At 37.1% G+C, this 72,089-nt stretch overlaps 4 protein-coding genes across 8 annotated transcripts; 2 read left to right on the forward strand and 2 right to left on the reverse strand.

Annotated features, from left to right (window-relative positions):
- Positions 1–590: 590 nt before the first annotated feature.
- On the reverse strand, positions 591–4,265 carry LOC140881435 (protein TIFY 6b-like). 2 transcript variants are annotated; one of them, XM_073286751.1, is made up of 7 exons: positions 3,626–4,265; positions 2,796–2,839; positions 2,139–2,248; positions 1,816–1,906; positions 1,407–1,719; positions 1,062–1,119; positions 591–897 (listed from the first exon to the last, which is right to left on the reverse strand). In XM_073286751.1, exons 1-7 carry the CDS (start codon positions 3,711–3,713, stop codon positions 750–752), a joined length of 852 nt encoding a protein of 283 aa, XP_073142852.1. In that variant the 5' UTR covers positions 3,714–4,265; the 3' UTR covers positions 591–749. The 2 variants fall into 2 exon arrangements, with proteins under 2 accessions (XP_073142852.1, XP_073142851.1); XM_073286750.1 differs by having other exon boundaries at positions 2,628–2,839; positions 3,626–4,240.
- Positions 4,266–17,569: 13,304 nt separating this feature from the next.
- On the reverse strand, positions 17,570–21,931 carry LOC140883021 (uncharacterized). Of its 4 annotated transcripts, none has more exons than XM_073289314.1 (3): positions 21,627–21,931; positions 21,127–21,221; positions 17,570–18,471 (listed from the first exon to the last, which is right to left on the reverse strand). In XM_073289314.1, the coding sequence occupies exons 1-3, from the start codon at positions 21,863–21,865 to the stop codon at positions 18,440–18,442; spliced, it is 366 nt and encodes a 121-aa protein (XP_073145415.1). In that variant the 5' UTR covers positions 21,866–21,931; the 3' UTR covers positions 17,570–18,439. The 4 variants fall into 4 exon arrangements, 3 of the variants coding, with proteins under 3 accessions (XP_073145415.1, XP_073145416.1, XP_073145414.1); XM_073289313.1 differs by lacking the exon at positions 17,570–18,471 and adding an exon at positions 18,726–20,745; XM_073289315.1 differs by lacking the exon at positions 21,127–21,221 and having other exon boundaries at positions 17,571–18,471.
- Positions 21,932–22,981: 1,050 nt separating this feature from the next.
- Positions 22,982–25,724, forward strand: LOC140879245 (uncharacterized). Its single transcript, XM_073282921.1, has 5 exons — positions 22,982–23,248; positions 23,702–23,827; positions 23,936–24,097; positions 24,252–25,103; positions 25,437–25,724. Exons 1-5 carry the CDS (start codon positions 22,982–22,984, stop codon positions 25,722–25,724), a joined length of 1,695 nt encoding a protein of 564 aa, XP_073139022.1.
- Positions 25,725–39,313: 13,589 nt separating this feature from the next.
- On the forward strand, positions 39,314–40,668 carry LOC140884571 (putative clathrin assembly protein At1g25240). The gene has a single exon (XM_073291361.1). It carries the CDS (start codon positions 39,390–39,392, stop codon positions 40,491–40,493), a length of 1,104 nt encoding a protein of 367 aa, XP_073147462.1. The 5' UTR covers positions 39,314–39,389; the 3' UTR covers positions 40,494–40,668.
- The last annotated feature ends 31,421 nt before the right edge of the window (positions 40,669–72,089 follow it).

Raw genomic sequence — 72,089 nt, forward strand, 5'->3', positions numbered from 1 at the left:
AAAATTTGGATTTTGACATAAAAAAGAACATCAATGTTTCTTAAACTAATATTTTTTTTGTGTTTCTTAAAGTAAGTTTCTGCATTAGATTTGATTCAAATCCAAAAGTTGATGAATTGCTTATTATGCTTCTACAAAAATAATTATGATAAAAGTTAGTACCATCATTTATTTACCAAATACTATATATTTCTGATTCAATTTTACTCAACTGATTATTATTTTTTTCAATGCAATTTAGAATCAAAGCCCTTTCGGTCCTTTATGCCTGCAATTTCTTATAGAAAGTAGCCAATATTTAGAAAAATTGAGCAGTACATCACCTATGCCTTTCCCAGTAGCTTTCGACGTCAAATCAATATCACATGCCAAAAGCACCTAAAATTCATAAATCTCAAGTATCCTTTTAAGCATATTACGAAAAGAGGAACCAAAATGATTCAAAGGGATGAAAAGAGTGACCAAAATTATACTTTAAACATTAGTCAAATGGGTTGGCCGCCCGTAGTAATATGACATTCAATAAGGGAAGAAAGAAGCATATTACTATAGTTACATCCATTCTGCTATTTATCATAAGGTACATTACATAAATTAATAATAAATATTATAAAATGTATATAAGAGTAAAAATAAAGTTCAAGAATTCAGTGTACAGCAAAATAACTGAAATATTTACTACAGAATACAGATCAATTTGCCATAAAAACACACAATATGTATATATAGATATCTGCCACTGAACACACTCAAATGTTACCAATAATCTTGCTGGTAGGGGACCTAAAACTAGAGGCCACACCAGATGAATCAGAGAACTCGAAACCACCGGCCTCTGGGGTAGTGGAACCATTGGCTTCCTTCTTAACGGGGTTGTACGGTGCTGCTGTTGATGCCCTGCACTCAAAACATTTGTCCCTTAAAAATTAGAATATGACCATATGAACGGTGTTTAGATGACAGAAAAGCAGCAGAAACTGAAAAAAATGGAATAGAAATGAAGAGCAGAGATAAAGTTCCAAGCGCTTATAATGGAAGTAAACAAAATGTAGAAATAGTACCTCTCATTACGTTTCTGCAAGAATCGAGCCAGGGATGCTTTGCGTGACTGTGGAATAGCTGCACAAAAGAATGCCAAGCCTTGGTTTAAATAACAAGCACCAAAGCAACAGTCATATAGTTAAGGACAACATAGTTATTCGCAATTGCAAAATAAAGACATTATGATTTAAGAGGCACTCTGAAAAGTCCAGTGCCACATTCACGTAGAATGGAAAAGGGATAGAGGGTGAGTATAGGAGGTCCGTCTATCCATCCTTATAAATTTTCCTATGGAAGGTTAATATTTTTCCTATGCTATGGATGGAAATGTGATTTTCTTTTTGCAGGTGATTCTTATCATGTACCTGATGATATCATCGCAGTTAAAGCAGAGGAACCGATTGATGACACAATCCTTGGAGGCTCCACCTTGTTAACAAGAGTGTTTGGCATGCCAATCATTATAGCAACCTTGTCATCTTTGTTTTTCGCGGCTGCACCACCAGACTGATCAATTGGGTGCGAAGAAACTGATATAGGGCTTGGTAGACCAGAACCCACTGACATATTCATCGGCTGGTTCACCAATTCCAGGATTGCACCAGGAGACTTGGGCGTAGGCATGTGGACTTGATTTGGGATACCACCACTTCCAGCCAAAAGCATGATTGCTTGAGCCTGGAAAAATATTTACGAATGTGAATTTACTATAATTTGTGATAACAAACCGAAGAAGAAGTACACTGCAGTCTGCATATGCCAAGAGCAGAGTACCTTCTCAGGGGAGATGTCGTCAAAGACATTCACTGTTCCAGCATAGAATATGGTCAACTGAGCAGGACTGTTGGATGTCTTGGATTTAAGCCTATAAAAATTGAAGATTTGCGGAAAAGTACTTGTGTAAACTTAGACTTATAGTTATAACATTTCACTTCATTTCTTCTGTCGGACGAGATTTGTGTACATAGGCAAAAAATTCATTAAAGCTGTAAGCTGATGATCATAAGCATAATACAGTCAATGGAATTCTTTTGATGACAACAATATAACATGCGTGAGACATAGTTAAAGTCAAGAGAAGTTATTTTGAAGCTCACCATTGTTCGGTTGTTGCGGCAATAGGGACAGCTGATGTAAGGATTGGATGATGGGATGTAGGAGGATTCTCACTACAAAATTGCTGCTTTATGGGAGAGCTCCCGAAATTCTGACAAGAACACGTAAAGTGAGTATTTAAAAATGGACTGGCCATTGGAAATGGATGCTTGTTAACATCATGGGTACTGAAATGCCATTCTGTAGCATAGATTGATTGTTAAATGTATAATATGGCCAACCACTGTCAGGTATAATTTTAATGAACTCCAACGTACTCGAACTCACTTAAATGCAGACTCAAGAGTCCTGAGAAGTGACCGAGCATAATATTAAGAGAACTGAAAAATAACCCGAACATAAAAAAAAATATCAAACCAGTGAAATGAATATAAATACATATAGGATGTTTCAAAAATTTCTTGAGCAGTGGGGTATACATCAACGTGCAAATGAGGATTAGTTTTAACATAGGTGGAACGGATCGGGACCTGGATACTGAATTTATTACAGACTGATTGTCGTTGATGACCGGCTTCAAGAGTGTTTGAACCAGATTTCACAACAAATCCAGGAACCACAACATGATCAGACATCATTTTTGATTGTTCTTTGTCTTGTTCGGTTTTCAAAGCCATAAAATGAGGTAAGCCAGACACCTTGTTTGAGGATGGCCATGGACGTCCTGTGCTCCTTGAATATCCTTCAGATGCAAGAATATCGCAATACAGAAACTTCCACTCAGAAATGGAAAAAAACACAAACAAACACGTTATCATAAAAAGAAAGAATGATAACTTGTCTGGGTTACAGTTACTCATTAAAGCTCAACAGGGAAACAAATCCAAGTTAAATTTGTGCAACTCAGCATGACGACAAAGCCATAAGTCATCTGTGATCTTCTGATTTTTTTGGCTAAGAGATAAGTTAAATCCAAACACGAAGAGTTTAAAAAATTATCGAATTTCTTGAATGAAATCGTACAATTACTCCTTGTGTTGCATAAGGAGCTGAGTTTTTTTTCCTCCACTACCACCACACACCTAATGAATTTAATATTTTCTCTGTTTCGTTGAGCCAAGAAGACCACATCTAAGATTACTAAATGTAGATAAACAGAGGATAAAGTTTAAAATCTACCGGTGTCATGAAAATTCGAAAACCATTGATATTTATCAAGGCAAGACAGGTCAAAATGATTCTTCAAGTGAACAACATCTTAAACCGAATTATTGGATGATTCCACCAAAACTCAGATGAACCCTAATTTTTATGGCCAGTACTGCACAAAAATCAGTGAGCCAAGAAATACCATAATAGATAAATAAAAGCAAAATAACATAAAGAAAGTGGAAAACATGAAACTTGAATCTTTTGCCAATACATAAACTCAAAAAGGAATCCAAAACATTCATCAATATAAGCGACTGAAACACAGTAACCAAAAAAAAATGCTCAATCAATCTCATTCGAAAGAAAGAAAATTCACCAGAATATTTGCCGTCTGCCACCAAACCTTCTTCCTTGACCTCAAGTTCAGAATCCCTCGAGTTTAAGCCCATGAAATCTCTCTCCATATCACAATATTTCAACCAAAAAAGAGAAAGGTTTCAAAAGTTGAAGAAAAACCCAAAAGGGAAAAAAAATATAAAAATCAGAGCACCAGATTTCTTCTCTCCGAAGGTCCCAATTCAAACCCTTTAATAAGCTCGAAAGAAATACTCAAGCTTTAATCCAAAATGCTTATGACAGTGGCAAATGGAAGAAAGAGGTGGTTTTTTCAATTATTTCATTTGTGGGGTTGCCTTTTTTCGGCCATTATTTATATCTATTTGATCAAGACATGGGATTTACAACAGCACAAAGAACATTTAACTTCTGCATGATTCAAGTTTAAGGTTCAACAGCCAAGAATGATTAGCAAACTGTTCAACTCGGACATGTAGAATCTCTAAATTTGGTAAATGGTTTCCCGGAAAGGTAAACATTGTTTCTGCAGTATTTATTAATCTCGTCTATAAAAATAGAAAAATGTTGACTTTTTAAGCAACTAAACTTTACTCAACATAATCAAAACAATTATGGATTGTGTAGAAGTATAAGGGTAATCAAAATGTAAAGCAGCGTTGTATGATTTAAAATATTTGAATCGATTGAAATATTAAAAAAAATAAAACGTGACGAAAAGTTGTGGACAAGTTTCAAGCTACATAAAATTGCAATAGTTATTACGAGTTTAAGTGTTAAAAAAGGTTTTTAACTTTTTACTATATAGTTTTATTTATAGAAATGTGACAGAGAATGATTGAAACGTGAAATTTGTTCTACTCTGATATTTAAAATACCAAGAATGATTCTTTTCTAAGAATAGGCTGCACAATTTATTTTTTAAAAAATATAAATAGGCCTTATTCCATCTTTACGTACAATATAATAAGTTGAACCACTTGTATGTTTTTCTTCTTTTTTATATATACAGGGGAAATTGCATATATGAAATTCCGAGTTTGCTAATAAGTTTTTATAAAATTTTTTAAGCTAATAACCCCCTGTGATTCAAAATTTATAGTATAAACATCATTTCCAGTTAAAAATTGACGAAAATACCCTTACTTAAATAAATAATTAAATTAATTTTGTTTTATAATTTTATATTTAATTGAGTAAAATAATCAAATTTTATTTAAATAACTATGAAAATTATATATAATTATTTTATCATAATATTTGTCATACACGAAATATATTTTAATATTAAATTATATTATAATATTAAGGGCATTTTATATATATATATATATATATATATATATATACGACAAATGATAAATAAATCTCTATCACCAAACTTATCTTTGCCCTCAGTCCCCATGTCAGCAAATATTTGTTCCCACTCTCTGACAAAGTTCTGTCATTTGTTTCAACTCCTTATTTGAGCACAAAATACGAAAATACCTCCACTTTTTTTTGAAACCCAATAATACCCCTCACTCTTTAAAAATAAAATAAAAATTACTTATAAGACAAAGTACGGTTTCTTTCCCTCATTCTTGTTGAAATTCTCCCCAAATTTATCCATCAATCGTAAATGACTAATCCACCGATCGCAATATTGCAGATCTGCTTCGAATCGGATTGAAGAAAGTTGCTAATCATTGTGAATTATTTCTGGAACGTGAAAATCTTTTTGAAGAACCATTATTCAAAGATTTTAAGGTACTATTTTAGGTTTTTAAAAATTTGCAGCCAATAAATTGCATTACAGTGTTTGATGTAGTGTAATTATTTTTTTATATATCATTTTCAATTGAATGATTCTTTGAGATTTGTTAAGGTTTTAGTGATTCTATTAAATTTTTGTGTCATCGTGTGAATTGTAGAATTTTTTTTTTATCAATTTCTGGTTTTTCCGTATATGAGTGGGAATGAATCTCATTTATTGGAATTTTGAGATAGAGTAACTGAAATTCCTTGTTGTTCTCGAGTATAACGATTTAATTTCGAATCATAATGGTTTTAGTGTTGCATTATGACCTAGATATTGATAATTTTTTATCATTAAAATAAAAATGACCTGCTTGAATTTGTTATTGTGCACTGTTTTTTTGTATGTCATGTGTTATACGAATGAATGTATGATTTTCAATTTAGATCTTATTGTATTGAATGTAGTTTTTTTAAATAGTTTGATAGTGAAATCTAGAAGTGATTCTTGTGATTTGTTTTTTGGTTATTACAAGTAAAAAAATAGATTTTTGTGATTTCAATCTTCATTGGATGTAGCTTGATGGATATTTTTGTGAGTCTAAAAATAATGTGCCGAATTTGTTTGGACTCCCCAATTGAGGTGAAATTATGAAATTATCATAACATAATATGAAAAGTCACTAATACCCATTGACCAATAATTATTTATTTAATAGCTCTTCTTCTCTTTTTTCAATCCAACGTTTTTCAAATTTGTCTTCTACTTGAATCCTTCATTGACGGCTAAATCAACGACGATCAATATATTTGTGTTGATGTTTTGTTCAAAAAACTGAGGCGAAAAGAGTTTAAAGTTAAGAATCGTTAGATTTTGAAAACCTTTTCGAAGAACCAACATCGAAACAACAAGTTTAAGATAGATTTTTTTTCTAAAAAATTAAGAAATTTTTAGATGCAATTTCATCTTGATGATTGGGGGGTTTTTTTTCTTTTCCAATTGAGTGATTCTTTGAGTGTTTTGTATGTTGTGTTGTGGTTATGTTGAAATTTCGTACATAGCGTGAATTATACAAATTTGATGAACAACTTTTAGGTTTTACATATATAAATGGGTCTGTGGTTCATCTCAAACAATTGTATATTGATTATCTCAAATTTGTAATTATTCTTAATTATAATGATTTCATTGTCAATTTTCATCGTTTAGTACTGAATTATAAATATTATGTGGATATTCCTTGTAATATTAAAATCAGCTGCTTAAACGTTTGTGAAAGAGTGGGTGCCCGGTGAGCCAACTTGTGGCTAAGGGCTTTTATGACTCTATGTATAAACAATCTTTTGTTTAATATAATTTACACTTTTATAATGGCATTTACTTTATCTTTTATCATATTATTATGTTGTGACATACTATAAGATGTTTAGATGAAGACCTTGAATATACTATAGTGTATGTAAGATGTGGTGGCACATGGGGATGGCTATCATGAAACACATCTTATAGTCACTGTATATTCTAAACAGTTTCTAGTCGATTGAGCCATCCGTTAATAAGGATAAGGATCGCTCGAGATTGAGACTAGCATTTGCGATGCCGAGTACCACGTTTCATTGGTATGGAACATAGAGATGTTCAAAGCATGCAAATGGATATTCATACGATGAATGATCGAACTACCCTATCCGGACTTTCCAAGTGGTTATTATTTATCGAGTGGATAAAGTCCGCGGTTTTGGTTGTACACCATTAGTCCTTACTACTTGAAACATCATTGAGACTCTATATGCTAGTACTGTACTTTGACTCGTTTACCGACTCTATTGGGGTCATCAGGTGTCGGGATTGGGTACAGTTACGACACATATAGGAGTCGATGCTTTGTTGTCAAGGATTCACCACATACTTGCTAGTGTGGATATCCTATGCAATCTGAGGAGATATTAGTGTGACGAATCTCTGGCCAGAGTACATGATGTGTTTTAAGAAATGGTTTCTTAGTAGCACATGCGATGTCACTATTTGATCTTCAAGATACATTGCATAGTTATCGAATCTCGAACAACTCTCGATTTACCAATAGTTGTTGATTCGATCGGGATATTTGGATGAAGGGACTGTACTGTACGCTAACCAAAATCTATTGGTTCTTGCAGGCACTATCAGTGATACCTAGGGAATCATGGGGCGATGTTGCTAGGCGCTCTTACCATGATTCGATGGGCAAGTCGAAAATTGTTGTTCCGAGTCACAAGGAGTTGTGAGCCCACGGCTAGCTGTATCCCTGAACCATTGAGGGTCACACAAGTAATGGATTTTTTAATCCCCGTTGAGATAATTAAATTTAAAGAGTTAAATTTAGTGAATAAAGAAGTGGGACTTCTTATTTAAGAGTAGAGGGAGTAAGATTTCCTAAAATGACATAGGAATGGGCATTTTTGGAAATCACTGAATTCGATTCAGAAAATTTATCTTGACTTTAGAAGATGCAGAAATGGTTTCTGTGCACATTGGTGAAATTGGTTTATCAATCTGAGTCACGATGAATTTTATATTAATTTCTGAACATGCGGGCTTTGCTTGTCAGGCTTGAACTTATGACTAATGGGCCCTAAGCTGTTAGCAGCCCACATTATAAATAAGTTATTGCAGTACAGAAATTAGATAACAGAGGTCACAAAATTTTCGAAAACCCTAACTGTTTTCCAGCCTGTGAATTTTGAATTTGCAGTCTGGTTTAACTGATCAAATTCGTTAATTCTCTTCGTAGAAACTTCTGATAGATTTTCTAGTGCAATCTATCAGAGGGATTAAACTTCTGTTCGTGGACCTGATTGAAGAATTGTTCGGTCATCAGTTCCAGGGATATACAACAAGAGCAGAGTTATCTGTTGGTGTCCATAATCTCGTTTCGAGATTCAAGGTAAAAATTTAATTGTTATTTAATTTTTACACGCACAATTTAATCGTAAAGTTTTGATACCCATATTATGGAATCGTTCCATATAAAATTTTAAAACTTCCGCTGCACCGGGTATCAATTCTTAATTGATCTGAACACCGTTTTCCAACAGTGATATCAAAGCCAGGTTGCTCAGATCAAGCGATTAAATTAATCGATTGTACAAAAAAAATTTTTAAGCCTCGGTTTTTGAAACAAAACAAATTTTAAAATTAATTTTTTCGACGGGCAAAACACGGGCAGCGATTGGATCGCTGCCCAAGGGCAGCGATTATCGCTGCCCAGGGCAGCGATGGTCGCTGCCCAGGGCAGCGATGGTCGCTGCCCAAGGCAGCGCATGGGCAGCGATGTGATCGCTGCCCAAGGGGCAGCGACGGGCTGCCCGGGAAAATTAATTTTTAATTTTTAATTAAAATTTTAATATGTTAAAATTCTATTTTTGGTCCGATCGAAAATTTTTTTTGATTGGTCAACGAGGCGTCGGATCGAATTGTTCGAGTCCAAAAATTTTAAAATTGATTTTTGGATAAATTTGAATTTTTGGAAAATTTATAGATTTTATCCGTTAAATCAGATTTTATGAAATTAATTATTTTTGGTACAATTGATGATAAGATATGATCTTATGGAAATATTGAGTAAAATATGATTTTATGTAGAAAATTGGATTTTATATGTAAAATATGATTTTATTTGATAAAAAGATAAAATATGATTTTGTATGTAAAATAAGATTTTATATATGGAATATGATTTTATCCTTTTTAATTTAATTGACGTTGCATGTTATCCAATAAATTAATTTTGAATTAAATATTATTGGATAAGGATGATCGATTGTCATGACCAATTTTGTAGGTGTATGTTAGAAAATTTACATTTGTTTTTATTGTTGTTGGATTTATTAATGGGCCTGGTTTATGGCCCAATATGAATTTTCATATGTAATAAAAGTGGGCCTGGTTTATGGCCCGTTCCCACCCCTTAAAATGTATCCCCTACTTGTCATAGTTATTTATTGTAAATACATTAGACTTAGTAGGAGACAAAGATTTGAAGAAATGGTGGGCCCAGCAGACAATGAAGACTGAAGAAATGTAAATTGGAAGCTCAATGTAATAGGATTGCATTGCATACCTGCATATTACCTAGGATTGGCTTAGACTCGTGATTGGCAACCACGGGTCGATTAGTAATGGAATCGATCATCCTAAAATATAATATATGATATTATCGTTGTATGCATGTTTAGACTAAATTGTATGAATCCCGCAAGCATACAAATTTTAAATGATGAGACAAATTTTCAAAATTAAAATCCCTCATTTTAAATATGATTTAAAATTGATATCAAGATAAATAAAGGAAATTTAAATATTGTTTAAATGTTCCTACCTTCCATCAACGATCAATGTATGAGATGCTACCCGCGGATACGGTCCGGCTCATATTATTGGGGGGGCCCGTTCGTCGGAAAGCTATTGGATCGACACATGTTGTAAGTTGGGTGGAACTCCCATGGGATCGGCTCATATTATTGGGGGATCCACATGGCGACCGTCCATCACAACTTAATATTGATGGGTCATCTTGACGTGTCACAATAAACGACGTCATATTATTGGGCCCTTATTGGACATGAGGTAAAAACGTGGAGGTTGCTTTGGAAGCAATTGAGCTCTACCTTTTGAAAATTATGGTTGACTGATATTATTCGGGACTATAGTTTGTCAATTGGACTCCATGTTCCCACTAAAGAAAATGTTTCTCGTTTTCACTAGAGGGTAGTGAAATCGTCAAAATAGTGGGAGTGTGATTCATAAAATGAAATTCGCCATATTTTATGTCTTAGTAAATTATTAAACAAATCACTGATTATTGTCTGTTTCTTTTCAGTATTTCATTAAGATGAATTCGCGCAATCCACTATTCTCTATTCTCGAACAAAATAAACTGACTGGCGCAAACTATACGGAATGGTTCCGTAAGTTGAAGATTGTCTTGACCTCGGAGAAGATGTTCTACGTGTTAGAAAAATCTCCTCCGAAGGAAGCACCAGCTGATATAAGTCCGGAAGAGTTGGCCAAACTTGATAAATGGTGGGACCATGATATCAAGGCCAAATGCTATATGCAAGCTTCGATGTCTGATGAACTCCAGAGGCGATTTGAGGATACCGTGAATGCTGCTGACATTCACGTACAACTCAAGGAACTTTTTGGGGCTCAATCGAGAGCTGAAAGGTTCGTTACTGTAAAAGAGTTAATGACGTGTCGCATGCGTGAAGGGACTTCGCTCCGTGATCATGGGGTATGCGTGATTTGGCTCATTCAGAAGTTGGTAACGCTTGATTTGGTATTGGAGCATGAACTCAATGTGGACTTATTACTTCTCTCTCTTCCTTCATCGTTTGACGGTTTTGTGGTGAATTTCAATATGAACAAGATAGAGGCCTCCCTTGAAGAGATGGTCAATATGCTTGTAACATATGAAGCCACTTTAAAGAAGGATAAACCAGTTCTCTTGGTGGGCTCCTCTTCTTCAGCTAAGAAGGAGCCAAGTTCAAAGGGTAAGAAACGTTCTGCCCCATCCAAGAAAACCGGACCCGAGAAGAAGAACAAGACAAAGGCTTCAAACATGAAAAAGTCCAAGGATGTTTGCCATCACTGCAAGAAACCCGGTCATTGGAAACGTAACTGCAAGGAATATCTAGAGCAGTTGCGAACTGCGAAGGGTATGTTTTATATTGAAATAAATGTTTCACTTAATACTACTTCTTGGGTATTGGATACCGGATGTGGATCTCACATTTACAATGATTTGCAGGTGATGACAAGAAGTCGCAAGCTTAGAATGGGTGAGACCCAGCTGAGGCTCGGAAATGGTTCTAGAGTTGAAGCCAAAGCTGTGGGAGATGTTTATTTAATTTTGCAGAACGATTTTAAGTTACTTTTGAGAGATGTTTTATTTGTTCCAGATTTGATTAAAAACATTATTTCTGTTTCTATGCTTGATAGAGATGGTTTTTCTTGCAATTTTGTGAATGAGATTTGCAATATTTACAAGAATGAATGTTTGATTGGAAATGGACAACTTGAAAACGATCTATATAACTTAAAATTAAAAAACGTTCCAATAAATTATGTTGATAAACCGGTAACAACGAACAAAAGGAAAATCGATAGTCAAAACCCGGCACACCTTTGGCATGCTAGGCTAGGTCATATTTCCTCAAGGAGGATGAACAAGCTAGTGGGAGAGGGCATGTTTGATATGTCTGATATTAACTCTCTACCTACTTGTGAGTCCTGCCTGAAAGGAAAAATGCCTAAATCTCCTTTTAATGGGGAAACCTGAGCATAGTCAAAATCTGTTGGATTTGATCCATACAGATGTTTGTGGTCCATTTAGAATTGGTACTCAATTTGGCCACACCTACTTCATTACCTTTACTGATGATTATTCAAGGTATGGGTATTTATATTTAATGAAATATAAGTCTGAAGCATTTGAAAAGTTTAAAGAATTCAAGGCTGAAGTAGAAAACAAACTAGGCAAAAGTATTAAGGCACTTCGATCGGATCGTGGTGGAGAATACTTAAGTGCCGAGTTTTTGGACTATTTAAAAGAGAATGGGATTCTCTCTCAGTGGACTCCTCCTATGACACCACAGCTGAATGGTGTTTTGGAGCGTCGTAATAGAACCTTGTTGGACATGATTCGATCCATGATGAGCTTCACTGAGCTTCCACCTTCATTTTTGGGATACGCGCTTGAAATGGCGGTGTTGTTGTTGAACAACGTCCACACCAAAGCAGTGGATAAAACACGATACGAGTTATGGAATGGCAAAGCTCCTAAGTATTCGTACTTAAGGATTTGGGGATGTCCTGCTTACGTGAAGCAGACAGTGGGAGATAAGTTGGATAGTCGATCCACCTTATGTTATTTTGTAGGGTATCCGAAGAATTCAATCGGATATTATTTCTATCATCCTAATGAAACAAAAGTGTTTGTTTCAAGGAATGCCACCTTCTTGGAGAAGGAGTTCTTATTGGATAAGAAAGGCAAGATGATGGAACTCGAAGAAATTCGAGAAGAACCCGAGATACAAAATAATGATCCTACACCTCAGGAACCAATGATTGACACGCCTATTACTAGAAGATCCGAAAGGACTTCTAGACCTCCTATTCGATATGGTCTTCTTCTTGAAGGGGATCAAGATGAACCCGACGTTGGATGTGATCCAAGAAACTTCAAGGAAGCAATTTCTGATGCGGATTCAAATTTATGGCTTGAAGCTATGCAGTCGGAAATAGATTCGATGCATACAAACCAAGTTTGGTCTTTAGTAGATCCTCCCGATGGAATTGTTCCAATAGGGTGTAAATGGATCTACAAGAGAAAGCTTGGGCCTGATGGTAAGGCATTGACCTACAAGGCACGATTGGTGGCGAAAGGTTATACTCAAAGACAAGGAGTTGACTATGATGAAACTTTTTCACCAGTTGCAATGTTCAAGTCCATAAGAATCCTTATTGCCATAGCTGCTTGGTATGACTATGAGATATGGCAAATGGATGTGAAGACTGCATTTCTTAATGGAAACATTAAGGAAGAGATCTATATGACGCAGCCTGAGGGATACACATCCATGGGAAGCGAGCATAAGGTATGCAAGCTTCAGAGATCGATCTATGGTCTCAAACAAGCATCAAGAAGTTGGAACCAGAAATTTGATGAAACAATAAAGGATTTTGGTTTCATCAAGAACCCGGAGGAATCATGCGTGTACAAGAAAGTAATTAAGGATGCTGTGACATTCTTAGTACTTTATGTTGATGACATCCTACTCATTGGGAATGATGTAGGGATGTTGCAGTCAACAAAGATATGGTTATCAGGTAGATTCTCGATGAAGGATTTAGGTGAGGCATCCTATATTCTAGGAATTCAGATCTATAGAGATAGATCTAAGAGAATGATAGGACTCACTCAAGCAACCTACATCGAAACCATATTGAAAAGGTTTTCAATGGATGGGTCCAAGAGAGGACATCTACCTATGTGTCATGGAGTTTCTCTATCCAAGTCCATGTGTCCCAAGACTGATGAAGAGATAGAGAAAATGATACATGTACCATATGCGTCAGCCATAGGTAGTATCATGTATGGGATGATATCTACCAGACCGGATGTAGCATTTGCTCTGAGTGTCACGAGCAGATATCAAGCCAATCCCGGTCAAATGCATTGGAAAGCCGTGAAGGACATTCTTAAGTACTTACGAAGGACTAAGAATATGTTCATGGTATATAGAGGAAGAGAATTGAAATTGGAAGGCTATACCGACTCTAGCTTCCAAAGTGACGTGGATGACTCGAAGTCAACCTCTGGATTTGTGTTCATGCTCAATGGCGGTGCTGTCTCTTGGAAGAGTTCCAAGCAGGACACCACAACGGATTCCACCACTGAGGCAGAATATATTGCGGCATCAGCTGCTGCTAAAGAGGCCGTTTGGATGAGGAATTTCGTCCAAGAGTTGGGCGTTATTCCTGAAGTTGTTGGTCCAGTCCTGGTGTACTGTGACAACACGGGTGCCGTTGCTCAGGCAAAGGAACCAAGGTCTCATCAAAGATCCAAACACGTACTGAGGAAATACCACATCATCCGGGAGATCGTGGAAAGAGGAGACATCACTGTCGAGAGAGTGGCCTCTGCAGACAATATCGCTGATCCACTTACTAAGCCCTTGCCAGGACCATTATTTGACAAACATCGCGAAGCAATGGGACTACGTAGTATGACTAGTTGGCTTTAGGGCAAGTGGGAGATTGAAAGAGTGGGTGCCCGGTGAGCCAACTTGTGGCTAAGAGCTTTTATGACTCTATGTATAAACAATCTTTTGTTTAATATAATTTACACTTTTATAATGACATTTACTTTATCTTTTATCATATTATTATGTTGTGACATACTATAAGATGTTTAGATGAAGACCTTGAATATACTATAGTGTATGTAAGATGTGGTGGCACATGGGGATGGCTATCATGAAACACATCTTATAGTCACTGTATATTCTAAACAGTTCCTAGTCGATTGAGTCATCCGTTAATAAGGATAAGGATCGCTCGAGATTGAGACTAGCATTTGCGATGCCGAGTACCACGTTTCATTGGTATGGAACATAGAGATGTTCAAAGCATGCAAATGGATATTCATACGATGAATGATCGAACTACCCTATCCGGACTTTCCAAGTGGTTATTATTTATCGAGTGGATAAAGTCCGCGGTTTTGGTTGTACACCATTAGTCCTTACTACTTGAAACATCATTGAGACTCTATATGCTAGTACTGTACTTTGACTCGTTTACCGACTCTATTGGGGTCATCAGGTGTCGGGATTGGGTACAGTTACGACACATATAGGAGTCGATGCTTTGTTGTCAAGGATTCACCACATACTTGCTAGTGTGGATATCCTATGCAATCTGAGGAGATATTAGTGTGACGAATCTCTGGCCAGAGTACATGATGTATTTTAAGAAATGGTTTCTTAGTAGCACATGCGATGTCACTATTTGATCTTCAAGATGCATTGCATAGTTATCAAATCTCGAACGACTCTCGATTTACCAATAGTTGTTGATTCGATCGGGATATTTGGATGAAGGGACCGTACTGTACGCTAACCAAAATCTATTGGTTCTTGCAGGCACTATCAGTGATACCTAGGGAATCATGGGGCGATGTTGCTAGGCGCTCTTACCATGATTCGATGGGCAAGTCGAAAATTGTTGTTCCGAGTCATAAGGAGTTGTGAGCCCACGGCTAGCTGTATCCCTGAACCATTGAGGGTCACACAAGTAATGGATTTTTTAATCCCCGTTGAGATAATTAAATTTAAATAGTTAAATTTAGTGAATAAAGAAGTGGGACTTCTTATTTAAGAGTAGAGGGAGTAAGATTTCCTAAAATGACATAGAGATGGGCATTTTTGGAAATCACTGAATTTGGATTCAGAAAATTTATCTTGACTTTAAAAGATGCAGAAATGGTTTCTGTGCACATTGGTGAAATTGGTTTATCAATCTGAGTCACGATGAATTTTATATTAATTTCTGAACATGCGGGCTTTGCTTGTCAGGCTTGAACTTATGACTAATGGGCCCTAAGCTGTTAGCAGCCCACATTATAAATAAGTTATTGCAGTACAGAAATTAGATAACAGAGGTCACAAAATTTTCGAAAACCCTAACTGTTTTCTCTCTAGTGGCCGCCGCCCCCTTCCCCTCTCTCTGCTCGAAAATTCCAGCCTGTGAATTTCGAATTTGCAGTCTGGTTTAACGGATCAAATTCGTTAATTCTCTTCGTAGAAACTTCTGATAGATTTTCTAGTGCAATCTATAAGAGGGATTAAACTTCTGTTCGTGGACCTGATTGAAGAATTGTTCGGTCATCAGTTCCAGGGATATACAACAAGAGCAGAGTTATCTGTTGGTGTCCATAATCTCGTTTCGAGATTCAAGGTAAAAATTTAATTGTTATTTAATTTTTACACGCACAATTTAATTGTAAAGTTTTGATACCCATATTATGGAATCGTTCCATATAAAATTTTAAAACTTCCGCTGCACCGGGTATCAATTCTTAATTGATCTGAACACCGTTTTCCAACAGTTTGATCATGTTATTATTTTTGTTGTTGTGGATTGTGTTATGAATAAAACTCCGATCTTCATTTTTTAGTCTTATTGTATTGAATGTTATGCTTTTTATTGATTGAGTTGAGAATAGAATCTATAAATGGTCGTAGGTGAAGACGGATATGAAACCCAGAAAAAGTTTGAAGGTTTTTTTTGTCAAAATATGTTTTCATCTTGGAAATCGATTAAATATCATTTTTTCGCAAATATTTGAAGATTTCTGCATTTTGGTGTTGATTTTTGGTGTTTTTTTTTTTTTTTTTGTAATTCTCGATTGTGGGGAAGTCTATGCTACCCCAAGGGAACTGCCCTTGGGGTGGCGTGGCAATCCGTGATTGATTAAAATTAGTGGGTCCCATGTGGGGCCCACTAATTTTAACCAATCATACTTTGTCACGCCTACCCCAAGGGCAGTGCCCTTGGGGTGGCATAGACTTTTCCATCGATTGTGGTCCCTTTGTCCCAAATTTGTAGCGTTCTAGTGTTGATTGTGGTCACTTTCTTGTTTAAATTATTTATTTGTTTCCTTTGATTAATTGTTCGAAATTGTTGAATGATTATGCAGAAGTTCGTAAATTTTGTTTTAAATGCTTGAATTTAATTTTGTTATCGACAATTGCGAGAATTTTATTATTTAATTTGATAAAAACATACTCATTTATTTATTTGGTTGTCACAGTGGATTTTTTACTCTAAATCCTTCAATTGTATTTTAAGGTTCATAAATTTTTTTTAGTTATTTATTTTCATGTGTTTATCTCTATTTTTATGTTTTTGTTCTTGAATTTGTTATATTATTTCTGTTTATATTGTTGGTTGCTTCATTGGAATAATTATTCATTTGAAATGATTAAGTGATTATGGTAAATCCAATTTTTCTTACACTTTATTTTGGTTCTTGAATTTTTTTTGAATCTGTTTGTTAATGAATTTTGTGAGTTTATTGGAGTAACACGTGACACAGAAGAAATGAGGACAAATAAAAAGACGGTGAAGATGGACATTAATCGAACTTGTGTTGCTGCGAGTATGTTATCTGAAGAAATAACTATATTATCTGTTGAACATGGATCGCTGGAAAATAATTTTTAGTTATTTTTATTGTATGGTTATGTTTTTGGGGTTGATGTAAGTATGACAATAATTAATTAGTAGGAAGACATGTTGTAAACTCAAGGTGATTCAATCTGTTATTTAAGCTTCAGTTAAATCAATTTTTTGTGTGTTCTGTATTTTTTATACAAAAATTAAAAATAATAGTACATAATTTGTATAATTTAGCATAGTTATTCGTCTTTCTAGGTTGATAAATTGTTTTGCTAAGATTGAATTTGTCAACCAAGTAAAAAATTTTATGATCGAATATATATATATAAATTTTATGATGGAATATGTAAATATATATATTCGAGTAATCTTACTAAGAAGAACATGTCAACCAACTAAAATAAATTAGATTCGAATTCTTTCGAATTTGGAATAAATCAAAATTAATTTGGAACAATCTCGGAATCATCATTCAATTACTTGAGTATTGGTCATCTTATGTCATGTGTACTATTTTGGCAAATATATAAGAGAATACATCTTTTTCATTATTCAATGAGATCATGTGTAACAATATTATTCATTGCTCAATATTTACAATTACGTGATTAGATGTATTCGAATTCTTTAGATTGTAGGACAAACATTGTGGGCCATGAGGATCACACTTTCCTAGTGAAAGTGGCTTTGGATCAAAATATCATGTATTAGCTAAGAACAATCTCAGACTTATGCAGAATATTATTTTTGATTTGCGGAACAAGAAGACATGTCCATGTTAACATGCACCAATATCCTATAATACACTGCATGAGATAAGTGGAGAGGAGTTTTCAATTCCTAGAGATTGGTAGAACCATCACTCAAGTGTTTGTCTAGTAATGTGTCTTGCCCCACTCTTGTCTAAGTTATAGGATGAAGACATTGATCATGACCCAATGAGAGCATCATTTGTGGATGTCCATTGCCATCCAATGTATACAATAGGGGTATATTTTCCAAAATTCAAACTTTCAACTTGTTTAATATGATGTTTTCTCATCTTTGTGGACTATCATTACTCTAATTCCACTCATCTTTCAGAACATGTGAGTGCGAGATCGAGCACAGCTAGTACACATAATTGAGATAAATATTGTTGAACCGAGAGTGCCTCCGAAACATTTTAATTTCCAGGAAATTCTTCGGGGCGTCCGAACTGTCTTCGGACCGTCCGAACTAGTCTTTTGCGGCCTCCGATCTGATCCTCCGATCTTTATTTAATTCAGAAAAATCTTCGGTTCGTCCGAACCATCTTCGGACCATCCGAACCTGGGAAGATTCGAACCTTTAAAATTTTTATCTCCAATTTTTGATTATCGGTTCTTGCTTTCAATATTGTTCATACTCAAAAGTATTATTATCTGCAAATTTTTCACTTTAAACTGTTAGTAACGATTAACCGATTTTGTAATCATCAAAACATATTAATTTGAGATTTGTTAATGCATTAAAAATATTAATCTCATTACACGAGATTTGTTAATGCATTAAAAACATTAATCTCATTACACGAGATTTGTATGCGTTTAAGGCGTAACAAATAACAATAACCATAAAACGAAGAAGAAATGATATTTTAATAGTAAAAACAATTATCAAATAAAACCAAATTTAGGATAACTATTTCTACTTTTATTTGAATTAAAATTAATTGAATGATTAATGGTCTATATTAAACTCTCATAACTACAACATAATTAAATATATATTTCACATCTATATATAATTTACAATATTTCCTACTCCCACAATTATTCTTACCTCGACATCTAATTCATATTTATTTTGTAGTTGTCATGGACGTCTTTTACTTGAAAGAATTGACTTCTAATAATTTCTTGAAGAATGTGGGTAAAAACCATAAATTAGTGCTATAATTAGTCTTCTAAGCTTTAAAAAATGGTATTTTATTTATTTTTCCATCGACTACCATCGTTACTTAACAGGACGATTTAATTTAATTTGTTTTCAAGAAAATTTATTCATGGTATGCAATTTATGAAGATATATAAGTGATAATGAAATTGTAATCAGTCTTAAAATTGACGTGTTTAGTATTTTTTTAATGACTAAAATTATTCAAAAAAAATTATGAGAAAATATATATGAGATACACAATTAATAATAAATTTTAAAATTAAATTCTAAAATTTTTTAGTAGCTTAAAATAATGCACATGATTTTTGCATTCCATAAAAGAACTACAAAAGTTTAATCAAGATTTACAGCTATAAAAGATATGTTTTAAAAAATATACGGATAGAGAACATCATCATACATCATATTAGGACTAAATTTCATAATTTAGGTAACGTCTATATTTGTAGGAAATATTGACCCATTTTTTCAAACTAAAATATTATGATATATATTAGGAGGTGGATTTTAATTTCAAGAATAAATTCTAAAGAAAATGATTACAACTTTAAGTAAAATGACCCACAAATTATAAATAGATTATACGTACTCACGTGCGATGCACGTGCTTTTTACTAGTCTATACAAACGTGTGAAAAACAATAAAAGCATTTTTTATTTTTTTAAAAAAAAAACACTTTTTCTCTTGTAGCTTCTTGATCCCATAAATAAATAACGGATTATTCTATGCTACACCTGGAGTACTTCTCCCCCATGATGTGGTCAAATATCAACTATTGGATCATCAAGACATATGTCAATTTTCATAAAAATATATGGGTCTCACGTGATCTAATGGTATTGAAATAGGGAAAGAAACACTCCCGGTGTAGCATAGACTAACCCTTATTTCCTGGTTTCACTTGGTTTATCTTAGATTTATTTGCATATCCCACTTTCTGAGAAATTATGGGTTTGCTGGTTTGTGTGGGATTCCTGTTCTTCTGGGGTTAGTGCTTCTGCAACTGAGATTTTTGTTCTGCTTCGGCCCTGCTTTTCATAGCATTTTCTCCCTTTAGTGTATATCTCTCTCTGCGTGAATCCGATCATGCTTTTGCGAGTGCTCCTATGTCTCCTAAGCCATTTTCCTTTTTAATGGTAACGATGCTTCTATGGACCCTCCCATTGTCAAGAGTCCCTACATGAGTTTGGTTGCTTCTAATCATGGTCCTAAATAGATATACACCATCTAACTGCTCTACAAAAGTTCGGATAAAATCTCTATAGGTACTAAGGCAATAATGCTAGTGCTTGGGGAGTTGTTTCGTTGGGTTTTTCCCAGGTTAGTTCCTGGCAAGGTTGCTCTTACGAAACATGTGAGTGATGGATTGCGCAATTTAAAATTTTCACTCACCATTGAGGGGTGGCTCGTGTGGACATCGTCTCATATTTCATTGACTGACATCAGTTGCTTCTTAAATATGCCAAAAGTTGGTGGTTCAAGTGAGTCATCAAGGTTAGCAGCAACCAAGATCTGTGATTGTCAAGAAGAAGGATGATGCTTAAAGGAATGGTGGAGCAGAATTTGGAAGGGGACATCATTCATGAGCGTGATTCGAAGATCCTATGAGTGAAGCTCCAGTAGAGTCAATTCTTGTGAAGCCCTCAACACTTAGTTATTGATATGGCAGCACCTCAAATGTATTCAACAAACAAATCTCCAAATAAAAACGGGAGGGCGAGTTCTTCCACTGTGCCCCTTAAATGAATTCTGCTCGCTGAAATATTCCGAATTTTAATAAACCCATAAATCCCAAAGGGTGTCTTGCAACTTACTGAAACTCTACATGTTGATATAGTGACTAATCTTAAAACCGAAACTTTACACCATATGATGGATATTTGACTTGTTTAAGTTAACTGAAATGCCTAAAGATGACTGAAACCAAAGCAAAATAAACCAAAACCATCACCACCAACGTATCCTACCCTTCTACACCAACTTGGTAACACTAAAATAAATTGATAAACAGCCATGAAAATCAATTGCATCCTCCAATTGACAGAAACAGAAGCAGCATAACATACAAATACAGAAACACTTTATACCATAAACCATTTTGCATAATTTTATCCTAAATCCGGGAAACAGCACTTACGTTTTAAGCCATATGATGAATATTTGCTTTGTTTAAATTGCTCGAAAATGCCTAAAGATGACTGAAGCTTTTGATATTCATCAATCCAATGGATCCTACCCTTCAACAAGAAGGTGGTGGCAGTAAGATAAATTCATAAACCATCTCGAGATTCGATTGCATAACCCATTGCAGAAAAGTAGAAGAACCAGAGTAACAGAGACACACATTCTGCTACTGAGCTTGCATAATCTTATTCTAAATTTCAAGAATATTTACTACAAGCATTTAAATGAAGTGTTTGATATCATCAAACCAATGGTAAGAGTACAATAAATAAACAAATGATCCCAAAAATCGGCTGCATCCTCCACTAGTTTAGAAGTAGAAGCAAGGTAATATACACACAGACAAACAATTTCAGATAATCTGATTCTTAATTTCAAGAAGATTTAGGATGAGTATTGTTATAAAGTCTCTGATATTCATCAAGCTCCTCATAATAAATGTCCCACACGCACCTCACACAGCCACTGCCGCAGCAATCCCCGGGCAACGGCTTCTCCGGCGGCGGCGGAACGGAGATGGTTGGCTTCTCCTCCTTTTCCTCTTTGACTTTGTTATCGTGGGTGGTGGATTGATCAGCCATCTTGTGAAGATTAAGGGAGAGGCGGAGGGATCTTGGGTGGCGGCTGCGTTGGAACGTGGAAAGAGGAGGAGTGGCGGGGCTGTGGCGGACTAAATGGGTTAATGGCGTCATAAAATTAGGACATATTGGAGGAGAATTATTGGTCGGAATTGGGATGGCTGTCTTGATTGAATAAAATTCCAGCTCCACCATTCAATTCCACAGTCAAACCATGCGTGCGTCCAAAATAACACACACGTGTTTTAGTTTTCACACAAATTAAAAAAAAATTATTCGAAAAGTAAATTTTATATAAAGTTTCTATTTTATCCTTATTTAATGTATTAAAAAACTGATTGCATAATTTTCAAGATGTAGTTAATAGGGGTATATTAGTAAAGAAATGTAAAAAAGTATTACTAAATATGGTGTATGACTATATATTTGGGACAAACAAAAAAGAAAACGTGCACAATATAATTGGGACGGAGGGAGTATATATAACTGAAAATGTAAGAAAAATTAAAAGTCACTTCATGTTTTATAATAGTATCCGAAGAATTGCTGGATACTAGAAACAACGACCTGGAGCTTGGAATATAAGAATCGAAGCATTGTGTTAGGAATGGCTATGTCTATGCTAGCACATGGGCACTGCCCATATGCTGCATTCAATGACCCATATTTTTTTGGATTTGATTTGATCTCATTTTTAATGAGATCATATCAAGTCCAAAAAAACATGGACCGTTGGATCCCCATTCAGGCACTATCCGAATGGGGTAGCATAGACAAAACCGTTAGAAACAATGCAGAGGGGATGAATATAGGGGTGGAATATGGTCGGGACCCGTTCCGTAAACCCCCTACCCAATTCTCGTCCCGAAAAGAATCGGAAAACTTTTTTTTCTCATGATCCCGTACCCGAAACATTTCGGGACCCGACTATTCGATTCGGGATCCCGTCGAATAGGGAGAAAAAATCCCGAATTATAAAAAAAATGTGATTATTTTATTAAATATACTATTTAGAAACTTATATTTATAAATAAAAATAAATATTTAACTTAAAACATATAATATTCGGATAATTATTAATAAAATGTTCTGATACAATTACTAAATAAATTTTGTTAAATAGATTGTCAAATTAATCTCCTGAGTCTCGTTCTACATATTTGTTCTAATTAGAGTTTCATTATAGTCGATGCCTCATCGGCCTATAATGTCATACTAGTAAGACCAGCCATGACCACTTTCATGGTTGTAGCATCAGCTCTGCATCAGAAAATAAAGTTCCCGGTGGGTAATGAGGTCGCCGAAGTACAAGGTGATCAAGTTATTGCCCGAAAGTGCTATGTGGAAGAGGTCAGAATAGAACAAAAAATGGCCAGGACTGATAATATTGACCGACCTGGACTCCCTGGTATGGAACAAGTCAACTTGATAGAAGACACATTTGTCACTGTTGAAGAAGAAATTGAGGAAATCATGATCTTTCCTCCTTCTGGGATGGTAAAGGTTGCTCGCACCCTTGAAGCACAATTGAAGAAACCTTTATTGAAATGCTTGGAAAAAAAATAAAGATGTTTTTGCGTGGTCAGTTACAGATCTGGTAGGAGTACGTTAAAAGATAGCAGAACATAAGCTCAATGTAATAAAATATTGTCGTCCTATTATTCAAAAGAAGCGTCACTTTGGTCTCGAAAAGGATGCAGTAATAAAGGAACAAGTAGACGAGTTACTCAAGGCTGGACACATCGAGAAAATCCACTTACCGACCTGGCTGTCTGACATAGTCCTAGTTCCAAAGTCTACGGAGAAATGGCGCATGTGTGTAGATTTTTGAGATTTAAATAAAGCATGCCCTAAAGATTGCTACCCCTACCTAGAATCGATCATCTTGTCGATTCAACTGCAGGGAATGAATTACTCAGCTTTTTGGATGCTTATCAAGGATATCATCAGATCCCTTTAGCGAAGGAAGACAAGGACAAGGTGAGTTTTGTTACATCAACGAGAACTTACTGCAATGTGGTCATGCCATTTGGGCTTAAAAATGCTGAGACTACATATCAAAGATTGATGGATAAAGTATTCAAACAATAAATTGGAAAGAATATTGAAGTCTATGTGGATGACATTCTGGTCAAGACCCGAACTGCCGACCAGTTCATTACCGACCTAACTCAAACCTTTCAGACGCTGAAAAATAATCAAATGAAGTTAAACCCTAACAAGTGCACTTTTGGAGTTTGGGCTGGCAAGTTTCTGGGTTACATGGTTACAAAAAAGGGAATTGAAGCCAATCCTGAAAAAGTCCAAGCTATCATCTCCATGAGTTCTTTCCGAAATATACAGGAGGTACAAAGATTAACATGAAGAATTACAGCGTTAGCTCGGTTTATAAGTAGATCTGCAAATAAAAGCTTATCTTTCTTTAAAGCACTATGAAAGACAATTCATGACTTAAAAGCTTATTTAAAGCAATTGCATGTGCTGAATAAGCCTGTTCAAGGGAAAAGAGCTATTCCTCTATTTGGCTGTCACTCCCCGAGCAGCCAGCTCGGTCCTGGTCAGGAAGGAAGGGATAAATCATCAACCCGTTTACTTTGTCAATCATGCCTTGAAGGGAGCCGAACTCAATTACTTAACTCAAGAAAAGCTTGCCTTAGCTTTAGTTATTACAACAAGGAAATTAAGGCCTTATTTTCTCTCACATCCCATCACCGTGCTCACTAATAGTGCTTTGGAAAAAATTGCATCTAACCCAAATGCGTCGGAAAGACTTGTCAGGTGGATTACAGAGTTGAGTGAATACGGTATTAAATTTGAACCCCGAACAACCATAAAAGCTCAAGCCCTAGCCGACTTCTTGGCAGAGACAGTGCAATTAGATCAAGAAGAGCTATGGAGGATTTTTGTAGACGGGTCATCATGTCTAATAAGAATCGGGGCTGAAATTGTTATCATATCGCCTTGGGGTGAAGAAACTAATATCTCCATTAGCTTGGACTTCCGAGCCTCTAATAATGAAGCAGAATATAAGACATTATTACTTGGACTAAAGGCCGCACGGAATTTGGGTATTTCCCAGGCTGTTCTATATTCCAATTCCCAATTAGCCATTCAACAAAGCAATGGAAAGTTTGAGACTAAAGATGAGAAGATGATGAAATATGCCAAAGCATTAGACAAGGCCAAAGAAGGGTTCACCGAGCTGAACTTGGAGATCATCCCTCGAGCTGAAAATATTAAGGCCGACCATTTGGCTCGCCTGACCAGTGCCTTGAACGACCAGCCTTATCCTATTATCTCAGGTCGGAAACTCGTGTCTCAACTTGAAACTCTTGATGATATTATAGATCAAGTACCAGAAGCGGATTGGAGATATGATATACATAAATATCTGACCAAGAAATAAATACCGAGTGATAATAAGAAAGCTAAGAAGATAAAAAGAAGGGCACTTTGTTTCGTCATGATCGACCAAATTTTGTTCAAAATATCTTTCTCTCAACCTTCGTTAAAGTTTTTGGGTCCCGACGAGGCGAATTATGTATTACGGGAAATTCATGAAGGTTCTTGCAGAAGTCACCTAGGCAGTCTTGCCCTAGCTCAAAAAGCTCTTTTAGCTGTTTTCTTTTGGCCCACTATGCGAAAGGACTAATCAGATCTGGTTAATTCATGTTATAATTGCCAGAGGCATGCTAACCTACAGTGGAGACCCGCAGAATACATGAAGGTAGTTGTGGCTGCCTGTCGTTTTGATCAGTTGGGAATGGATATTGTTGGTTCATTCCCTGTTAGCACGGGGCAAAGGAAATTCTTGCTGGTTGCAGTCGATTATTTTTATAAATGGGTAAAGGTCATGCCTCTAGCTAAAATTACAGAAAAAAGTGTTCAGTTTTCTGTGGAAAAATATAGTGTGCCGTTTCGAGATCCCGCACAGGTTGGTGTCAGACAATGGGAGATAGTTCTGTGGAGCTAAAGTCCGAGCATGGTGTCAAGAGATGAAGATCGAGCAAGTTTTCACATCTGTAGCATACCCGCAAGGGAATGGACAAGTGGAAGTTACCAACCAGACAATAGTTCAAGCTCTCAAAACACGATTGGACACAGCCAAGGGTAAGTGGGTATAAGAGCTCTCATCAGTAATATGGTCATACAGAACTACAGCCCGATCTGGGACGGGCGAAACACCTTTCAGCATGGTATACGGCACTGAGGCTGTTCTTCCAGCTGAAATAGGGCAAGAAAGTGCGCGGATATTGGCGTGTGGAGACAAAAATCAAGAGTTACGGGCAATGGATCTGGACTTGCTGGAAGAGAATAGGACCCGAGCAGCAATAAGGCTTGCAGCTTATCGCAGAAGAATGACCCGGGCCTATAATAAAAGAGTGCATCCTAAGGTTTTTCACGAAGGAGACTTGGTGATGCGAAAGATACAACATCCAGGAGAAAGAGGAAATTTAGATGCCAAGTATGAAGGGCTATTTAAGGTGATAGGAAAGGCCGGAGTGGCTGCTTATTACTTGGAGGACAACCAAGGCAAGAAAGGGAAAAGACCATGGAATGCTCAACACTTGAAAAGATACTACCCCTAATAGCTCAGTTCAGGTTTGTTTTTGGGTTACTGAGCTGGCCTCCGTCTATTTCGTCGTCTTTTTTCCTATTTATTCAGTCTTTAATTATGTTTCAAGATTCAGTCCTGTCGTCAGAAGTCAGTATGTTTTATTATTATTTTTGAGAAACATTCTTTCTTAATACCATATTATTACTTGAAACATACCACAAAAACTCACTTCAGTGCTCTCATAAAAGCCCAGGTAGGTCTGGCATATCAAAGTCCACATCAGTGGCATCAAAAACCCACATCGGTGGTATCAAAATCCCAGGTAGGTCTGGCACAAAAGACCAAGATATCAAGCGCTATGTTTCTTATCTCACTCGGGCAAACTTGCAAGATGAGGAGAATAATGAGAAGGTTAGAGCTGCTCAGCTTACCATCTCACAAATTTTCGAGGTCAACTTCAACCTCACAAAGCGAGCTGAAAAGTTGGAGATCGCAACCCCCGTTACAATCGCAACCGTGAAGATAACAACAATAACAATGGGAATCCACCTCCACCTCCACCACCGAGAGTCAATCTCAGCCAAGCAGATATGATGGCGATAGCTACGATAGTGGCTACCACCCTCCAAGGTTTGGGCGGGACTCATCCGCCACCGCCGCCACCTCCTGCTCAACATGGGACTAAGTATCACTATGAGTCCCTTAGGAAAAACAAGGCACCAACCTTCGATGGGAGTTTTGATCCGGAAGTAGGTCAGAACTGGCTCAAAAACATGGAAACTCAGCTTTGGTTACTTGAAATTCCATAAGGAGTTAAGGTCGATGTAGTGACACCATTCTTGGAGGACAAAGCGAGAAAGTGGTGGGAGGCTATTTCACCAGCAATGATGGTAGTAGGGCCGATTACATGGCAACAATTCCGGGATGTTTTTCTGAAACAGTATTTCTCGGTAGAAATCAAATTGTAAAAGTTGAACGAGTTTGAGAATTTTGTCCAAACCCCGGAGATGTCGGCGATGGAGTACACATCCAAGTTCAACTCCCTTGGAACCTATGTACCAACCGTCATGGTTGATGACACTCTGAAAATGCACCGTTACAAGAAGGGACTTAACAGTCGGATCCAGCCAGCCTTGGCAGTTTATCAAGCCACGACTTTTGTTGATCTAATGGGAGCAGCCATTAGAGCCGAGACTGATATCCAGCGGCGTGAGGACGAGCACAAAAATAAGAGATCCCTCTCGGTCTCAACCAACCAAAGTGGATAGGAATTCAAGAAGCCAAATCAATCTAGTGGCCCATCCAAGGGTTCGATTCCAATTGACGCAGCAATTAAGTTATGCCCCATATGCAACTTTTGCCACCCCGGTGAATGTCGTAGAACCTCTGGTGCCTGCTTTTACTATGGAAAGATGGAACATCGCATTGCTGATTGTCCCGAGCCTAAGAAGGTGGGAATGGGATCAAATGTTGGCGCCACCCCAGGCAAGCCGAAAGAGAACAAACCCAATTCTCGGGTGTTTGCCATGACTCAAGAGGAAGCTGATGACGCAAACAATGTCGTTGCAGATACCATTCTGATCAATCAATTTTCTGCTTATGTATTGTTTGATTGCGGTGCCACGCATTCTTTTATATCCAAGAGATTCTCTAAAAAGTTAAGGCTTGAACCTTAAATGCTTGTTAAACCTTATAGAGTAGCAACTCCTACTAGCAAAACTATTGAGACTCATAAGGTTCACCGAAACTGCAATATATGTATCAATAAGAATACTTTCGAAGCCAGCTTGATTCAACTCAATATGGTTGAATTCGATGCAATTTTGGGTATGTGTTGGTTAGCCGACAACCATGCATTGGTCGATTGTAGAGAGAAGAACGTGAAGCTCCGGGTGCCGAACAAAAAGGAAGTCGTCTTTCAAGGCAAAGACAAGGGACACAAATCCCTCTTATCTGCTTCCAAAGCATGGAAATCCATGAATAACGGTGAGAAAATTTACCTAGCTATGATTAGCAAAGTAAAAGAAAGAGCCGAACTTAAACTGGAAGATATTCCGGTAGTGCAAGAATTCTCAGATGTCTTTCCTAAGGAATTACCTGGAACTGTTCCCGATAAGGAAGTAGAATTCGAAATTAATTTGGTACCCGATGTTGTACCAATCTCTAAAGCGCCATATCGAATGGCACCAGCTGAACTTAAAGAGTTAAAGGATCAACTCCAAGAGTTGTTGGATAAGAAACAAATCAGACCAAGTGCTTCTCCATGGGGAGCTCCTGTCTTGTTTGTAAAGAAGAAAGATGGGAGTATGAGATTGTGTATTGACTATAGAGAATTGAACAAGATCACAATCAAGAACAAATACCCCCTTCCAAGAATCGATGATCTTTTCAATCAACTCAAAGGAGCCACGGTTTTCTTCAAGCTTGACCTTCGATCAGGGTACCACCAGCTAAAGGTCAAAGCTGAAGACGTCTCAAAGACAGCGTTTAGAACAAGGTAAGGACACTATGAGTTCATAGTAATGCCCTTCGGATTGACAAATGCTCCAGCGGCATTTATGGACCTCATGAATAGAGTGTTCAAAACCTTTCTCGATAAATTTGTGGTGGTGTTTATCGATGACATCCTTGTGTATTCACCAAGTGAGGAAGACCACAAGGAACATCTCCGTCTCACCCTGCAGACACTTAGAGAAAGAGAGTTGTACGCGAAATTCAAGAAATGTGAATTCTGGCTCAAAAGTGTCACGTTCTTGGGACATATCATCTCAGAGACCGGCGTGTCTGTGGATACCAAGAAAGTGGAAGCAATCTCTGACTGGCCCAGACCAAATACAGTGACCAAGATTCGGAGCTTTTTGGGTTTAGCCGGTTATTATCGAAAGTTTATTGAGGGATTCTCCTCTATAGCTATACCTCTCACCAAACTCACACAAAAGAATTCTAAGTTTAACTGGAATGATGATTGTGAGAAAAGCTTCGAGACTCTGAAAAAGAGACTTGCGTCTACCCCAGTGTTGATACTACCGGAAGAAGGCAAAGACTTCGCCATTTATAGTGACACATCTAAAGGAGGTTTAGGATGTGTGCTCATGAAAGATGGAAGAGTAATTGCTTATGCTTCAAGGCAATTAAAACAATATGAGCAGAACTACCCAACTCATGACCTCAAATTGGCCGCCGTAGTGTTCGCACTAAAAATTTGGAGACACTACCTCTACGGTTCCAAGTGTGAGATTTTCACTGACCATCAAAGCCTCAAGTATTTGTTCACTCAGAAAGAATTAAACATGAGGCAGAGGACATGGATAGAGCTGTTGAAGGATTACGACTTGACCATTAGCTACCATCCGGGTAAGGCAAATAAAGTGGCTGATGCTTTAAGTCGAAAGGATATGAGTAAAATGATCTTGGCATCAATCTCGATCCAACCATGTCTTAGAGAGAGTCAAATTAAACCAAGATCGAGATCCCTTATTGACAAAACTCAAAGAACAAGTCAAGGAAGGGAAGCCGAATGATCTTCAGTCAGATGAGAAAGGAGTCTTGTGCATGAAAGAACGATTGTGTGTGCCAGACATTGATAATATTCTTCAAGAAGTGATGTCTAGAGCACATAAATCAAAATTCTCGATCCACCCTGGTAGTACAAAGATGTATAGAGATTTGAAAAAGCACTTCTGGTGGAACGGAATGAAAAGAGATATGGCCGAATTCGTCTCTAGATGTTAAGTATGCCAAAAGGTCAAAGCAAAACACCAAAGACCTGGAGGATTACTTCAACACTTGGAAATTCCCGAATGGAAATGGGAACACATTTCTATGGACTTTGTAGTAGGGCTTCCAAAATCAAGGCAAAGCCATGATGGGATTTAGGTAATTGTCGATAGACTCACAAAGTCTGCTCACTTTCTACCAGTCCGTATGAATTACAACTTGGATAAGTTGGCTATGTTATACATGGACAATATAGTCAGAATTCATGGAGTTCCAGCAAGCATCTTATCAGACAGAGACCCGATATTTGTGTCCCATTTTTGGGAAAGCTTCCAAGAGGCTATGGGAACCAAGATCACCCTCAGTACGGCCTACCACCCTCAAACGGACGGACAAACCGAGAGAACAATTCAAACTTTGGAGGATATGTTAAGGGCTTGTGCTCTAGACTTTAGCAATAATTGGACCGAACACTTACCCTTAATTGAGTTCGCCTACAACAGCTATCACAGCAGTATTGGGATGGCGCCATATGAGGCACTGTATGGAAGAAAATGTCGATCAGCACTATATTGGGATAAAGTGGGAGAGAAGTCTATTACGGGACCAGAAATTGTCCAAACAACAGTAGAAAAAGTGGTGGTTATCAAGGAAAGACTCAAAGCCACACAAGATCGACAGAAGAGTTGGGCTGACATGAAAAGGAGAACCCTGGAATTCCAAGTTGGTGAGAAAGATTATGTGAAAGTATCACCAATGAAAGGAGTCGTCCGATTCATCAAAGCTGGAAAACTGAACCCTCGATACGTTGGACCTTTTGAGATTTTGGAGAAGGTGGGTATGCTTGCTTATAGACTAGCATTGCCACCAAGTATGTCAAGGATACATGATGTGTTCCATGTCTCGCAACTGAGGAAGTTTATTCCAGATCCGAACCATGTCCTTGAAGTTGAACCACTCTTGATTGATGGGAACTTGACTGAGAAACTGAAGTATGAGGAAGTTCCTATCCGAATAATGGATACCATGGACCAAGTCCTTAGGCAAAGGACCATTACTTATGTCAAAGTGCAATGGTCAAATCACACTGAAAGAGAAGCTACATGGAAACCAAAAGAGAAGATACATGAGAAGTATCCCTATCTCTTTAAAGATCAAGTTAGCTCAAGTTTCGAGGATGAAACTTTTTGTAAGGAGGGAAGGATGTGAAAATCGAAACTTGGCTTCCAAGCCTACACCAATTTGGAAATATTCCCCTACTTGGAAGCTGCAATCTTACCATACCAAGATAATGGCTGATACATGGAATTCAGATCAAAAATTTGGCAAAAGAAAATAAATCAAGGCTGAAGTTTAGCCTTTTATTAAGTGCAAGAAATCAACCTTCACCCTTATTATCACATTCTGCATCTGCTCACTCGTTATACTCAGAAATCACATCAGAAATCCTCCCTCAAGGCTGCTGAAAATTCGAATCATAGCTGCTGATTTTTGAAGTGTTCTAGGCGTTTCTCTGCTACAGTTGTTACTCGGTTGAGCCACTTGGATTCAGTAAGTTATCTATTTTACCTGCCTAATTCCTTGAGAATTTAGTTATCATATAGGTTAATAATTCTGCCATTGTTTCTCCCTTAATTTGAAGGATAGGGTCAAGGATTTGAGGAGTAAAACACTTAAGGAATCTATCCTAGAAGGCTGCCTCGAATTCAAAAATTCAATAGGCTGAATTTTCGAGTTTTGCTTCCCAAGCTTTGACTGTTAGTTTGATTCAAGAACAACTCTGTAAGTGGGCTTCTTTTAAAACTATTACGTATGCTTTAAAGTTTCGATCGTCATAATATGTTTAAACCCTTGTTATGAATTCTGATTTACATGTATGAACCTAAAACTATTTGAGACACTGCTAAGATTCACATTATGAGTGGAAAGGAAATTTCCGAACAATGTATGTTATTGCCCTGATGCGGTCGGTAACAATAACCGTTCTATGACCTCACCCCTTAGAGGGATTACATATAGGGGACTGATCAGTTAGCCACAAGTAATGAGAAGATTTGCAGTGTTATTAAATGATAATTTTGTTATGAACGATTACATGCTATGAGATGATTTGAATCTGTTATAATCATTTTATGAATATATATGTATATGATCGATCGGCCCCCACTTACTGAGTGTTTTCCAAAACACTCATCCCCCTTACTTTTTCTCCCCAGATGTCGAAGAAGATTTAGATGACAAAGAGCCGGACATGTTTTGGGGTTGGTAACAATAAGACAATGATTTCTGATTTCGTTCGAATATTCTGGATTTGTTGTATTTTAGTACTTTGAATTATTTTGTGTAATGGACGCTTCCGCAAGTGCTACTAGTGTTTACTATTTACTTTTGGCTAATCTCTGTTGGGATGTAAGAAAAGTTATTTTGGCCTTTATTTATGAATAAAAGACTAGTTTGGCATATACTGTATCTACGAGACTTGTTGTTTTATAATGTTTATAAATTTGAAACAACGCCGGTGACACATCTCGGACACGGGGCGTGACAGTTCTGGCATCAAAAACCCGCTTCAGTGGTCTTATAAAAGCCCAGGAAGGTCTGGCATAAAAAACCCACTTCAGTGGTCTCATAAAGCCCAGACAGGTCTGGCACAAAAAACCACTTCAGTGGCATTCAAAAACCTCCAAGTTGTAATCAAAAGTCCAGGCAAATTTGGCACATTAAAACCCACCTCCGTGGCAATATAAAATCCAAGCGGGAATAGCATACATCAAATTCCAGTAAAAGCTTTTCATCAAGCAAAATTGCAAAATTATAATTTTGCAATGGAGCAACATTTATGATTTATTTCTGGGAAAAAATAACTATCCTCAAAGTTTCAAGATCAGGACACAACTCGGGTCTATGCGCGCCTAGTGGTATTGGACATGCCCGATCTATAGTTTGGGCCATGCATGTTTGATTGCATGTGGGGAGTTCATCACTGGGATTGCGTGAAGTTATTAGCTCGGCAAGCTATTTTTAGATAGGATCACAGACCTGGAATTCAATATTATTTTTTAAGGTGCGAGGAATTGTATAATACTGAGAATAATTAAACAAAGTATGACAAGTAGGGACCCGGATAGAGCCTTAAATAAAAACTCAAAATTTAAGCATTCAAAGTCTTAAACCCAAGCTAAAAACAAAACAACAAAATCCGAACACACAGGGTCCATAATGAAACATGTTTTTTATCAACAAATACGAGGGAAGTTTCTAATGGGTAGGATCATCGGTCTGCTTGGTGGTTTGTCCCTGGTCGGGCCCTTCAAGTGTTTGCGGGGTCACCTCATCTTCATCAGGAATATCCTCTAAAGCCTTCACACAGTCCAGGAAAGTGGCGGGATGATCGGCCTTTGAATAACCATTAGCTCGGAATTGAGCTAGGAATCCTTTGAAACCTTCGTCAAAGAAGGCAGCAGCTTTGATGGCCACCAGGTTGGTGAATTTGGAAGAGTCTAAGAACTCTTTTTTTTCTCAGCCCACCCTATCTCTTGAGAAGTTCCTTCTTCATCTCAAGAGTCTTCCGCGTGAGTTCAAAAATCTGAGCTACAAACGCCTCCTGATTCATGGTATGTTCCTCCCGGGCTTTGAAAGCTCAGCTTGTGATTTCTCCTCCCCAAGCTAGGGCCTGTGATAAAGTGCAAGGATAAATAGCAGCTCTAGGTGCAAGATAAGGCATACACAATAATAACATACTTGCGTGAAAGCCAAGGCAAAGTCCTGCTCAGCTTTCGGACTAGGCACAGCTTGTAGAATTTTTACGTCGGCTCGAGAGATCAGTATCTGCATTATTCCTAGGCTCCCTCGGGGATCAGACTGCAAAAAAAAGGACATATCAGGCATCCCGGGCTGGAGCATCATACCCCAGGGCTCGGCATCAGGTAGGGATTCAAAATCCTCTACCGGGCCCTTGCCATGGGCTCGGGATGAGGAAGTCGGAGGCTGTTGCTGGAGCTCGGGAGCCGCAGTATGCCCTTGATCTTTGGGCTTGGAGGATTTTTTCTTGGAGTGCTCGGTGGTGTCCTGCTCGGGGTACGAGCTAGCCTCCGCATCCTTGGGTTGTTTCCTCTTTAGATTCTTCAAAGCAGCTCTGAAGTTAGCAGGCATGATGGCAGAGCGAATCTTGTCTTCTGGCAAATAAAAATGCAATAAATAAAAAATTCCAAAATAGTTTATATAAGGTAGCACGGGTACATGGGTACTACCTATATCCCCTTCGATCTCTATCCCTTTCTCAATGAAGCCATAATGGCAGAGAAAATCATCCTCGATCAGGTTCTCGATGTCAAAGGTTTGAGCAAACATTGTGTTGAGAAAGTTTGTGAGGTCAAAAAAGGACAAAGCTGGGGGTCAGGGGTCGTGAAGTTCATTTCCCAGTTAGCTCGACATTCCCAGGGCTGGTCGGGTTTGACAAAGAAATATCTGTTTGTCCAACCCTTGTATGAGCTAGGCTTCCCTCTCAAGAAGGGATATTTGGGTCACATAGAGATGTAAAAACGGCCCGGGTGGTCTTTTTAGTTTGAATGAATTTGAGAAAATTCTCTATGTCTAATGGGACTCTGAAAAAACAGAATAGAACACCCAGCGAGAGGATCGAACTAAAGGATTTCGATGATAATTGACTAGAGCATACACAAAAATATTGACACAAGTGCAAGATCCAGCTCGGGATGGGAAACCTTAAACCCATTTTTACCTGATTTAAGCTGAAACTTAAAAAGTTAGTGGGTGGTTTGTGAGCTCGGTCTTTACGGCTAGGGATTGTGAGGTCATAATTATTGGGCATACCCAATATTTCCCTAATGAGGGGACCCATGTCAGGACTTAAATGGGAGGCTAACACCTCAAACAATTGTTTACCTTGGGCAGATAATCGGGCCTCGTCGGATCTAAGTTTGAAGTCTTCTCATTTTTTCCTCACGTGTTTTAGACAAATCCAGGTTTGAGTCTAGATTATTAGAGTCTGAGGGCTCGAGGTCATTACGAGGAGAATTGGGTGCCTCTACAAACTCTAAAAAGAATGAGATGCGAGACTTACAGAGCCCAGGGGTGATTCGGGTGAGAAAGATCACCTAGGGACGGTTGCGCTCAGATCAGGTCGACCGTGCTCTGGAGATTTTGACAGTGTAACAATGTTGTGGTGAAAAGTAAAAGTGAAACATTTTTTGCGGATATTTATAGAGGAGGTGAATCAATCGGGACCATTGATTGTCACCTTGATCTACGTCTCGGGACGGGCTGAGTCAGCGCTAGTAGTTCTTGGGAACCGTACTGTCGGGTTTATCTGAACCGTTCGCAAGAAACACATCACGGGGATCAAAATCTGAGCCGTCCATAAGAAACACACGGGGTTTGGTATTTTACTCATACTCGGTCTAAGTTCATTCTTCTTTTAGACTAGTTAGGGAGGTACTATTGATATCCTGTGAAATTATTCTAACCCGAACCCGTTCATTATGGGTTTATAAGGGTTGGCCCAATTATGGGATTATTGTTAAGAAATAAGTCCAGCCCAGTTTCTACATGTTAGGTCTTTCTATGACCTGGGCTGCCTCTAATGGGCCACCCGAGCTGGGCTTAATGGGCCGCCTATACCTTTTATAGTTCAAGTAGGACTCAGATGCATATAAGATAAGCTTTACCATTTACAGATATTCACGAGATAGAGATAAGTTTTAAGGGTGGTCCAATGAATGAGGAGTCCTACCTCAGGACTAGTTCTACTTCGACTAGGTAACTTGCTCCTCCTACCCTTTATGGTTATGGTTTTATTCATTAATCAACACTCACTCTCAATTCAATTTCACGCACACATATTCTTTTGTTTTCGCATTCATTATACCCTCTGCCTTCGAGACATTGACTTAGGCATCGGAGGGGTCACGTTAAAAAAACTTTCGGCGACCCCCTTGACCTAGCTATTTCTTGTGAAGAATTCACTGGTGCCCGACCCGATCTGCTTCATAAAGGAGTTGGAGGATCCATTCTATCAGACCGAACCCGAGGAAAATTTTTGGTATCATCAGATAGTATTCGAAAAGTAAGATTTTAGAGAAAATAAGATAGAGTAAAAAGGAGGTTAGAAATTTGATTTGAATATATAGGATTTGATGGGCCACTCAGTGACGTGTGTTAGTGTGATTATTAATTCAAAAATATTTGAAAAAGTAAAAAGACGCTAAACAAGTTTTTGACTACTTGAAAATAAAATTGTTTTAAGAAAATTAAATGCCCCAAAATAAATCCCTTAATTATAATAATGAGAGGATTTTATGATTTCTCATCTTAATAAAATCGTAGTTTTTCCAAAGATTTTCTTTTTAAAGAAAATCGATTTACTTGATGACACATAATTTTTATCTGATAAATCAAAATTGTCCTTTCAAAAATTGATTGAAAATAAGATTTTAAGACAAGTGTCTTGAGCAGTTCCTTTTTCAAGAAAGTGTGTCTCTTCGAAACTTGCAGTCTTGAAAGTGACACAATGGAGGCCTCTCAAACGACCGTCTGAATTCCAAACTTTTGATTATAAAAGAGAAGCAACTGCCTTGGTTTAAAAAACATAAAACTTATAAGCGCATAGAGTTTTTAAGATGAATGGTTCCAGTTTTTCATCGGGTGATCTTGATGCTGCTTTCAACCAAGCTGTTCTGAAGGCACTCGTCTTTAGGAATATGGTGGAAACATGGTGCCAAATTGAGAAGGAACGAAGTTTCAAAACCAACCATTTTCCTCTACTGTCATTTACTATCACCAGAAGACTGGTGACAAGAGAAAGAAGATTCAAGAGGTTGTTGGGAACTACTAACGCTGAAGATATCTACAAGCCTAATGGTGTCTTGCTCCTGATGCTATTATGAGAGCAAAGGGAGCTCAATAAAATTTGTGCCTCTGATGAATATGCCCGGAATGCTCTAGGCAGTCTTCCTGCCTGGATGGACCTGTGGAAATGTGATGTGGAGAGGAAAATCTCCAGTATTTCTATTTAAATAATAAATTTTAATTTAATGATTTACTGTTTGTGATATTTGTGCAAAAATTAGAAATCAAATTTCATGAGAAAATTTAAACAGATAAAATAAAAATTAGTAAAAGAGAATCAAGAATGAGATATTCCCCCTAAATTAATGTAATTTAAGATAAATCAATTAAGACAAGTGCATTTCTAAATAAAGAAAACTTAGCATCCGGTATGGTTCTGTGAAGATATCAGCATTTGCTTTTTCATAACATGACCTCGAATAAAATGATGTCTAATATCAATGTTCTTAGTTCTTGAGTGTAACATTGGATTATTTGTTATAGCAATGGCATTAGTGTTGTCACACAAGATTGGAGCTTCTTCAGACTTGATTCCATAATTCCTTAACTGCTGTTGAATCCACAAAATTTGAGCACAACTACCATCTTCTAGATATTCAGCTTCAGAATTTGATGTTGCGATAGATGTCTGTTTCTTGCTAAACAAAAAATTTAATCGATCTCCTAAAAAATGACAGGAGTCACTTGTGCTTTTTCTATCAATTCTACAATCTACATAATGTTTAGTTGAAATATAATGAGACTGTTTTGGAGTAGCTTGAAACAAGCACATAGGAAAACTGCAAACATGATCTCAGGACGACTAGCAGTTAGATAAAATAAGGAGCCTATGATTCCTCGATACATGGTAACATCAACTGGTGTTCCCCCTTTTTCGAGTTGTTTAACTTGAAGTCCTAAGAAGAATGTTAATTCTCTCATCATACTCATTTGAGATTTGTCTTGCATGAGTTTGAAAACTTTTTACATAATTTGGGGTTAGTTGACCCAAATGTGTTATCATCATGATATTTGAACAATGGAAGTATGATCTCCTTTAATATATTTAAAAAGATTTTTATCAGCAGTACCAATAGTAAAGTTATGATCAAGAAGAGATTTAAGTAGGATATCATACCAAGCTCTAGGAGGTTTTTGATACCATATAAAGCTTTATCGAGTTGAAAAACGAAACAAGGATAAGTTGGATTGATAAAATCTGGTGGTTGTCCAACATACACTTCTTCTTGAAGAGGGCCATTTAGGAAAGCTGACACATCCATTTGATAAATTTTAAAATCCTTGAAAGCAGTGTAGGCAAGGAAAATTCTTATAGCTTCCAGTCTTGCAACTAGTGCAAATGATTCATCAAAATCGATGTCTTCTTCCTACCTGTAACCTTGTGCAACAAGTCTTAATTTGCTCCTAACTACCGTTCCATTTTCATCCAGTTTATTTCTAAAAACCCATCTAGTTCCTATGATATTTTGCTTTGTAGGTTGAGGAACTAGATGGCATACTTTAATTAGTTCAAAGTTGTTGAGGTCTTCTTGTGTTGCCTCAATCCATCTTGCATCAGCTAAAGCTTCATCAGTATTTTAGGTTCCATTTGTGTGATGAAGGCTGCATGTAAAAATTCATTTATATTTTGTCTTCTTGTTCGAATAGGAGCAGTCGGATCACCTATAACCAACTCAGGTGGATCATCTTTATTTCACCGAAGATTTGGTTCAATAGGATTATTTATAATAGGTTCCTCAATTTGAACTGTTTCTTCTGCTTCAATAGCAACTGGTTCAACAATCTGTTGTTGAGTTATTTCTTCGACTGTTTCAACTTCAACTGTCGGAGTAATAATGATGATGTTATGATTATGCATGAAAAATATTTTGCTGTTGTATGTGTTTTTGTGGTAGAAGTACGAGATTGGTACTTCGGATTGAGCCCCACATGAGCCCTTCCAAAGAATGAATTGATAAATGATTTTTTAAAAAAATTATTTACTGAATATTCTATGCGAGTTCTGGAGTAAACTATGATATATACATTAATACATAACACACGTTGACTTATTTCTATATGATCACTTTAGAATCAAGCAAACACTTTTTTCATGGAATGAACAATAAAATTGAATATGAGATGCAACAAATTGAAGTAATTGCTATATAATTCGCCTCCCTATTGTCTCTGGATGACAGTCGGCTGGCAATAAATAATAACTTGTTGTATGTGTTTGGAGCTCCATTAGCGATTTCAACACGTCCACAAAGTTGACTGACTAATTCAAATCATTATGTTATAATTTACATTTTGTTTTTATTTTTCAATATAATTATATATTTTTAAACAAAAAATCCTTAGAAACACGTTTTCTTTTTATAAAAGACATTATTCTACACAATTTTTAAAGCCAATTCAATTGAACATAAAGAGAAAGAAGAAAAAAAGAGGCAGAGAAATAACAGAAGGAAATCAAAAGGCAGGCCTTCAGCTAGGGGCCATTGACAGGAGGTGATGAGGCTGTGGAGGAGGGCTTCCGGCATATTCAAAGACCAAAACAGCCTCTGGCTCGTGAGCTTTTCGAGACGGACCGCCCTCCGTAACCCCGACATAGAATCCCTGGTCATCAAATCCACCAGCCACAACGAATCATCATTCGACTCACGCAACATAGACCGCATCTGCCGATGGATCCGCCTCTCCCCTTCCAACCTCAAACCCCTTCTATGGTCCGTCTCGAACCGTCTCGAAAAGACGAAAAGTTGGGTTGTGGCGCTCAAGGGAATGTACCTCATGCACAATGTGATCAATTGCATGGCTCCATGCATCAAAGAAATTGGGAGGTTGCCTTTTGATCTCTCCAATTTCAAGGATGGACATTCTAGCCAGCCCAAAACATGGTCTTACAATTCCTTTATACGCACTTATTACGCGTTTCTTGATCAGAAATCGACCCTTATATTCCAGTACACAGAGGAAAAACGAGAGCGTGTCACCATGAAACAAGAATTGGTGTTGCTGCACAAGTTGCAGGCTTTGGTTGATTTGTTAATGCAGATCAAGCCTCAATCAAGAGCAGCCCTTGACCCTCTTGTTCTTGAGGCGATGGATGCAATAATCATCGAGGTTTTCGATATTTACAGCCGGATTTGTAAAGGTATTGCCATTGTTCTGATTAACATTTATTCCGCAAACAAGGATGAAGCCATAATGGCTCTCAAAGTTGTGAAGAAGGCAACTCTTCAGGGTGAAGAACTCTCCTTGTATTTCGACTTCTGCCAGGATATCAGCGTCGTAAATGCATCCGAATCGCCCCGAATCGATAAAGTCCCAGAGGAGGGAATTCAAGAACTAGAGAATATAATTTGTGGGTTCTCGGAGAAAAGTGAGGTGGATCGAGGGTTGCCAAGAAAAGAAGACGAGAAAGCCATTGTTGTTGTGACACAGAATTCGAAGGTTTGTGTGAGGGATGAGTTTCGCACGATTATCACTGACAAATGGGAGAAGTTTGAAGAAGATTCGGTGCAGAAAAATCCATTTGCAAGCCCTTTGAACAGTACTCATCACCACTCAAATGTTAAAGTCATACAAGATTTGCCAGATTTGATCACCTTTTAGGAGCCTAATTAATATCATAGATTGATTGGCATGTTTATTCTCTTCGATGAGAAAAGAAACGACGATTAGTATGTATAGATGTGAAAACGGCATTCTTGTTCATGTGTGCATGAGAGATTTATTAATTGATTTTTTTGGCTTGTCCTCTCATATTATATTGAATTTATCATCGTTATTTAAATTGTTTATTATTTGGATTTGGCTCAGTATTTTCTATCTTTTTTTCTATTTTCCTGACTTTGTTAGAGGCCTGGTCGGCAAGAAGCTGGTATTATGCAAGATCGGCTGTTGTGTTCGGTTACCCATGCAAGCTGAATTTATTTTGGCATTTACTTTATCTGTATATTCATTCAAACTGCGTAAATAAAGACCTTGATATACTAGTAAATAGATATGAGTTTGTACACATGATGACAATCATGAAACACATATTTTAATTACTGTCTATTCTAAAATAAGTTCCTAGTCTATTGGGTCATCCAAAAGAATAAGGATATATAAGAACCGCTCAAGCTCGAGACTAGAATCTGTGATGTTGTGTAACACGTTTCATTGGTACGGATATGGAGATGTCCAAGCATGCAAATTTGTGCTGATACGAATATTTCACTGAGCTATGCTCCCTCGAACTTTCTAAGTGGTTATTATTCGTCAAGTGGATAAGTCTATGGTTGTAGTTGTACACATTAGTCCTTATGACCTAGGATTAACAGTGAGACTCTACATACTATGAATGTACTTTGACTCAAATTTACCAACTCCGCGAGGGTCACCAGGAGGCGAGGTTGGGTGCAGCTATGACACATGTAGACTACAATGCATTGTAGTTGAGAATTCACCGCTTGCCTACGGGTGTCGATCTCATATGTGATCTAGTGAAATAATAGTGCATGAAATCTCTGGCCAGAGTGTGAGATGTATTTTAGGGTAAATGTGTTCTCTAGTTGCGCATGCGATGCCACTATATATTCTCAAAGATGTATCACATTGTTATCGAAATTCACATGCAACCCTCGATGAACCAACGGTTGCATGCAGATTCGTTCGAGATATGAAAGATGAAGGGATTGCATTATACGGTAACCATAATCGATGGGTTCTTACAGGAACTATTAGTTTTACCTAGGGGATTATGAGACGATGCTACTAGACTCTCTTACCATGATTCGATGGGTCCAATAAAAAATTAACTCTGACATTCTTATAATCAAGGTGTTGATGCATAGAATAGAGCAAATTAATGTAAGTGAATAAAGAACGATGTCATAAATCACAAAGAGTTGTGAACCCGCAGTTAACTATATCCTTGAGTCATTGAGGGTCACACAAGTACTGGATTTCCTGTTCTCGTTGTATTAATAAATCAAGGAGTTAAATTTAAAGAAACAAGTTTTGTGAGGACCTGGATTCTAATCTTTCAAACATAAATAAATCATGTAATCAAAAGAAATAAAAATAATCAATAAGACATTTAGCGACGCACACCTTACATTCGACGACGCAAAACCACGTCGCAAAAAGTAGATTTTTTTTTTTACAGGGAGGGACGCGCGGGCGCGCATAACGCCCTGCCCGGGCCTCCGAGAGAGTGCAGGACGCGCGGGCGCGCCTTCCGGGCTGCGCGGGCGCGCATGGCCTGCTGTTTCTGCTCCAAAAATGACTCCAAAGGTGTAATATCATACCCATAAGGACTCTAACATGATCCAACTAATATTTTTCCAACAACGAAGTATTCAAATGCATAAAAATGTAGAACAAACATCGATTCTAAGTTCTACAACTCAAAATAGAATACAAGGGAGTTCGAATACAAGGTATGACTTCTAAAACCAAGTCCTCACTCTATCATTTCCCACTCGATCTAGTCATGCAGCTTCTGACTCGAACCTGCCCCACCTTCCGTCAAGTACACATACAAACAAAACGACAGCCGGATAATCCGGTGAGAATATAATTCCTAGTAAAAGAGACAAATCAAGCAATTCCAAATAATATATCAAATCATGTTATATAAAACAACGAGTCAATCAATTCAAAAAGGCTTATCAGCACTCAACTCGAAATGCATTAAAATGCAATGCATGACTTCAAAACTCAGGATTATCTAATCGGATAATCGAATATCAATCGGTACTCGGTTGGGATCCCGAGGTCTAGTTTTTACGAACAACTCACCGACACACACATTCGGGGTGGATATCGCTCAACTCAAACCCCTATACTTCAGAGCAACTATAAGAAGTATTCTAGCAATTGGAAAAACTCGAAATCCAAAGACACTTCACTATAGCTCCCTAAATTGTCTAAGTTCAAAACGAATCGAATCTTCGGCTCAAGATGTATGCAAGTGAAAATAAACTCATCCAAGATAAAATCAAATAATTCAAATAGCATACAAGTATGTGATTTCTTTTGGGCACTCAAATTAAATCAAATTCGAGTTAATCGTACCATTCATTAAATTTTCATCTTCTTACCTTTTCAAGTTCGTCGGGGATTCAAATCTGAAAATGACAACGAACTCAATCAATATCGAATCAAAACAAGTCGAGCCATCTCAAGAAGTTCAATACTATACCGTTCTTCAATTCTCGAATCGATTCAACTTCCAAGTTCGATCCAAACCCGAATCTTTCAAACCCAAATCTGAAAATGTGAAATACGGATTCGATATAAATATTCTAACTCAAACAAACCAGGAAATCAAACCGAATAATAAAACCGATAATCCAAAACTCGATTTCGACGGCATAACGGCTATAAACGGTCAATCCAAAAATCAACAAACATCATCAAACAACTCAAACTATCTCATATCATCCTCCAATCCTTCAAAACACAACAAATCTCAACAATATTCAAGACCCCAATTTTGAATTTATACTCCAAAAATCATATAAAATCCAAACTTTGTTCTTTTTCCAAACCGACTTCGAATACACAGTCTATGCTAGCTCAAGAACAACATACTCGAAAATCATCAAATTCTGACAACCCAACAAAAATCAAAGTTCATAGATCGTAGCAAAACTTACGTCAAAACGAAGCCCTCGTTGCGGTGATCATGAATCTCAACTCGGTACGAAAATCTGACGGTCGGATTGTGCGAATCAGACGGAGAAAAAATCTTGAGAATCGATCATGGCTTTCTCGGTTCTCTAGCGTGAGGGAGAAGGAGGAGGAGAGAGGAGTAGGTGATGGAGATGAGGGGTAGAAATTATATATCAAATAATATATTAATCTCCATTGACTAGTCAACCGGCTTATTTGCAAACCGGTCCCTGAAACTCCAAATTAAATCAATTCAATCCCGGCTCAATTAATTCCCATCAATTCACTTCTAATAATTAATAAATTCCACTAATCCCAAAATAATTAATTTCAGGGCCTTACAATTCTCCCCTTCTAAAAATAGATTTCGTCCTCGAAATCAAAGCAGTTCAATCTCATAAAAACAAGATAAAGTTCAAAGAATGCTATAATAATTCTTCTCTCAAAATAACTCTGAAATCGCGGTTCTAATCAAACTCCGCTTCTTGCACCGTTTCTTCAAATCCGTATCGGCTCAACTGCACAAACTCATCTGATTCGGTTTCGCTAAGGAGCCATTACTATGTTCGGTCTACTCTGAATCAGTCGTCTCAACAAAACTGGCGACTCATCAATTTCCGTCTCAACATCAAAGAAAATCTGTGAATTGGCAACAAAAGACATGAAGTACGTCGAGAATACCTGAAGAATACAGAAGAACAAATTAGTGCAAAACAAGGAGAACTGAAGGAGTAAAAGTCGGTAGACGAGATCGCCTATCTCCTCTAGAATCTCAAAGGAACCCGTGAGTTCATCGAGACAGTTCTCTCTCTTATCATAACTGCCACAACCTCTAAACGGAGGAATCTTCTGAATTACTCGGCTTCCCTGAACATAAGTACAGAGATCTGCGTCAGAATCCGAATACTCCGTTCATCCTTCTCCTCAAGTCGTCTTCATTCTAGACAGGAAATCTCCATCCATCTATCGAACCTCGAATCAAATCTGATCCCAAGTCAGGGAACTCAGAAAATCATCCCAATTCAATTGGGATTCTCATTTCTTATCGTACAACTCATTTACAAAAATTGATATCAAGACACTCGTCTGATAGCTGTTGTACAGAAACTTCGCAAAAGATGAGAAATCCATCCTGCTAGTGCCAAAATCAAGCACTACAGCTCAACATATACTCTTAAAGTCTATATCTCTTAGTCTTGGTTGTCCGTCGTTCTGAGAATAATAAACTGAACCCAATTATAATCCAATAACAAAAGTCGCTTAAAGACTGAGTTCAAGGTGAGAGTTAACTCAAAATCTCATTCTGAAAGGACAGACTTTGACAAGTCAACTATCTGAAAATCCTCCTGACGACAATCCCAATCATATTGTCGTGTCTGGAATCCATTCTTTACGAAAACAGAAGCAGACTACAGCAATATCTCGATTCTAATCAGATAGGATCTCCAAATCAGACAGTTCTATACCTCCGTGACCACATGCCGAACACTCCCAATTCTATTCTGCACGGATAAATTGTGACAGAGCAAAACAATCTGAAATCCTTTCTGACCAACTTCCCAACATCGGGTCGGGTCTGAAATTCATTCCGTACGGAGTACAGTAGCAGATTTCTGCAATCGGTCTATTAAAGCTTAGGTGGCTTCAAATTTCCAGACTGATCGATAGCTTCAGAAAGGTATTCGTCGAAAAGTAATCTTTTTTTCATTCTGACAATTAACTGTACCACAGACAGTCGGTTCCTTCTCTATATCAGCTATCAAAAGTGGACAGACTAGCAATTACAAAATCATACTTCGAACCTCATTCTTTATTTGTTCCTATAAAGGTCGATTCCTCAATCCTCTGAATATCTTTCGGTCGTCTAAAAGAATAATGAATAACTGCAAAGTGTCAATCTCAAGATACTCTGTCTCAATCAAAATCTCTGGCACAACAAAACAATTACTCACAACTGAGGTATCGTCACTGTCTTGAAACTCAGACTGTGCCCAGTTCTGACTCTTCTTCATTAAATTCTCCAATTCGAATCTGTTTTCTGCGCTATCTCCATCTTCTAAATCAATTCTGGCTCAATTTGGATAAAATAATTCTGATTGACTTCATATCTGTTCCAGAATCTAAATCAAAAGTGCAACACTCATCGGTCGGCGAAGTCAATGATAGTAGATAAAATAAGAACAGATACATCGGCTCAAAGAGAATAATGGTAGTAGATAAAATAATAATAGATCATTCTGTTCAAACCTCAGTTGCTGCATTGTATTACTTCGGATCATACTGGAATTCACCATTAGATTCTTCATCATATCCAATCTTTTCCTCAATCTCAAAATCAGTTCAGTTGTCATACTTTGACTTCTCAGTTTAGAAAAGACTTCGAAAATATAACTGGAGATAGTGATGCCCGATCTTACAAGCAATAAGATTATTTCCAATTCAATATCATGAATCGGATGTTGAGTCTCGTACTGCTTCAGCTGCTACTATGACTGAGCTATCACAGACTCCCTCTGAATAAGAATACCTCCAGAATCTGGATAAGAAGATGCAATGCACTGAAGATTATCAGTACAGCAAAAATAAGAAATACTAGATCTCGGGTCGATCTCTTATTCATGTCAAACAAACTGATCTCATAAGGTTTGGTTCAGGTACAAGTGCATTCTCTGGAGTTAGATGAGAAATTGGCTCCACGACGATAAGAATCTCTCAAAAATCTGCTATAGAACTCAAAGTCTTCAACTCTCATGTACAGATGTGGGTTTGGCTTCAATCAAAACAGCTTCAATCTTGCAATGATCACATAAATTCCAGCTCTAGAATTAATATGATCGAGGAAAGGACATCTCGATACAATCAAAATTCAGACTTCAATAGTATAGCATGCAATGTCTCGGCACTTAATTCTGCAAGACCATTCTCCAATACTCTGTATGATCAGTACTATTCTTCGAACAGAACCAAAAATATCGATAAGAATTTCTAATTTCATCTAAATACATCTAATAGATTCAATTCAAAAGATCTACAATACTGTAGACGAGTTTCACTTCAAACGGTACGATTATACTCCAAAGCAGTCATACTTCAATCCAAGTCCAGTTTTCAATACTTCTTTCTATCAAACTCTCAGCTGATGATGTCTGATCTCAAGTCATTGCTGAATCTAACCTCATGACTCAGAGGTAATCCAGAAATCTCATCTGGATGATAACAGCAACTCTCTAACCACTGGTTTATCAACCCATTTAGGCTAGATTCTAGGACATCAGCTGTGAACAAGAGAATTCCTCCGCGAAATTTTAAAATCAGAAGGTCATTCGGCAGATCAACTAACAAAGAATCCTGGAATCGAGAATCCTTACCGGAGGATTTCCGTTCGTCTATTGACTCGTTTTGAATCTGTCAACTTCCTGAAACAATCCACAGTAGTCCTGTACTGGATAAAGCAGCTAACAGACAATCAAATCAAAATATGATAACTGAAGTACGATACTGCTCAGTTACAATCAAATCAAAATCTCAATCAAATCTGAATCTGAAGTACAATATTGTTCGGTTCCAACTTATCCCATCAATTCAAAGAATTGCGACTACTGTTAATCAAAATTCAACAACCGAGATGCATCAGTAAATATCGATAAGAAGAAAGTTAAGGTGTGTAACCGATCATATCAGAATAAGAATAGAAACCATACTCTATTGTTTCCTGCGGTCATCATCGAGGAAATCTAAGTCTGATCGTCGATAAGAGTACAATTAGAATCTGTTGTCTCGAAGATTGATTCATTATATGATTAAATTCTCATAGATTCTGCTATTGCGGACGAAAGGAACAACTGAAACGGCTAGTACCTTTGTCGGAGTTAAATACACAAGGAAAATCCCTTCGAAGATCTTTCGATAATATCATGATGACGAACTCTGGCATAGTGTTCGGGCTGATGACAGACCTGACAGCGTCTTCTGATCTCAAGGCACTGCTCTCTGATTTCATAAACTGCTTTCTCTTCGATTAAAGATGATCTCCAAGTCCCTCTAACTCTGATCAAACGGTGAAAAGGAATATGTCGAAGAAATTCGGATAAAAGCGGATTCCAAAAAGTGATCGAACCTTGATTCCCTCTCTTCTTCAAATTCTACCAACTTTCATCAATCCTCTACGTTGGTGCCACACTAACCGAATTCTGCGGTCATCTGTGTAGTTCAGAGAATCACCCAACAGATCGATTTCTTAAATTAAACTTCTGCGTCCAACATCATTCTCGGTACTCTTAAAAATTGGTAATCTACATGACTAAAACCTCCTTGGTAGTACTCCCATCGGTGTCAGAGTGACATCTAACTGTGCAGTAGTGGTGTGATCTAGATCAGTCGAAGGAGTTATTGCTGGTTGTCGTCTGCTAAAATTCATCAGGAGACAATTCTAATATTCAGTATGAAAAGGATACCAAATCTCCATATCAAAATTCGGTGTTCCACATCTCTGTTCGAAAAGTTCGTTCAACTACAAATTACTGAATTTCGGATCTCAATCGGATTCTAGTTCATATCGCAAACAATCTCTGATCTGCTAGCTCAAGCAGATGGTGGAACTCGGATCCGAAATAGAAATACAGTTCATATTTCAAGTATTTCATGCTTTAAAATTTAAATCACATAGCCATGTAATTCAAATAATTCGCAATCAATAAAGCATGCTCGCATGTATCTTAAATAAATCATTCAAATAAATCAATCACATGCGAGAATTTAATCCATGCGGACTCGATCTACCCCGCTCACTCTAATTCAATTCCAAGAATCTTATCGCTTTGATACCACTTAATGTGAGGACCTAGATTCTAATCTTTCAAACATAAATAAATCATGTAATCAAAAGAAATAAAAATAATGAATAAGATATTTAGTGACGCACACCTTACATTCGGCGACGCAAAACCACGTCGCGAAAAGTTGATTTTTATTTTTTTTTACAGGGAGGGACGCGCGGGCGCGCATAACGCCCTGCCCGGGCCTCCGAGAGAGTGCAGGACGAGCAGGCGCGCCTTTCGGGCTGCGCGGGCGCGCATGGCCTGCTGTTTCTGCTCCAAAAATGACTTCAAAAGTGTAATATCATACCCATAAGAACTTTAACATGATCCAACTAATATTTTTCCAACAACGAAGTATTCAAATGCATAAAAATGTAGAACAAACATCGATTCTAAGTTCTACAACTGAAAATGGAATACAAGGGAGTTCGAATACAATGTATGACTTCTAAAACCAAGTCCTCACTCTATCATTTCCCACTCGATCTAGTCATGCAGCTTCTGACTCGAACCTGCCCCACCTGCCGTCAAGTACACATACAAACAAAACGACAGCCGGATAATCCGGTGAGAATATAATTCCCAGTAAAAGAGACAAATCAAGCAACTCCAAATAATATATCAAATCATGTTATGTAAAACAACGAGTCAATCAATTCAAAAAGGCATATCAGCACTCAACTCGAAATGCATTAAAATGCAATGCATGACTTCAAAACTCGGGATTATCTAATCGGATAATTGAATATCAATCGGTACTCGGTTGGGATCCCGGGGTCACGTTTTTAAGAACAACTCACCGACACACCCATTCGGGGTGGATGTCGCTCAACTCAAACCCCTATACTTCAGAGCAACTATAAGAAGTATTCTAGCAACTGGAAAAACTCGAAATCCAAAGCCACTTCACTATAGCTCCCTAAATCGTCTAAGTTCAAAACGAATCGAATCTTCGGCTCAAGATGTATGCAAGTGAAAATAAACACATCCAAGTTAAAATCAAATAATTCAAATAGCATACAAGTATGTGATTTCTTTTGGGCACTCGAATTAAATCAAATTCGAGTTAATCGTCCCATTCATTCAATTTTCGTCTTCTTACCTTTTCAAGTTCTTCGGGGATTCAAATCAGAAAAAGACAACAAACTCAATCAATATCGAATCAAAACAAGTCGAGTCATCTCAAAAAGTTCAATACTATACCGTTCTTCAATTCTCGAATCGATTCAACTTCCAAGTTCGATCCAAACCCGAATCTTTCAACTCAAATCTGAAAATGTGAAATACGGATTTGATATAAATCTTCTAACTCAAAAAAACCCGGAAATCAAACCGAATAATAAAATCGATAATCCAAAACTCGATTTCGACGGCATAACGGCTATAAACGGTCAATCCAAAAATCAACAAACATCATCAAACAACTCAAACTATCTCATATCATCCTCCAATCCTTCAAAACACAACAAATCTCAACATTATTCAAGACCCCAATTTCGAATTTATACTCCAAAAATCATATAAAATCCAAACTTCGTTCTTTTTCCAAACCGACTTCGAATACACAGTCTATGCTAGCTCAAGAACAACATACTCGAAAATCATCAAATTCTGACAACCCAACAAAAATCAAAGTTCATAGATCGTAGCAAAACTTACGTCAAAATGAAGCCCTCGTTGCGGTGATCATGAATCTCAACTCGGAACGAAAATCTGACTGTCGAATCGTGCGAATCAGATGGAGCAAAAAGCTTGAGAATCGATCATGGCTTTCTCGGTTCTCTAGCGTGAGGGAGAAGAAGGAGGAGAGAGGAGTAGGTGATGGAGATGAGGGGTAGATATTATATATCAAATAATATATTAATCCTCATTGACTAGTCAACCGGCTTATTTGCAAACCGGTCCCTGAAACTTCAAATTAAATCAATTCAATCCCGGCTCAATTAATTCCCATCAATTCAATTCTAATAATTAATAAATTCCACTAATCCCAAAATAATTAATTTCAGGGCCTTACAAGTTTGATGAGATCAAACAGTTTGAATTATAAAAGATTTAATGAGAAATAATTTTCATTTTGGAAATTTATAGGTTTTTCAAGTGAGTATGACTGCTTAAACAGTTATGAGAGTACAACTGTCTAATTTGTATGGAAGTGTTCTAAAATTAGCATCTTTCTTATTAATTAGTCATCCGTGTTATCGAAAATTGAAGTGTGCATCATAATGATGAGCAAGTTAAATTCTTCACATCGGTGATATTAGAGCATCGATCGAGATTATGATGAGAGTATGATAATGGATGCATGGCTCGTGGGCTTGGAAGAGTAAAAGCACATCATGCTAAGTTATTAGAGTTATATATAAATGGAGTTTAATAATTACTTTGTATTCTAGTTGGACGGGAATAATGCCCATTAAGTTGTTATAGTATATGGTATTAATTTATACAAGATAACTTCTTGATGCCATATTATAAAACATTCACACCAAGCAAAACATTTGTAGAATACATGTAATTTTCAAAAACCCTAGTCTAGCACAAGAAATGAATTTTATAAAATTCCTCTCCCTGTTTTTTTCCATCCATGCAACGACACATTCAGATTCATTATCATTCAACATCGCCAAATTCGAGAATTGCAGGAGCAATCACTTCATCAACATCTGATGAGTGTAATTTATGCACTTATTGTTATATGATTATTTAACTTGGGATTTGTGATGAATCGAGCGGTATTATGCATATTTCGTTTTTGTTTTTGTGGAATCCAAAAGTGGACAAGATATATTAATTATATGAAAAGAGAGGTATTTAAGATACAAAAGAGGTAGAGATATGATTTTGGAGCACAAAGGAAGAGCCTAAGCGTCGAGAAGAGGCGCAAGAAGGAATCACGAAGCAGCAATTGTCCAGAAATTATTGTCGAATCAAGAAAAATATGAATCCGTTCAGATGAAGTATAGGATGTTATAAATATGCTGTCAAAATTTCCGGATCCAACGGCTAGAACTTGAATATGATTTTTTCAAGAATTCTGCACGCTGAACACAAAGAAGCGGCACCCTAGCGCCATATATGCATCGTTGCATCTGTGCAAAAACGGAAAAAACAGCACCCCAGCGCATAATTAGTGCTCCTGCGCCTTGGGAAGAAATATGCAGTGCCCCAGCGCCCGAAAAGTAGTTCTCCAGCTCTGTTTGTGCGTGAATTACAAAACGCAGAAACTTTTTAAAAGACTCGATTTGTCGGGCTTTATTCAATGGGCTTCAAGGACATATAAAAGGAGGAGAAGACGCACAATAGAGAGGGACAACACACGGGAATTAGCCACACAAAAATTCGCACACAGCAGAACACAACCACATACAACTACATATTTAAAGAGGCTTGGGACACGGATTTGAGACATGAGAGCCAACGACAAGGGATAATTGAATCACAAAACAGAAGACATTCATCTGGTACAGAGAATAAACTCTACTCTGTGATTTTTATTATCTGCCTATATTTATGATGAGATTTTTGGATATGTCTATGTGTTTGATTATTTTATTATAAACTTATTAGTTGTTTCTATAGATTGACGGATCATGATTTGAGTTTCATGTTATGACTATTATTTTTCTTACTATTATTTGTTCGTAAAAATTTATTTGTGTATTCCTATTTTGATTGTCTTTTAATTTATTGGCCATAGATTGAATGTTAAATTTATTTGAAATCTTGCACTCGGGAGAGACGATTTTGAATATGATCATAGGAAAACACAATCTAGGATTTTTGTGGAGTTCGAGAGGCCTACAATTTCCTTTGAGGTCATTGAAATAGAACCAAAAGACTTTATTAAATTGTTTTTATGTTTGATTTCTGATAGGGATATCAAAATTGGCATTAGAATAATAAATACTCGGGAGAGACAGTAAATAACACTTAAGGGTTCTTGGCCTATAAATTGGAATAAGTGATATTATCAACTGATATGATTTACATGAATGAAAATTGAGTGAAATCTTGTATCTAGAACTCGTATCAAATCGTGTACCCAAAGTCGTCCTTGAAATTTTGGTTTATTAGATTTATTTAATTTTATTGAATTTAAAATTTTTATTTTTTAAATAAATTTGAGATTATTTTAATTAAAAATTTTAGTTTGAATATAAATTTTCAATCCTTGTGGAAATGATACTCTATTCATCATATATTAAAACTTGACATCGTGCGCTTGCAAGCAAAGAACACGCAATAGCATCAAAGGAGATGCTTACATCTCTCGTTAAGGGATTCAGCTCACCTCTACATGTTGCTGGAAATTTCTTAAACCTGGAGTTCTTCTATTCGGATTCTAATATAGAAAATGACAATGAAGTTGTAACGGGTTTGTATAAATGTATAGCTAGGATGTGTGGAAGTGAGGAGCTACAAGATAAAATTATGGATGTGCTACTAATGAACAAAAGGGCTGAATGACTTTTTGCAATGCCCATGGCCATTAGACATAGAAACAAAAAATCATCAGGTAATAAATATTTTTATTTTTAATATATATAATTTATATGTAGTAATTTTAATGTTCAAATGATCTCTATTTTATTTCATAATTACCAGCGGAATGGTGGTTGTCTTATGGGCGTTCGACACCCGAATTTCAAGTGTTCGACGTGAAAATTATCAGCCTTACTTGTAGTTTGTCCTCTTGTAAACGAAATTGGAGTGTGTTTGTAGATGTAAGTATATTAAATAAATTCATTATTTTTATTTTTGAACTAAAAATAAAATTAAAGCTAAAGTTAGTTTATAAAAATATGTGAAGCTTCATTCCAAAAGAAGAAATATATTGGAGCAAAAAAGGTTGAAAGATTTGGTTTATATTAAGTATAATAGGGCTTTGAGGTGTCGATATGATGTGCGTGACACGATTGATCCTATTTATTTGGATGATATTGATGATAGTAATGAATGGTTGACGGGGGGGGGGGGGGGGGGGGGGGGGGGGGGGGGGGGGGGGGGGGGGGGGGGGGGGCTAAGTAATAATGGTGATGGGGAAAATGATCTTATGTTTGATGATGATAATTTAACTTAGAGTGAAGTTGCACGATTTTTTGGGGTTGGTGAAGAAGCCTATAGTTTTATATCTCGAAGTTCCTCCTCTACAAATCAAGTATGAGAAGGTACAAGTACGTCAAAGACTTATAAAAGAAGATTTGTTATTCGTCGTTATAATGATACTGATGAAGAGGAGGAAGAACACGATCTTGGTGAAACTAATGAGGATTCGGAAGGATACAAATCTGGAAATTCAGCTTTTGGAGATGATGATGCTATATTTTAGGAAGATGAATAGGGATTTGATGATTTAGATATTTGAAGTTTTTTTTCCTTAATTCACTATGCACTTATGACTTAATATTGCATTTTAGATGATTGAAGTTTGAACTATTCAAGTTTTTCTTTAGTCGTGCACTTATGATTTACGCTACATTATATATTACTAAATGTTTTATTTCCATTGTTTGATATTTTGTGAATTATATTTAATTTATATAATATAATAGTATAAATCACTTTATATATGTTGAAATTTAAAATTTTTGCCAAATGCTCTTTACTTCGATAAAGCGTGCGCTTCGATTTTCGCCTTGCGTCTCAGGCTCCAGTGCACTTAGCGCTTTTGTCCGCCTTGTGTCCTAAATAACTATGGTATGGGTTATCCCAAAAATCAAGTTTTCTTAAAAATTAACCCATTCATGTCATATTTTATCTAAAAATATAATTTTCTTATACAAAAAATTTCGTAAAATAGGAGCTGTCCTAAAATAAGTAAACAAGAGAATACATGGTAAGTGCATTTTGTGTGCATTATTTCGTGTTAGTTTTATGTCTTTTTTGTGTGCATTCATATTGTTTTATGTTGTTTTTATGTGTTTTATAACATGTGTGTGCATTTCACTCTCCAGGTTTTATTTGTAGGAAAAATGGAAATTAAAGGAATTTTGAGAGAAAGAATAGAAGAAAAGAAAAAGCAAAGAAAGAAGAAAAGATTTTAGCGCCATGGAGATGAAGAAGTAGAGCTGTTGTATAGAGCTACACAGCTCTACCTAGAGAGAAAGGAGAAGCGTTATAGTGCTTTGAAGGTGAAGAAGAAACAAGCGCTATAGCGCTAGATTGAGGAAACAAGAAGCGCTATTATAAAGCAGCGCTATTTAGCTTGCGTGAAGAATAAAGCAGCGCAATTGCGCCAACAAAGTTATGCAACTGCGCTTGTACCTGTGCAAGAACAACTCTTGGGGCAGAAAAGCTCTCGCTCAAGCGCATATCTTGGGGCAGAAAAGCTCTCGCTCGAGCGCACTTTTATGCGCTCGAGCGAGCCTGGAGAAAATGGAAAAAAATAAATTGGGCAGAAGTGTGCTCGCTCGAGCGCATGTTTATGCGCTCGAGCGAGAGATCGCGATCAGAAAAAAATCAGAATTTTTGAAAATAAAAACTCTTATTTTGCAGGTTTTATTTTATGGGCTTTTAAAGCCATATAAAAGGAGCTTCTCAGACGTAAGAAAGGGGGGATTTCACGCAGAGAACGACGCAAGGAGGCTGGGAGCTTGGGAGAATATTTCTATACTTTTTCTTCTTCTGTTCTTCTTTCTTAATTTTTGTTTGATTATTATTTTCAATTATTTAGTAGTTTTCTTTCAACCAAGGCCATGTGATTGGGCCAGACAAATCTATGTAGAAAACTTGGATGTTTGTTTGGGATTTTTCAGATTTAGTTTTATATTATTGAGTTTTTTATTTAAATTTGTCTTGTGAATGATCTGGCCAATTTTTTGCTTGCTTGTTAATCGATTCCAAGTCGACAGAAGAGGAATTAATTTCGATCACTCTAATAATCAACACGAGGTTAAATTAACTAGAAATAGTATTCGATTTCATCGTGCAATTTTAGGTGCAAACTGAATTCTCATAGTTTCTATTTTTTAATGCATTTGAGTTTGATTAAAATTATGAAAATTAATCCGTCAATATTTGAATAGGTTTAATTGTTCTAGAAATAGACCTTTAAACAAGTTAGGAGAATTCATCGTAATTTAAGATTTACATCTGGGTCCTGAATTGACTACATGTTACATGATTTGTTCGGTACCTGCGTGTATCTTGGTTGTCTCGTTTTAATTAAATTTTCCTTTCAGCTATTTTAATTCTTATTTCTTAAGCAGTTTTTATTTTAAATTATTATTTTATTTAAATCAAATCGCTCTTTATGATTTTGTCTAGATTAAGTAAAATAATTAATTCTTGAGAATTGACTACAGTATCTGTGGGATCGATACTTGGACTCTCTGTCCACTTACTATTACTTGACCTAGTGAACTTGCAAGTTGATACCGATTTAAGCGGTCAATACACTTCACGAACCCAATCAAGCTTATGCGGATTAAAGAAATTTTTTTTATTTTCTATGCTTCAATCAACCAAATTCATATATATATATATATATATATATATATATATATATATATATTAATCATCATCGCCCTCTCATATACCTTCTTCAAGTGAGGAATTTTAGAGAAATATTCAAGTATTAAATCTAAACAATGAGCAGCACACAAGGAGACCAATATAAGTGAGGATATTTTTCTTCTAAATGTTTTCCTGTTCATTCAAAAAATATTGTATATAAATTACACATTGAAACTTTAATGAGTTAATCTAAAGAAGTATAATAATATCAAATTTTAAAATCATATCAGCTAAAAGATTTTTACTTGCACTATCAATAACAACTTGAACCACATTCTTTTCTCTAATTTGCTGCACATACTTGTCAAACAATGCAACTCAAAAAGTTTCACCTCATGTGAGAATAGGTCGACGCATCCCAAGATTCTATAAACACACTCCCTCTTGGACCATTTACCAAAAAATTAATCAAAGTCCTATTTTTTCTATCTGTCCACCCATCAACCATTAAAGTGCAACCATATTTAACATGATCATCCATGTACTCTTTCAATATTAATTTTTTACGTTGTAACTCTTTCTTTAAGCATGTAACTCTAACTTCATTGTAAGTAGGAGGCTTCATTCCAGTACCAAATTTCCCAACCGCCTCAGTAAATGGTTTAAAACTATCATAATTCACAGCATTAAATGGCATATGTGCATCATACATCCATCTAGCGAACCTTTGAAATACATTCTTCCTCATTTGTATCTTATTTTCATCATAAAACTTTCCATCCTTTTGTTTTCCTTGTTGCACAATCTCGACAACATCTTTTTGGAAATATAAATCTATTGGGCCTGATTGTTTTAGTTTTTTTCCTTTGAAAATCAGGTGCAAGATTAGAACGCCTACCAATTGAAAATGATATTGGTGGTTTTCCTTTTGCTTGGGCAGCTTTTTCAACTTCCAAATATTTCTATTGTTCTGCAACATCATCAAAGTGAGGGATCGCATCCATTTTTTTCACTTATTTCCTTTTGGCCATATAAGAACAGATTTTTTCTTTCACATGCTCTGGACATTTTGAGAAAGTTTTCGTATTTTAATTGCCTCCAACGAGATGCTTCTTATGTCAATAAATCGCACCATTAGTTATTTTCCCGCAAAAACTTCACTTCACTTTATTGGTATTTTTGGGTCCACTAATGTTCCATAATTCCATGCCAGGTCTTTTCGAAGGACTGCCATTTCAGAATTTGACATTTTTCCGCAAGAACAAATCTTTGGAGGATATGAAGGCGAAGGAGAATGGCAGTGAGATGATATGAATTCAAAAAAATTGGAAGCAATGCCAATAATCAATAGAAATTCTGGAATTGGAAAAACAAACAATAAAAGGGTTGTCGGCCGGGTTACCTTATTTGATTCGATAGAAAATCAGGAAACAAAAGTAGTTGTTTTGGGCTTAGTCTTCTGCCATTTTTGCTGCACCGTTAACACTTAACAAGCATGCAGTCTTTTTTATTATAAATAAAAATGTGCTTAATTGGGCTTAAAACTTGGTTGGGCACTTGGGCTAGGTTTTTTTTTAATTAAAAATCCAAATTGCCTGCAGTTGAATGAAGTGCTCGCTTCTGCGCTTCTCGCATGTTGTGCGCCTCTGCCCAGTCATGCATCTAAGGCGTGCCTGTTGCAATGACATGCATCTAGGTCACTACCAAGGCACGATAGGTGGGCCTGGATGCACCTGTCGCCTAGGCACAGCCAGACACATGCTTTTAATAACTATAACCCATACAAGTAATTGATGAAAGAAAAATTTTGAGGATTTTAATGATTTGTGGAAACATTATTACTTATATTCAGGTCTTTGGATGTCGGTATTCGGGTCAGGGTGCCTCTGCCAACTTGATGGACATGTAGATTTCGACATCCTTGTATGCTTGATCAAGCACCTATGACAGCAACACTTCATAAAACAACATTTTTTTGATGATTTTAGTTGAAGAATTATGTGAGGATTTGAGGTTGAGGAAAGTTTGATGAAATCTAATTGTTTGACTATTAAATATCTTTGAAAATTTATTTTTGATATTTCATGTGAAGAAAATATATTTTTATTATATGATAAAAGCTTGAGGAAAGAAAATGTTTATTTCATGTCGAATTTTATTATTATTTTTTCTCCGAAACTACTTTTTGGGACCTTTAGGCTCACTAGATTTCATCAATGCAGGTGAACACGACCAAAGTGATGCTGACTGACGATGATGGCAGTCTGAGGTGGAGAGAACTTGTCTGAAACCATTCATGTTTCCTCAATTATTTTGAAGATTTTAAATTTTACAATTGAAGTTTAAGATTTTTTTATGAATGAAGATATTTTATATCCATTAATCATCATTGCCCTCTCATATACCTTCTTCAGGTGAGAAATTTTAAAGAAATCTTCAAGCATTAAATCTAAACGATGAGCAGCACAGGGAGACCAATATAAGTGAGGATATTTTTTTCCAAATGTTTTCCTCTTCATTCAAAAGAATATTGTATATAAATTACACATTGAAACTTTAATGAGTTAATATAAAGAAGTGTAATAATATCAAAATTTAAAGTCATACCAGCTAAAATATTTTCACTTGCACTATCACTAACAACTTGAACTACATTCTTTTCTCTAACTACATAATTGTCAAAAAAACTCAAAAAGTTTCACCCCGTGTGAGAATAGCTCGACCCATCCCAAGATTCTATAAGCACACTCCCTCTTGGACCATTTACCAAAAAATTAATCAAATTCCTATTTTTTCTATATGTCCACTCATCAGCCATTAAAGTACAACCATATTTAACATGATCATCCACATACTCTTTCATATTAATTTTTTATGTTGTTCCTCTTTCTTTAAGCATGTAACTCTGACTTGATAGTAATTAGGGGGCTTAATTTCAGTACCAAATTGCCTAACCGCCTCAATAAATGGTTTAAAACTATCATAATTCACAGGATTAAATGGAATACGTGCATCATACATCCATCTAGCGAACCTTTGCAATGCATTCTCCCTCATTTGATTCTTATTTTCATCATACAACTTTGCATCCTTTTGTTTTCCTTGCTGCACAAGCTCTCAATATCTTTTTGGAAATATAAATCTATTGGGCCAGTTTGTTTTAGTTTCTTCCTTTGAAAATCAGGTGCAAGATTAGATCACCTACCAATTGAAGATGATATATGTAACGCCCCGAATTTATCTTAATTGAGTTTATTAAAGGTATTTGGAGATTATATAATTCGAGGACTGAATTGATATTTGATCAGGGACTATTTTGCAATTTTTGAATTTCAAGGACTAAAATGCAAAATTGGGATTTTGACTTAGTCTTTATTATTTGGAAGCATGACTAGGTGCCTCTTTATCACTCTCCTTCCTCTCCAAACTGATTCCCCTCCATTGAAGAAACCCAACGCCATCTTCAAGCTTTTGATTCTCAATTTTCGCACGATTCGTCTGGCAAAAATTTAATCCGAAGGTGTATTCGCGATCACTGCATCGAAGGCTCCGTTTTAGCGTAAGTATCTCTTCGATCGAATATACTTAAATTTTCTGATGTGGTTGGAATCGAATGATTTTTGGATGTATCGTGTATGAGCTAGCATTTCTTTATTTCAAAGAGGGATCGGAAAAAGAACGACGTTCGGATTCGTTATGATTTTATAGGTGATTTTAGAAAATGGGGTTTTGAGATTTGATTGGTTTTGAGTTGTTTTGTTGAGATTGGGGCTGTATTGATTGAAGTTGGTTGATATGTTGATGTTGTGGTTTTCGGTTAGTCGATAAATTGTTGAAAAAATTATTGAATGAATTGTAGTTGAAATGGGCTTGAAAGGCTTATTTGAATTGTGTTGGAATAGTTTGAATTTGGTGAAATAAATTGGAGGGAAAAATTGTTTTGGCTTGTCACACATTGGAATATTTCCAATGTGTTTAACTTCATAAATAACCCAAATTTGGATTATGGGATTGGGCCCTTAGGCCACCGGATGTTTTGTAAAGAGGCAAGATGTTAATCGATGCAACAAACACACACGCGCGGCCTGCCGGCTCGGCGCGGGGCGGTGAGGTGAGGTGGGGTCTTATGATCCTATTATTTTTTTTGGATAAAATTGAGTTAAAATAATATTTATTATTATTTTATTGTGTGCACTCGAGCTGAAAAAATTACCGCCCGAGCGCAGCCCTCACCTGGCAGGACAGTAGCATTGAGAAAAGTTGGCCGCCCGAGCGATAAAATTTTACCGCTCGAGCGCACCCTTCTATTTCCGAGACAGAAAGGTTGGGCGCCCGAGCGGTAAAATCATATCGCTCGAGCGCAGCTCCCCACATGCGGGACAGAAACGTTTTGCGCACGAGAGGTAAAAACTTACCACTCGAGCGCGACGTCTGCACTCTAAAAAGATGCGACTCTTTCTGGGCCTCTTCTTTCATGGGTTGCATCCTTAGGCCTTCAAACGTGTTGCTTGGTGTATAAGTATATATATACGGTGGTTATAACACAGAAAAATATAGACAAAATATCTGATAACGTGAAACATCAGATTTCAGAATTTTTCTGCAAATTATTCTCTCTCTCTCACAAAAGTCAAGTTGACACATATTTTCATTCGACGAAGATCGAGATATTTGTTGTGCTGCTATATCTCGATTGTAAATTCATTGTATCTTAGAGACGATTGCCGCCAACATTGAGCACTGTTAACGGGAAATTTCGTCTTGCGGATAGAAAGAATTTCTTGCCTCGACTTGTTCATCATTGTTGCTGCTTTTGTTGTTGTTGTCATTAAAGTTTTTTTTTTAATTCGGAATACGTCTTTATAACAATCGCAAGACAAAATTCTTTTTATTTCACGAATTTTGAAGATGTCTACTGTCTCTTTCACTCCGCTTGCTTCAGCCCCCGCACATGGAGAAAAGCCGTCAAATTTTTCTGGTGCCGACTTCAAACGTTGGTAGCAGAAGATGCTATTCTATCTGACCACACTCAATCTATCCAGATTTCTCAATGAGGATCCCCTTGTCGTCGTTGAAGGTAATTCTGACACCCAAAGGAGGACCGCTGTTGATGTGTGGAACCATAGCGATTTCCTATGCAGAAACTATATTCTGAATGGCCTTGATGACACTCTCTATAATGTCTAATCATCTGTCAAGACTGCCAAGGAACTTTGGGATTCCTTGGAGAAGAAATGCAAAACTGAAGATGCCGGCATAAAGAAGTTTGTGGTTGGAAAATTTCTGGACTTCAAAATGGTAGACTCAAAAACTGTGATGAGTCAAGTGCAAGAGATACAGATTATCTTGCATGACTTATTGGCCGAAGGAATGGAAATCAACGAACCATTACAAGTCGCGTCTATCATTGAGAACTTGCCTCCGATGTGGAAAGATTTAAGAACTACCTTAAGCGCAAACGTAAGGAGTTGAAACTTGAAGATCTGATTGTGAGACTTCGCATCGAGGAGGAAAACAAAAATACTGAGGCCACGTCACATAAAAAGATGATGGAAACCGAGGCCAAAGCCAATCTGGCGGAATCTAGTACGAGTCAGAAGAGGAAGCGCCCCCATGATGGAAAGCAAAAGGGGAAAAAAAGAAATTCCAAGGAAGTTGCTACAATTGTGGAAAATCGAATCACATGGCAAGGGACTGCCGACTTCCAAGGAAAAATAATAAAAATCAAAAACCAAAGCAAGCAAACATGGTTGAAGAAAGGTATGTACCTTTAGCAATTTTTGATATTGATATTAGTGCAGTTATTTGTGAAACCAACATGGTGGATGATCCAAGAGGATGGTGGATCGATACCGGCTCTATGAGCCACACTTGTGCCGATAAAGATATGTATTCCACCTACACCACCATTGGTGATAGAAAATTGTTCATTTGGAGTTGGCAATGTAGTGCTGAAGATGACGTCGGGCAAGGAGATGACGCTAAAAAATGTGCTACATGTGCCAGACATTCGTAAGAATTTAGTTTCGGGCTCTCTTTTGTGCAAGGCAGGGTTTAGAATGGTGTTTGAGTCTGATAAGTTTGTGTTGAAAAAATCCGGTATATTTTTTGGTAAAGGGTACCAAGATAGTGGTCTCTTTAAGTTCAATGTACTGAATGTTATCCACCCTGAGGCAAAGAATAAAATTATTGTTTCTGCTTACTTTTCTAAAAGTTATGATTTATGGCATCAACGTCTAGGACATGTTAACTTCAACACGTTGCAAAAACTTGAAAATTTAAATGTAATATCTATGTTTAAAAGAAATCCACAAAATAAGTGTGAGATTTGTGTTGAAGGAAAAATGGTTAAAGCTCCATTTTATTATGTCACGAGGAGTACTACGCCACTCGAATTAATACACACTGATGTATGTGATTTAAAAATGGTACAAACACGAGATGGAAATAAGTACTTTATAACATTCATTTATGACTGCACCAGATTTTGTTATTTATATTTATTGAAAAGCATAGATGAAGAAATCGAAGCTTTCAAGAAATATAAGACTGAGATTAAAAATCAACGAAGTTCAAAGATAAAAATGAGTCGAAGTGATCGAGGTGGAGAATATGTGGCTCCTTTTGAAGAATTTTGCTCAACTTCGGGCATCATTAATCAAACGATAGCCCCATACTCACCTCAATCTAATGGCATTGTAGAACGCAAGAATCAAACATTAAAGGAAATGATGAACGCGTTGTTAATAAATTTTGGCTTAACTCAAAATATGTGGGGTGAAGCGATTCTCTCAGCAACTCACATTCTAAACAAGTTACCAATCAAATGGAAAGATGAAACACCGTATCAACAGTGGAAAGGTCGTAAAACTTCATACCAATACCTCAAATTATGGGGGTGTTTTGCTAAAGTAGAATTACCTAAGCCAAAACAAATAAAAATTGGGTCTAAAACGGTTGACTGCATATTTATTGGTTATGCATACAATAGTAGTGCATATCGATTCTTAGTGCATAAGTCAAGAATTCCTGATATAAATGAAGGCACAAACATGGAGTCAAGGAATTCTGTATTCTTTGAAAAGATATTTTCTTGTAATGAAAGGAAAGAAATAAGTTTGAACAAGCGAACTTATGAAAATAAAATTGAAACTCCACAAACCAACGATGAACCAAGACGCAGCAAGCGAGCACGAGTTGAAAAGTCGTTGGTCCGGATTTTCTAACATACATGTTAGATAATGAACCAAGAACTCTTCAAGAGGCTTTATCGAATCCTGAGGCTCCTTTTTTAAAGGAAGCCATACAAAATGAAATAGATTCCATCATGCATAATCATACGTGGGAGTTGGTTGATCTCCCTCCGGGATGTAAACCTTTGGGATCCAAGTGGATCCTTAAAAGGAAATACAAAGAAGATGGATCTATAGATAAATATAAAGCTCGACTAGTGGTTCAAGGTTTTAGACAAAAGGAAGGATATGATTTCTTCGATACCTACTCTCCAGTTTCTAGAATAACATTTATTCGTGTTCTCATAGCTATTGCTGCATTGCATGATCTTGAGATTCACCATTTGATGTTAAAACTGCATTTTTGAATGGAGAGTTGGAATAAGAAATATATATAAAATAACCAGAAGGGTTTATTATACCCGAAAAGGAAGAAAAAGTGTGTAAAATTGTCAAGTCGTTGTATGGACTCAAACAAGCACCTAAACAGTGGCCTCAAAAGTTTGACACTACAATGTTGTCAAATGGTTTCACAATAAATAAATGTGACAAATGTGTCTACATTAAAGGTTCTACAAATGCCTATGTAATTGTTTGCCTTTATGTAGATGACATGTTAATCATGGGAAGCAACCATGAATTGATTGTGAAAACAAAAAAGATGTTGAGAGAACATTTTGACGTGAAGGATTTGGGATTGTGTGATATTATTCTAGGGATTAAAGTCACTAGAACATCTACTGGAATTATTTTATCACAAACCCATTATGTAGAAAAGGTTCTTGAACGATTTAATGTCACAAATCGTCCTCCGACTAGAACATCTATGGAATTGGCTATACATTTAGCCAAAAATAGAGGAAAACCTGTTTCACAAGTGGAATATGCAAGGGTGATAGGAAGTTTAATGTACTTAACTAATTGTACCCGTCCTGATCTTGCATATACTGTAAATAAGTTAAGTTGATTCACAAGTAATCCGAGTGAGGATCATTGGAAAGCACTAATGAGAGTGCTTGGATATTTGAAATACACTTCAAGTTATAGAATAATGTATACAAAATATCTTGTGGTCCTAGAAGGATATTGTGATGCAAATTGGATTTCTGACACAAAAGACTCCAAGTCTACTAGTGGATATATGTTCACAATTAGTGGAGCGGTGTCATGGAGATCCTCTAAACAAACATGTATAGCTCGGTCGACCATGGAATCCGAGTTTATTGCTTTAGATAAAGCTGGAAAAGAAGCCGAGTGGTTTCGAAACTTTTTAGAAGATATTCCTTGTTGGAATAAACCGGTGTCTTTCATTACTATTCATTGTGTCAGTCAATCAGCAATAGGAAGAGCACAAAGTAGTATGTACAATGGTAAATCTCGACAAATTTGTCGGAGACACAATACCATAAGACAATTGATCTCGAATGGGGTTATTTCGGTTGATTATGTGAAGTCAAAGGAAAACCTTGCGGATCCGCTTACAAAAAGTATAAATAGAGATAAAATGTACAAACTACTAAAAGGAATGGGGTTAAAATCCACAAAATAAAATGTTTATAGCGGTAACCCAACCTTGAAAATTGGAGATCCCAGAACCTTGGTTCAATGGGACAACTAAGTTATAAATATTAGTTTGAGTACTTGGTATCTTTACTCACTCATTCCTAGAACATCCAAGTAAAAATGAACTGCAAAATGTGGTGAGGTTAATTTTTTTTTAATGATTCCTATACCTATAAGGTAGAGTAACGCATGATACTCTTTATAGGAGATCACCTATATAAGTGCAGAGTATTGGCCTCTTTGATTGGAACACTTACGAATCTAAGATATGGTCCAGGGCCAAAATGGACATAACGTGAGAAAAAAATATGTTAGAGTATTGTTATGTAAATACTATTGACTTGGTTTACATAAATGGTTGACTAGTTCAAGACATGGCGTCACTATGCAACTAGTAAATCCGATAGTATTTTACTAATGTAGGTTCAAAGCCATAAACTACCTATTCTAATGTAACAATAGCTCATAAAGACTTTCTAGAGAGAATGCTAAGCGTACTCGAAATTCATTCATGTGGGGGATTGTTGGAAAAGTTATTGAATAAATTGTAGTTGAAATGGGCTTGAAAGGCTTATTTGAATTGTGTTAGAATAGTTTGAATTTGGTGAAATAAATTGGAGGAAAAACTTGTTTTATCTTGTCCCACATTGGAATATTTACAATGTGTTTAACTCCATAAATAACCCAAATTTGGATTATGGGATTAGGCCCTTAGGGCACCGGATGTTTTGTAAAGGGACAAGACACTAATCGATGCAACAAACACACGCGCGCGGCCGACCGGCTCGTCGCGGTGAGGTGGGGTGGGGTGGGGTGGGGTCTTATGATCCTATTATTCTTTTTGGATAAAATTGAGTTAAAATAATATTTATTATTATTTTATTGTGTGCGCTCGAGCTAACAAAAACTACCGCCCGAGCGCAGCCCTCACCTGGCAGGACAGTAGCATTGAGAAAAGTTGGTCGCCTCGAGCGGTAAAATTTTACCTCTCGAGCGCACCCTTCTATTTACGAGACAGAAAGGTTGGGCGCCCGAGAGGTAAAATCTTACCGCTCGAGCGCAGCTCCCCACATGTGGAACAGAAATGCTTTGCGCCCGAGCGGTAAAACTTACAGCTCGAGCGCAACATCTGCCCTCTTTTTTGGGCCTCTTCTATCATGAGTTGCATCCTTAGGCCTTCAAACGTGTTGTTTGGCGTATAAATAAATATATATATATATATGCGGTGTTTATAACACAAAAAAATATAGACAAACATCTGATAACGTGAAACATCAGATTTCAGAATTTTTCTGCAAAATTCTTCTCTCTCTCTCACAAAAATCAAGTTGACACATATTTTTGTTCGATGAAGATCGAGATAATTGTTGTGCTGCTATATCTCGATTGTAAAGTCCTTGTATCTTAGAGACAATTGCCGCCAATGTTGAGCACTGTTAACGGGCAATTTCGTCTTGCGGATAGAGAGAATCTCTCGCCTCGACTTGTTCATCATTGTTGCTGCTTTTTTTGCTGTTGTCATTAAAGTTTTTTTGTTGAATTCGGAATACATTTTCATAACATAAATAGTCGTTATGCCGCTGGTTTGAATTTGTATTATCGAATGATTGAATTATTTGAGCCGTGTTCGTTTGAGTTTGAATATAGATATTGATCCGATATTACTTCTTACAGATTGAGTTGAAGGCTGTTGAACTTAGAGGTTGTGAACTTTTGAATTGTTAGACATTTGAAGTCGGTATAGTATTGATCCTTTCTTGATGATTGATTGGAATTTGAATTAGTTCTGATATGGGGATATTGTTTCGCTTATCCAGGTTTGGAGCATCTCGAATCAAAGAAAAGGTAAAAGTCGACATTGAATGGAATAGAGTCGAATACTCGAGTTCAGAATTAATCTCGAGTCCCTAAATCGCATACTTGCATGTTGATTTAATTATTTGAACTACTTGGTTATGTTTGAATGATTGATTATATGCACATGCATTCATATTGAGCCAAAGATTGATTTCTTTTGAATTAGACGTTTTGGAGACTATATTAGAGTGGCCTTGGTCTTCGAGTTTTTCCAAGAGCTAGAATGCTTCTTATAGTTGCTCCAAAGTCTAGGGGATTGAGTTATATGACATCCACCTCGAATAGGAGTGTCGGTGTGTTGGTTGTTATAACTCGTCCTCGGAATCCCAACCTAATAACCGAATTACCTTTTGATTATCCTATTATATAATCCCGAGTTTGGAAATCATGCATTCCTTCTTTTTCATATTTGGAATATGTTGAAATTGTTACATATCCTGATTCGATATGTTTATTTGATATTACATGTTGTCTCTTTTAGTGGGAATGTTATTCTCACCGATTTATCCGACTGTTGTCTTGTCTTTGTATGTGTGGTTGGCAACAGGTGGGGCAGGACCGAGTTAGAGATCGCATGGATAGATCGAGTTGGGTTGATAGAGTGAGGACTTGGTTTTAGAAGTCGAATTTGTAATTCAAACTTGTTGTGTTTTGTTTTGTATGCCTAGAACTGATGCATGTTCTGTTGATTCGAATATTATACAACTCTAGACCTTTATATTTTTGGTATCATGTTGAATCAAGATGTTATATATATATGTTTGAGTTCGCTTTTGAGTTGAAATTGGAGAGTGAGAGCAATTTCTGGAATTTTTTTGGTTCAGAGCTGGTCTTGCTCGAGCGGAGGTTTGTTACCGCTCGAGCGAGATGAATATTTTTTGAGGCAGAGTTGGTCTTGCTCGAGTGAGGATTATTACCGCTCAAGCGAGAGCTTTTGTTGGTTCTCGGGCAGAATTTTTCCTGCTCGAGCGGCAGTTTATTACCGCTCGAGCGGGGGCCCCTTTAAAAACATTTTATTATTTTATTTCAATTTATCTCTTGGCTTATTGATTTATTATTTGATTAGCCGATTAGAATAAAGGTCCTCACATTAAGTGGTATCAGAGCGATAAGTTTCTGGATTTTATTAGAAGTGAGCGGGGTAGATCGAGTCCGCTTGATTTGATTTCTCGCATGTGATTGAATTATTTAATTAACTATTTAAATTACATGCGAGCATGCTTTATTATTTGTGAATTAATTGAATTACATGATTTTGTGATTTAAATTGTAAAGCATGAATTATTTGAGATATGAACTGTAATTGATTTACTATTCGAATCCGAATTCCATCGAATTGCATGAATAAGCAGAACAGAGGTTGTTGGATACCAAATTGTTGAGATTGAGATATTTGTATCCTAACCCCTTTGATTATCAGATATGGCACCTCGACGAGTTTTGAACAGGGAACGACCGACAGTAACTCCTCTGAATGAATAGGTTAGTACTGAAACTTATCAGATGGACATCACAGCAACTCCAATGGAGACCTTACTGAAGAGGTTTCAATCTTTTCGACCACCTTCTTTGAAGGGTTCTGAGAATGCAGTCGATTGTGAGAGTTGGTTGGAAGACATTGATTAGTTATTTGATTCTCTGGATTATACCGATGACCGTCAAATCAGTTTAGTGATTCATCAGCTGCAGGGTGTTGCAAAGAGCTGGTGGATTTCAATGAAAAAGGCTATTGAGAATCGAGGAACAGTTGTCACTTGGAGTTTGTTTAAGACTGAATTCTATAAGCGTTTCTTCCCAGTGTCTTATAGAAAGGATAAAGGTGCTGAATTTGCCACTCTGAAGCAAGGGAACATGAATATTGAAGAGTATGTGGCTAAATTTGATAGCTTGATGAAGTTTGAACTACACTTTGCCGATAATGAGGAAGCCAAAGCCGACCAATTCATTAATGGCCTGAATCGCGATATCTTTGTGTTAGTGAATACCAGTAGACCTGATTATTTTGCTGATGCTATGAATCAAGCGAAGGGAGCTGAAGCAGGTTTGATGAGACAAAGAGGCGCTCAGTTTGTGCCTCAGCAGCAGAGGCAGTATCAGAATCAGCCACCGAGGTCTGAAGGAGGTAGCAGCAGCGGTAACAGAAAGGATTACTTCCATCCTAAGGGGAAACAGTTTGAGAAGCCGGGAAGTAGTTCATCGAGTTCCAGTGGCTCGAGGTAGTTTGGTTCAGGGCAGAGTTCCGATCATTCAGGTATGTCTTGTTCAAAATGTGGAGGTCATCATCCCTGCTATCAGTGTAGAGGAATCTTGGGTAGTTGTAATATTTGTCAGCAGCCCGGACACTTCGCTAGGGTTTGTCCTCAACGAGGATCTGATCGATCACAGAGTGGAAGCTCTTCTCGACCATCAGCACAGCCTGAGAGGCAAGCGTCTGTAGTCCACTCTTTCAAGTCTCAGCAGCAGATGCGGCAGGGGGGCAACCAGAATACGAATCAAACTACTAGACAGCAGGCGAGAGTTCTTGCTTTGACTAAAGATTAGGCTCAGGTTGCACCTGATAATGTTATAGTAGGTAACTGTTCGATTTTTTGTTATCCTGATCATGTTTTGATATATACCGGTGCTTCTCATCTTTTATATCTAAACAATTTGTGTTGATGCATGATTTACCTTCTGAGCCCTTGCCTGCTGTAGTTGTTGTTACTTCACCTTTGGGTGGGGGAATTGTATATGTAAAATTGTTTCAGAACTGTGAATTACGATTTTAAGGGAATTTGATGGAATTAGATTGCATTGTACTTGGGTTATCCGATTTTGACTGCATTGTTGGTATAGATGCCTTAACCAAGTACATGGCTACAGTCGATTGTTTTCAGAAAGTGGTCCGATTCAGACCAGAGATGTCAGAGGAGTGGAAATTCTTTGGTAAGGGTTCTCGATCCAGAATTCCTTTAATATCTATTTTGTCGATGACTCTTTTATTACAAAAAGGAGAAGAGGGATTCTTGATTTATGCTATTGATGTCCTGAAGTCTAGCCCTGAGTTGATTGATATACCCGTGGTTAGAGAGTTTTCTGATATCTTTCCGGATGAGATTCCTGGATTGCCGCCTATTCGTGAGGTCAAATTTAGCATTGAATTGACATCAGGTACACAACCTATTTCAAAAGATCCTTATCGAATGGCTCCAATCGAATTGAAGGAATTGAAAGATCATCTTGAAGACTTGATTGCCAAGGGATGCATCAGACCTAGTGTATCGCCTTGGGGTGCTCCTTTTCTATGTGTGCGGAATAAATACGGATCTATGTGACTTTGTATTGACTACCGCCAATTGAATCAAGCGACGATAAAGAACAAGTATCAGTTACCTCGAATAGATGACCTTTTTTATCAACTGTAGGGTTCTTTTGTATATTTGAAGATTGATCTGAGGTCGGGATATCATCAGCTGAGGGTTCATGAAGAAGATGTGCCTAAGACTGCTTTCAAAACGAGGTATGACCATTTCGAGTTTATAGTCATGCCATTCGGTTTTACTAATGCTCCAACAGTTTTTATGGGTTTGATGAACCGTATCTTTCAGCGTTATTTGGATGAGTTTGATATTATATTCATCGATGATATCCTTATCTATTCGAAGAGCCGTACTGACCATGCAGAGCACTTGAGGATTGTCTTGCAAATTTTGCTGGCCGAATAGTTGTATGTCAAGCTGTCTAAGTGCGAGTTCTGGTTGTACCGAGTCGTCTTTCTCGGTCAAATTATTTCTAGAGATGGGAATTATTGTCGATCACAGAAAGATTGAAGCAGTTATGAATTGGCCTAGACCGACATATGTTCTTGAAATCCGAAGGTTTATTGGTTTAGTGGGTTATTATCGCAGATTCATCGAGGGATTCTCATCCATTGTGAAGCCGACTACCCAGCTAACTCAGAAGAATGCACCTTTTTTCTAGACTGAAGAGTGTGAGGCCAGTTTTATTGACCTGAAGAAGAGATTGACCAGTGCTCCGATTCTGTCTATTCCGTCAGGTATTGGTGATTTTTCAGTTTATTGCGATGCTTCTCACCGAGTTTTGGGATGTGTTCTTATGTAGAGGAAGCACGTGATATCATATTCATCGAGGCATTTGAAACCACACGATACTCGTTATCCGATTCATGACCTTGAGCTCGCTGCGATCGTATTTTTTTTTTGAAGATCTGCCGACACTACCTTTACGGTGAGACTTTTGAAATCTTTTTAGATCATAAAAGCTTGAAGTATTTGTTTTTGCAGTCCGAATTGAATATGACAGAGGATATGGTTTAGATTTTTTGAAGGACTTCGATTGTGAAATCAAATATTACCCAGGAAATTCGAATGCAGCTGCAGATGCTTTGAGCCGAAAGCTTTGTTCTTTATCTCTTTCTACTATCGGTGTTTCTCAGTTGATCGACGACTGTTGCACTTCTGGTTTAGAGTTTGAGACTGATAGGAGATCTATCAGAGTATATGTTATTCAAGCCGAACCAGAGTTACTTATGACGATCAAAGAATCACAGAAGTCTGATCCAAGCATTCAAAGTTCGATAGAGAAAGTCAGATCAGGACATCAGCCTGAGTTTTAGGTCAGTGATGATGCTTTGTATGTGAATAATAGTATTGTTGTGCCCGATATTGCAGAGTTGAGACGGAGTATTTTGCAAGAGGCACATTGCAGTCGATTCAGTATTCAACCAGGTGGCCGCAAAATGTATAATGATTTGAAGGCTCAATTCTGGTGGAAGAAGATGAAGGGTGATGTCAAGAGATTTGTGTCACGATGTTTGAACTGTCAGAAGGTGAAAGCCAAGAGAAAGAGACCAGGTGGTTTATTGAATAGTTTACCTGTTCCTGAATGGAAATAGGATCATAACTTGATGAATTTTGTCACAAAACTACCCCGATCAGTTCAAGGTTGCGATGAAATTTGGGTAGTGATTAACCGATTGAAGAAATCCGTCTGTTTTATTCCGTACAGGATGACATATCGTCATGATTAGATGGCTGAGTTATATATCAGGGAGATTGTTAGATTTCATGGTGTGCCGAAGTCGATCGTTTTAGACAGAGATCCTCGGTTTACTTCTCACTTCTGGCATAGTCTACAGGAGGCACTTGGTACTCATTTGCACCTGAGTACAACATATCATCCTCAGACTGACAGACAGTCAGACCGGACAATTAAGACTCTGGAAGATATGCTACGAGCCGTAGTGCTTGATTTTGGCACTCATTGGCAGGATTCTTTACCTCTTGTGGAATTCTCGTACAACAACAGCTTTTAGACGAGCATCGGTATGGCACCATTCGAAGTGTTGTACAAAAAGAAGTGCAGATCTCCTTTGTATTGTGATGAGATTTCTGAGTCACTTGATTTGGGACCAGATATGATTCGAGATATGGCTGAGCAGGTGAAGATTATTCAGTTGAGAATGAAGACGGCACATGATAGACAGTCTAAGTACGTGAATATCAGACGTCTACCTCTGTATTTTGATCAGGGAGACCGAGTATTTCTGAAGATTTCTCCTTTCAGAGGCACTGTCAAATTCGGGAAGAGAGTGAAGTTATCTCCGAGATTCATCAGTC

This window comes from Henckelia pumila, chromosome 2 (genome assembly GCF_033568475.1).
Source record: "Henckelia pumila isolate YLH828 chromosome 2, ASM3356847v2, whole genome shotgun sequence".
NCBI classification, from domain to species: Eukaryota; Viridiplantae; Streptophyta; class Magnoliopsida; order Lamiales; family Gesneriaceae; genus Henckelia; species Henckelia pumila.

What these genes read in the sequence shown, in the direction of transcription:
- LOC140881435 (XM_073286750.1), bottom strand. Translation starts at nt 3,713, where the DNA reads ATGGAGAGAGATTTCATGGGCTTAAACTCGAGGGATTCTGAACTTGAG. An exon ending in GTAATAAATTCAGTATCCAG is followed by an intron (nt 2,249 to 2,627) that starts GTCCCGATCCGT and finishes TGTTCTTGTCAG; the next exon opens with AATTTCGGGAGCTCTCCCAT. An exon ending in ACGACATCTCCCCTGAGAAG is followed by an intron (nt 1,720 to 1,815) that starts GTACTCTGCTCT and finishes ATATTTTTCCAG; the next exon opens with GCTCAAGCAATCATGCTTTT.
- LOC140884571 (XM_073291361.1), top strand. Translation starts at nt 39,390, where the DNA reads ATGAGGCTGTGGAGGAGGGCTTCCGGCATATTCAAAGACCAAAACAGC.
- LOC140883021 (XM_073289313.1), bottom strand. Translation starts at nt 21,865, where the DNA reads ATGACGCCATTAACCCATTTAGTCCGCCACAGCCCCGCCACTCCTCCT. An exon ending in TGCGGCAGTGGCTGTGTGAG is followed by an intron (nt 21,222 to 21,626) that starts GTGCGTGTGGGA and finishes GTTGAAGGGTAG; the next exon opens with GATCCATTGGATTGATGAAT. An exon ending in TTCATCATATGGCTTAAAAC is followed by an intron (nt 20,746 to 21,126) that starts GTAAGTGCTGTT and finishes GGAATATTTCAG; the next exon opens with CGAGCAGAATTCATTTAAGG.
- LOC140879245 (XM_073282921.1), top strand. Translation starts at nt 22,982, where the DNA reads ATGACCACTTTCATGGTTGTAGCATCAGCTCTGCATCAGAAAATAAAG. An exon ending in TCTTTCCTCCTTCTGGGATG is followed by an intron (nt 23,249 to 23,701) that starts GTAAAGGTTGCT and finishes GGATATCATCAG; the next exon opens with ATCCCTTTAGCGAAGGAAGA. An exon ending in CTTTCCGAAATATACAGGAG is followed by an intron (nt 24,098 to 24,251) that starts GTACAAAGATTA and finishes AGCCTGTTCAAG; the next exon opens with GGAAAAGAGCTATTCCTCTA.